The sequence below is a fragment of the Triturus cristatus genome, chromosome 1_1, assembly GCF_964204655.1.
Source record: "Triturus cristatus chromosome 1_1, aTriCri1.1, whole genome shotgun sequence".
Classification (NCBI taxonomy): domain Eukaryota; kingdom Metazoa; phylum Chordata; class Amphibia; order Caudata; family Salamandridae; genus Triturus; species Triturus cristatus.
Window position 1 is genome coordinate 125823032 of NC_140579.1, and position 72089 is coordinate 125895120.

At 50.8% G+C, this 72089-nt stretch overlaps 1 long non-coding RNA gene across 1 annotated transcript; it reads left to right on the forward strand.

Annotated features, from left to right (window-relative positions):
* The first annotated feature begins 13842 nt into the window (after positions 1-13842).
* LOC146869756 (uncharacterized) lies at positions 13843-45421 on the forward strand. Its single transcript, XR_014981498.1, has 3 exons — positions 13843-14020; positions 15342-15427; positions 45360-45421. It is a non-coding gene; the product is annotated as an uncharacterized LOC146869756 (long non-coding RNA).
* The last annotated feature ends 26668 nt before the right edge of the window (positions 45422-72089 follow it).

The following is a 72089-nucleotide window of genomic DNA, read 5'->3' on the forward strand; positions in this document are numbered from 1 at the left end:
CTCTAGTTACACGGACAGAGGTTTGTCTTGACATCCAGAAGTAACACACCGTGTAGGGGTTGCAGCACAGGGCTTTATACCCCAAAAGTCTTTGTTCTTAAAAAGTCACAAATCACTGAACCCAGCCAGAACCAGTTTGGTGTCGTCCTGGAGCACTTTATTTACGAGGCGGCATCCTGCCTTTCAGGGAGAGGGGGTCTGCTATCAGACGCACACGGGGAGGTGGAGCCATCATTCACCTTCCCAGGCACAGCCCTGCTCAGATCAAAGGGTTACCCCTCCCCATACTCCAACTACAGATCTCTCTATTCAATCCAGGTCGGTCTCAGCCTGCCCTGACCTTCCAAAACCAGACAGCCAATACACATAACAGCAGAGCACACAGGAAGGCTCAGGCAAGAAAATACCTACTTCCCAAAAGTGGTAGTTTTAAACACAGAATACAAAAATAACCGTCACTAAAAGATGCACTTTAATATTTGGAGCTCAGGCATATTAAATTCGGCTTTCCTATCATGTTCCTGGAGTCAATTAGGATTATACCAATTCATACAGTCAATGTACAATAGGGAGCATTCGCGCTGTGGCACTAAATGGCAGTGGCACAGTGCCCAGAGCATCTAACACCAGCAAACACAGAGGAGACCCACGCCAATGTTGCCAGGTCTAACAGAACTCTTCGGCATCATCAAAGAGTTTGCCCAACCCAACAGTGAGACAACCGACATCTCCCCCCTCCCAGGACCTCTGCAACAGACTCAGTGCCTTCTTCCATCACAAAATGAAGACCATCTATGACAACTTCGACGACAATAACCTACACACGGAACCTATACCCACCATTCCCCACACCACGCAGCCTACACTTGACAGCTGGACTGCCCTAACCATCGAAAACACCCTGAAGATTATGAAGTCAACCCACTCGAGACCGCCTCCTTCCCCGACGACTGGAAACACCCCGAGACCAACTCTCTCCTGAAAAAACCCTCGGCGGACCCCACCATCCTCACAAACTTCAGACCGATCTCCCTACTCCTGTACCCGGTAAAAGTCATCGAAAAAGCCGCCAACAGCCAACTTGCCTCCTCCTTCTTAGAAGAAAACCGCATCCTCGACTCCTTCCAATCATGTTTCAGGAAAATCCACAGCACAGAAACTGCCCTTCTCGCTGCAACAGATGACATCCGCTCCCTCCTCGACTGAGGAGAGACTGTGGCCCTCATCCTCCTGGACCTCTCCTCAGCCTTCGACACAGTCTCTCACTGCACCCTAGACCGCAGACTTCACAGCACAGGAATTCAGAACAAGGCCCTCGACTGGATACGCTCATTCCTATATGGCCGAACGCAACGGGTCAGACTCCCACCCTTCCTCTCGGATCCCCCACCGACCACCTGGGGAGCCCCCAAGGATCCTTCATCAGCCCCACCCTGTTCAACGTCTACATGGCCCGCTCACACCCATCGTCAGATCCCACGGACTCAACGTGATATCCTACGCAGACGACACCCAACTCATCATCTCCCTAGCCAACAAACCCAACATCTCCAAATACAACTTTCAAGAAGGAATGGAAGCAGTCACCAGATGGATGAAGAACAGCTGCCTACAAGTAAACACAGACAAAACCGAAGTACTCGTCATGAGCCCACACCCCGAAACCTGGAACAACACCTGGTAGCCCCCCCGTCGGGAACCCACCCACCCACTGACCACACACGCAACCTAGAAAGCATCCTGGACTCCGAACTCAAAATGGACTGCCAAATCAACTCTGTCTCTTCCTCCTGCTTCCACACTATCCGTCTCTTATGAAAGACGTTCAACTGGATTCCCCTCGAACACAGGAAAATCGTCACCCACGCCCTCATCAGCAGCAGATTGGACTACGGCAACACACTCTATGCTGGGATCAACAAGAACCTCACCCGCAAACTTAAGAACGTCCAGAATGCCTCGGCCAGAATAGTCCTCATCCTACTGCGTCACTGCCACATCACCCAACACCATCGGACACCACACTGGCTCCCCATCGATAAGAGAATCACCTTCAAGCTCCTCATCCATGCCCACCAAACCCTCCACAACTCCAGACCTGCCTACCTGAACCACCGCCTCTCGTTCCACATACCCCAAAGATCCCTCCGCTCAGCCCAACTCTCCCTTGCCACGGTGCTGCACATCAAGAAGACCAGAACAGTAGGTCGTTCCTTGTCCTTCCTCGCGGCCAAGGCATGGAACACCCTCCCGCTCCACCTCAGACAAATGCCAACACTCTCCAAGTTCATGAAGGACCTCTAGACATGGCTCTTCGATGAATCGCCGTGAACATCCGGGAGCAGCCCCCGCCCACCCCGCAGCGCCTTGAGACCCTTTCTTTTTTTTTTTTTTTTTTTTTTTTTTTATAAAGTTTTATTGTACAATAATTCGATTACACGCACGGGCCTACAACCACCAGGGCCGGCCGCTAAGTACAGAATGAAATATACATTTATCAAAGCTGCGGTCGGGTCCCGGGGCTCGGCCCCGTAGTGACTCCGGATAGTTCTAAAGAAACAGGAGACTTAAATCCAACAAACACAAAAAACTAAAAGAAAAACAAAAGGCGAGGCATAAAGACAAACAGCGCAGATCAGGCATCCTCCGGGGAACCCCAGTTCAGACCATTAAGCAGCACGCAAAAGGAAGGAGTACCGGGAAGCTGGGGACGGGGGGGGGGGGCCAAGGGAAACGAACGTCCATATGTAGTCATTACAAAAGGTGCCCGGAACCGTCAAGGGTCAGGGGGACATGGCGATATCGGTGTCCACCAGGGGGGGCGTACAGATACCCCCGCGATATGCATTCCATTGCCCCCAGATTCTACCCCATGCCCCCGGCTTACCACGGGCAACATACACAGTCTTCTCCCTGAACATACACCAGTCCATATTCTCCTTCCATACTGACACGGTGGGCGGCCGCTGGGCACCCCAAAGCTGCGCTATATCTCTCTTGGCAATCATGTTCCCCAGGGCCGCCCACCGAGTCTGAGCCGCGCCATAATCATTGGGCTCCCACACATTCAAGACACAGCGACGCACCTCCGGCAGCAGCACAACCCCAGTGACCTGTCCCATAACCGTATGTATCCGGCGCCAGTAGTCCGCCACCTCGCGGCACTCCCACAGGATATGAAGAAAGGTGGCGCTGAGCCCACAACCCCGCTTACAGAGCCCATCGTCGGAATATCCCATCGAGACCAAGCGAGGACCCGTCACATACACCCGATGAAGAATCTTAAGCTGTACCAACCGGAGACGGGCTGGAATGGCGACCTCCTTGGGGGACGACAGTGCAGACTGCCAGTCCTCGTCGTCCAATTCCACCCCGTCCCCCGTCCAAGCCTCCCGAAGGCGCACCAAGAGGTCAGCCCGATGATTAATCAGTTTCTTATAGATTAAAGAAATAGTACTGTCAGGGACATGTCCGTCAAGTATGCGGTCCTCGAGGGGCGAGGAAACCGGGATCTTGGTCCCCTCTCCAAAGACCGAGAGCAGGGCGTGTCGAACCTGGGCATAGCGGAAGAACTCCCTGTCCGTAAGCTCATATTCGGCCTGAAGAGCCGCGAAAGTCTTAACCGCGCCCTTATGCCACAGGTCTCCCACTTTGCTGATACCAATCGTATCCCACTGGTCAAACCCCTTCGTGGTCCAGAGGCTCCCCAGGCGCTCGGAGGCAAACAAAGGAGTAGCACATGTCAGTCGCTCACTCCAGCCCGTGGCCGCAGTGGCAGCCCTCCAGGTCCGCACCGCAATCTTAGTAGGACCCGTAAGGGTCCGGCCTGCCGAGCGGGAGTAAAGCGCCCTGTTATAGTCCCCGCCGGGAAGCAGGAACTTGTCCATCTCATACGCAGGATTCAGGCCAGGCGCATACGTGGCGTGGTTAATGGCCGAAAGCTGCGCGGCCCAATAATACCTGCGAATGTCGGGAAGCGCGATGCCCCCGTCGTACCAGGGGAGAGTAAGCTTAGCAAGAGCAATACGCGCCCGCCCGTCCCACACCAGTCTCCTCTGCAGGCTCTCTACCTCCCGAAAGTAGGCCACTGGGATGACGTCGAAGGAGTTCTGGAGTGCATAGAGGAACCTGGGAAGGGACATCATTTTGAACAGCGCGGCCCGACCCAGCGGGGACAGGGGCAGCCTGCACCACCGGGCCGTGTCCTCTCGCAATCGCCGAAGCGGACGCAGGAGATTCTGCTCATAGCGAGCCCCCGGATCCAGCGAAACGTATATCCCCAGGTACTTAAAGCCGCTCAGAGACACCTGGATCGGAAGCCGAGGCGGCAGGAGAGGAGGACCACCGGAGATCGGATAGACGCAGGATTTAGACCAATTGATCGTGAGACCCGAATTATTCCCAAAGGAAGTCAGAACGTCAAAGAGGACGTTGAGCGACTGCCGCGGTGAGGTGAGATATAGGAGAATATCGTCCGCATACAGCGAAACCCGATCTTCAAAGCCCGGGGCCCACCGGATCCCTCTAAGCGAGGGCTCCCAGCGGAGCCAAGCCGCGAGTGGCTCCAGGGCGAGAGCAAAGAGCAAAGGGGACAACGGGCATCCCTGCCTCGTGCCCCTGCCGAGGGCAAAGGGTCGAGAGACCCGCCCATTCACCACCACCTGAGCCATGGGTCCGGTATAAAGAAGCTTCACCCAGCCAATAAATCCTTCCCCAAAGCCAAATTTAGCCAAGACAGCCCAGAGGAATGGCCACTTGATGGTGTCAAAAGCCATCGTGGCATCCAAAGAAACCAGCACGGCCGGTTCGGAGAGGAGCTCCGCCCTGGCAAGGGCGCCATGAAGACGCCGCAAGTTAAGAGCGGTGTTACGATGCGGGATGAATCCGCATTGGTCCGGATGAATAAGATCGCACACGACGCTCAACAGACGATTGGCAAGGACTTTCGCCAGGATCTTAGGCTCCGCATTTAGCAGTGAAATAGGCCGGTAAGAAGTACAGCGGTCTCGCGGCTTGTCCTCCTTGGGGATAACGACTATCGTGGCCAAACGCTGGTCGGCCGGGAGGGAACCCGCCGCCAGAGACTCACGGAACATGCGACTGAGGAAGGGCGCAAGCTTGTCAGGGCGCAATTTATATAGCTCAATGGGCAGACCGTTGGGACCCATAGCCTTGCCCGAGCGAAGGGAGCGGATCGCGGTCGCTATTTCATCCGCCGACAAGGGGGCGTCCAGCCGCTCACGGTCCTCAACGGACAGGCCGGGCAAGGCGATATCCCGCAGCAGAAGGCGAGAGTCGTCCTCATCCCTGTCAGTCGCCGAGGAGTACACCGCCCGGAGGTGGTCGGCAAAACATTCTACAATCTCGTCAGGCTCCGTCACACACACACCATCCGCAGCACGCAACTCCGGGACCACACGGTTCACTCTCTCCTTCCTGTCCAGCCACGCGATCAGCTTTCCCGCCTTGTCCCCGGCATCGTACAGTCGACCCTGCTGCTCCCTATACATAGTTTTGGCCGCGTCAGTGACCAGGGACCTATATTCAAACTGTTTCAGGCTGAGGGCATGGAGCCCGTCCGGAGTGACAGTCGCCTCCAAGGCCGACTCCAGCCCCAAGATGTCAGTCTCCAGCCTCACCACTTCCTCACTCTTGACCCTCTTAGCCACCACTATCTGGGAAAGGGCGTGTCCGCGGATCACGGTTTTAAAGGCTTCCCACAGGGACATTGCAGACGACACCGACCCCTCGTTATCCAGGAAGTATTGGTCCATAGCCTTAACCAGGCTTTCACGAGTCGTAGGGTCTCGCAGGTACCATGGGTTAATGGGAGCGATCCGCCCCGCAGACCGCGGCCCGGTGTCAAAAAGAAGCCACAGCGGAGAATGGTCGGAGATACCCCGCGCCAGATGCCTGACCTCTCGAATCCGACCAGTCTGCGCCGCGGGCATAAGGAAGTAGTCTAACCTAGAGAGACTCCCATGCGCCCCCGAGTGAAAGGTGAACTGACATTGGGTCGGGTGCATTAATCTCCAACTATCCACCAGGCCGAAGGTCTCCAGCATCCCACCCAACCATGCCTGGGCAGCGGGGAGGGTCCTTGGTGGGTGACGATCCAGTTCACCCGAAACCACAGAATTAAAGTCCCCGCCCATGAGCAGGAGGCCGCCCGGAAGGTCAAGCAGCATTCGACCCAAGTCAGTGAAGGTGGAGTTCTGGAGGCCCGGGGGGACGTAAACTGAAACCAGGGCAAGGGGCTGCCCCTCCCACCTCCCAATCAAACACACATAGCGCCCTCTGTCATCCGAGACTATCTTAGTGATCTCCACCGGAAGTGAGGTTCGCAGGAGAATGCCCACCCCCCTGGAACCAGTTGTGAAACCAGAATGGGCCACGAGGCGGTATCCCCCCCTGTTCATTGCATGACAAACATTGCCAACCAGATGCGTCTCCTGGAGAAACACCACATCAGGAGTCAAACGACGCAAATATTGCAGTACTACACCCCGCTTGATACGGTCCCCCAACCCATTGACGTTCCATGACATAAGCCTCAACCCGTCCCCCCCCATTCCCCCCAATAGATCAAGGGTCCCCCAGCCTGCAGCACAGTTCCCAAATGTGAACAAAAATCAGTACCTCGCCCTGTAAACAAAAAACACACAGCAAAACAACCCCTCCACCCCCCCAACCCCACCCCAGGACCAACTCCCCCCACCCTGCACCCCTGCGGGCCAAAAAACCCCCCCAACTTGCAGTGTGCCTGTCGCCCCTCTAACCCCATTCTACGAAAAGACCCCGGAGGAGGTAAGGGACCCATCCCCGCACGCCCCCCTCACTGGTACTGGTAAAACACAATATGCAAATGAAATAAGACCCGACTGTACAATGCAAAACAGCAAAATCAAGGACCAAAAGTCACTCTAAAGGGGACCCGTCACCCGCGGTGCCCGCAGAGGGTCCGGGACGGCCACCTCCGTCCGGCAGAGAGTCCAGCCAGTCACTTGCAGCCACAGGAGAGTCAAAAAAGGCTGTCCGATCCCCATGTTCCACTCGGAGTTTTGCAGGGTAGAGCATCGAATACTTTAGGCCCAGCTCGCGGAGACGACGCTTCACCCCTTGGAATCCCATCCGTTGTTTCTGGACCAGTTGCGTGAAGTCCGGATAAAAATTTATGGTCGAGTTCTCATGACGAACCGGGCCGTGGGTCCGTGAGGCCTGCAGAATAGCGTCGCGGTCCCTGTAGTAGAACAGTTTGGCCACGATAGGCCTCGGGGGGGCCCCCGGTCGTGGCCGACCGCCCGGAACTCGATGGGCCCGCTCCACGGCAAAGAACTTGCTTAGGCCAGCCGGAGACAACTGTTTCATGATAAGTTCCTCGACCACGAGGTCAACCGGGCGGCCGTCGGAGGACTCCGGTACACCTATGACGCGGATGTTGTTGCGTCGGGCCCGTCCCTCGAAGTCTTCAAGCCGCCGGGCCATATGGTCGTTGACCACCCTGATGTCTCCAAGCGCGGCCCGCAGATCCGACACCTCCGCACCAAGGGTAGAGGTCCGTGTGTCGAGAGCCTGGACCCTCTCGTTAGTTTTAGAGAGGTCGGCCCGGATCAGGGTGACATCAATCGCGACAGTGTCAATCTTACGGGCCAGGGCCTCATATTGCGTCGCGATGGTTTCCCTAATGCCATCTATGGCGCCCATAATGTCCTGCAGGGATAGTTCCGTAGAGACGGTCGCGCCTCCCTCCGCCGTATCCGAGGGGAGGCCAGCAGCGCCAGAGGGCCCCCTGCCCTGGGTGTAGCGGTCCATGTTATTGCTCTGGACCGCTCCCCCGCGGAGGGAAGCCTTGGTCTTGCGGCCCTCGGGACCCCCTTTGCCCCCCATGTGAACACGGTCACTCGAGGGGACCTCCAATCAAAGGGTGTAAGGGCGCCAGCAAGAAGACCACAAAATGTCGGTATAGGGGGTCCGAGGCGATAGGCACTCTGGTGGCAGGTGAAAGAAAACCTCATGCAGAGGCCCAGGAAGCACCTCGCCACCCCGAGCGCACCCCCCTGCCGGTCTCCTGAAGTGCAAAACCGAAACCGAAAGTGGTGGACCGGCAGCTGGCACCGCGCTGAAGCCGCTGTTGTTCAATTGCAGCCCGGCCCCTCGGGTCACCTTCACCCCGGTCACCTCCGTCGGGTGGGTCCCAAAAGTTCCGACGACGACAACTCAGGATTCCCAGGTCCGATTTGAGTTTTGAAAAGAGATATATGCTCAGCTGGTCTTTATCTCCCAGATTCCATAAGCCACGTCAGGATATTCTCAGGATAGATTCCGGGGAGCAGAGAGGGTCCGGGGAGCCCTGCGCTCACGCGACCATCTTGGATGCGCGCTAGGCTCCTCCCCCCTTGAGACCCTTTCGGTGGGTATTTATGCTTAACAAACTCTGACTGATTGATTGATAATGTGGCGCAGGGGTTTACAAAGTGATGTATCTGCCTTGATGCGTCACATTGTAAATAGGGTGCGACGGGGCGCATTTTCTTTACGCCGCTGGTGTATCACAAAAAGTGACGCAGCGGCGGTGCAAAAGTCTGCAAGGCCTCAGGCCCTTAGAATGTCCCTAAGGCAAAACCTATTGGCTATGCCAATTTTTGTTATTCATAAGTCATTGGTAACAATCTTGGCAACAAGTGCACAGGCCATCCCATTGACCTTTTTCCTGTGAAGGGAAAAGGCCAAAGGTCACCTTAGTCAAATACATACAGTAAGCGAGGCTTATTGTATTGCAAATGCTTGATGATGTAAGTGGCCTTGCTGAGTAGTGGGGCCAAATGTAAAGGTCAGAAGGGCAACTCGGAGCACCTCATACTTTATGTATCACTGTGTTAGGCAGCTTCTCCCTTTCTACTGCCGCCCACCAACGCCTGCACCAATCGCGTAGAAGATCTGTGTACGTCATCGGTTGATAGGCAGACCGTATTCGATAATATTCTTTTTTTCTTCTCAAGGCATGCGCTTATGCACCAATTGTGTTGAATTTCTGGACGCGTCATCAGGTGCTGGGAAGAGGTGTATCTCTGAAGGCTCGAAAGGAGACAGCGAGGGCCGTGAAATGGAACCAATGGCGTGAGAGGACGCGTTTTACGTCACAAGTTGCCGGGCGGACGTGCTTCTGTACCGCACTGTCTGGAGCTTTTCGTGCAGTGAAGTCAGCCAATGGCGTGTGAGTGCGTCCGAAGCGTCACGAGTCTCTGGGCAGACGAGCGCGCGGGCGGTGCTGTTCCTATAAGGGAGTTTCAAGGCCTTCCGTGCAGCGAGGGTTTTAAATGTACCGCGGCGCCCTCTGCCGGGGGCCTGGAAAGCTGCAGCATGACCCGCAGGGACTGCAGCTCACGCACTTTCACTTCTCGCCCACCCCTCAAAGTCACAGAATTAGGATGACCGACCCCCCCCAGCGGTGGCTGTGGCCGAGCGTCGACAGCCTCAACTCGGGCAATGTTTACAGGCTGTATTCCTTCAGTTCATCCTTGCAATTAATCACTCGAAGTCGCGGTGCAGTCTACGTTTCTTCCTTCCAACACGGTCATATTGTTCCTACAAACAGCATGGGTTCAGACAAGGGGCAGAGACCTCCAATAAACCCCCCCCCACACACACACACAGTATGCAGCACATCGCCCCAGCATACAACCCCATCCCATCTGCCCTATGGGGGCAGAGGCCTCCCTCGGCCGGGCGTGAATCCACCGTGTTTTCCTTCCAACATAATTCATATTGTTCCTACAATCAGAGCATGGGTTCAGACAAAGGGCAGAGATGGGAAGAGGATGTGGTCCGTCAGCGACACAGCCGACTTTGGTGCTGGAAACCAGTTTTCGAGGCTCGGGGTCGCGTCCACACCCTGTACCTCTGGACAAATCATTTCATCTCCCCGTGCCTGAATGTGTCATGTAAATACGGTGCTCATGTAAAGCGCTCCAATACCTTCGGGTCGAGTTCACGCTATATAAAAGATGCAACCCCCCCCAACCAGTGGTCGAAGTGGGCGGGATCGGGAGGGCACGGCGTGCCCCTACTTCTATAAATCAATAGATCCCGTGCCCCTTCTTTTTCCATTTTAATAATGCTTCCCAGGACGGAAGAAATAGCCATGGCCTGCAGAGAAGGCTCGGCGTTCGGGACGGGCGGTGAGCAGGGAAGGAAAAGGACTTCCCTTCTTGCCATAGAAGACCAGGACAGTGTCCACTTCTGCTCTAGCGCTGGCAGCTGCTTCCTCCCTTTCTTCCTCTTACTCCCTCTTTCTGTCTCGCTCCTCCTCACTGAAAACCGGTTCTCATCCTCTCTTTCCTCCTTTCGTTTGTTCCCTTGTGAAATGGATCCAAAAAAGAAAAATACTTTTGCTGCAAATGTCTTTTTCTGACATTATTCTATTCCAAAGTACAGCCTCCGGGACGGACAGAAATAAAAGGTTCAACTAGGAAAAATAAAGCAAGACCGTGTTCACAAAGCGGCCAGATTGATTTTATTCACACCCAAACACATACTGACCATTATACAGTTTGCCAGTGAAGCGCTACTTTTGTTTTATCTTTTCTTTGAACAGCATTGTATTCCCTGAATGAGTAAGTGCGCCATTCCTGGAGATACTGCAATGCCGGATTGATGGGTGGATTGGAAAACAAAATGCGTACCGCGGCTCGGTGTTCATGGATGTGGTGTTTTTAAACCATACTGCTTGCGCTTTGCAAGGATATAAGCAATGGACATTGTAGTGGGTCCCTTCCGGGCCCTCTAGTCATGTCCTTAACTTTTCAGGCACAATCACTCACTGATTTCTGAATAGTGAGTGTAAAAGTGATAAGATAACCATGTTGCTCCTGCTTACATTTCATATGCTTAACTTAATATTGCATTCCCTATACATTTCATATGCTTAACTTAATATTTCATTCCCTGTCAGAGTTTGCTTTTTGAAGATTTGCTACGTTTTTTTTAGGCAGCTTATTTCTCTTGTCTAGTGCGTAATTTGAATTGAGTCGCATCCAGGTATGTATAGCAGGGCACAATTGGGTTGTAGTTGAAGGCCGTGCGAGTTTCTCTCAGTGGGGCAGTATGGTATTTATTGGGGAGAGGATGTGGCACTATGGTCAGAGCTGCCGAATTTGGAACTGGGGAACCGGGTTCAGCCTTCCTGATCAGTCCTCTCTCCTGAGGGAGCACATTCCCATGCTAGGCCTAAGAAGGCCCCGCAAGACCATAGAAGCCCTGGTGTCTTAGCACCAGCAGGTTTGCCCTAGTGGGGGCAAGTGTGGGTTAACCTTGGAGGCCTGTCCACCACAACCCATACTGAAGTTCACCTCTAGTCTTGCGGGTAGGCTTATGAAGCAGCACACCCTAGAGCAACAGTGACTCTGTCACTGAGGTCACAGCACCCTTGAAGTGCCAGCTCTAGGGCGGTGTGACCGGTGTGTTCGCACTGGGTGCTGACTTAGGGTGGCAAGTATAGTATGGTTTTAAAAGTGCTTGCTGCCTCCTTCCTGGCCTCCAGCAATTTTTGGCAACTATAAAAATGTTATGATAACTCCGTTGATTAATGTTCTTCCTAGAGAGAGATCGGAGTTTTGTCTAGTGGAAGTTTTGATTCATGGAAAAGTTGCACAGGGGGTTAATGTGTCTGCTGCAAAGAACATGTACCATGCAGATCACAAAATGCACATAATGTAAATAGGTCAGTGCGTTACTGCTTTTGTCAGACAGATCTTTGGTTGCGTGCAGTTCAAAAGTTAAAATCCTAACATAGAACAGTGAGCTATTGTCATCTAAGAGCTGCATGTAAACTGCAAGGTACAAATTAGAGCGTTATCGATTTTTCCCCCAGTCTTTCATTATCCTAATGTTGCAAAAAGTGTTCATTTGAATAGAAATCAATTCTGATTACTAAAGAGAACCCGAAACCATGGTATTACGTTTTAAATTCTGAGTTTGTGTTTGTCCAGACCAATCACTTTTAAACTATACCGCCCACTAGTATGGTTGTCATGTGACTTTTACATCCTTTTAGTCCTTTGTCTTATGTAACATTACTATACAGTGATTTACACATGTATAATTGATTGCCTCTGTGTAGTGTGTGTGATGTAAAGTGCTCCGAAACCCTACACTGGTATGAGTGGCACTGGAAATCAAATTAAATGCATCTTAGAGAGAGTGTGGTTATGGAGACTTGAGGGGCACTGTTAAAGGGTGGAATTGAGGGAATCCGTGGCGGAGGTGGTCATTGGGGGGCACCAACAAACATTGTTGCACAGGGCGCCACCAGCGCTAAAGCCGGCCCTGCCCCTGAGGCCAGTTCGCCTCACCCAGTAGTACCTCCATTGGCCTTGTTTCAGCAGTAGTAGCTACAACTCACCAGGGATTGGCAAAGCAGGATTTGCACGCACACAAAACTAAGTTTGCAAACTTCAAATTCTCTCTGCTTCATGCACAAGCATTTTTACGATGTGCTGACTGCTTTGGGGCCACTGGAATTATGCAGCAAAAGAAGACAAAATTACGCCAAAGTGATGACTAAATTATGCAGCAAAAAAAAGCTGCAACGTAATGCAGTATATTTTCTGACACTTTATTATTTTGACATTTTTACACACGCTAAAAGTCTCTGGAAAGATTTTGCCTTATTAGTACCAGTGTAACATACAAATGCAGCAGTGAGAAAGGTGATCAGTCAACATTTGCAAAGGGCCGTCCACTTCACAGCAACACGTCACTTTTTTTGTAAATTTTGATCAGTTTGAGCTGCAAACAATTTATTAGTTAAAATTGTCAGATTATACAGCAGATGTTGTATTATGTGGCAAATATGGCAGAGCCATAATTATTTAGAAAACTTTTGCAAACTAGAATATTTTGCCCATTCATGTTTGAACTGCTCTTGTGGAAAATGGGAGAAGTGCTTATGACAGAAGCTCCATGGATCAGAGACAAATGGCTTGTGCTTCCACTTTTAAGCGTATTTGGGACAGTCTTTGATTGGAAACTGTATTGTGTTTTCTGTAAAGGAAGAAGATATGTTGTATATATGTGCTTACTTTGTTATGGCTACTTGGGGTCAGTAGTCCATTCTTTGTGTTTATATCTTCTCAACCTCCCTTACTACCTATGAGTGTTCTAGCTGGTATGTGAATGTTCCAGTCTTGGCAGTTGATGGTCTGGTCAGCTAGCGAAGTGCTTTATCTCTGCTGTGCTATCTTAATAAATCTATCTTGTAACCTGAAGACGTGTCCTGATGCCTATCTAATCTACTTACAAAAGAAACATATCCCACTTTGTGATTGTATTTTAATGTCAGTAACTCATATTAAACCTTAAATAATTATGTGTATCCATTGATTGAATTAAATATCTTAATAAGCTGTAACTGGTCAGTGAAATGCCAAACAAATACTAAAAACTGGGATGTTTTGCACATTCTGGCCACACCTCCAACTCCGCCCACTGATCCAGTTCTCATGTTATTCCCACCCTCTGATTCTCCACCCACAGTTCCCCTACCTTGCCCCCCCCCCCCCTTCGACCACTGCCCCCAACACACACCACAGCACCCCACCCCAGCATACAACCCCATCCATCCCCACGGGGCGGATAGTAATGGAAGCTTAAGGATCCGCGCTGCTGGGTTTATATTTATGATCAAATCAGTGTGAGAATGACAACTTGTTACAAGCTGCGCTGCTAGAGCCGCGTGCTCCCATGATGAGCGCTGGAAGGAGTCCGTGGAAGCCCCGCCCTCTCCAGGCCCTGGAAGACTCTAGAACATTCTGGAATATCTCAGATATAAAGGGCCCCGTCCTTGGGACTACACCCTGCTCAATCCGTGTTCAGGAGGAGAAGAGCGTCCGGTCCAAGGACGCCTAGAGTCTTCCTGATTCCCAGGCCGCGGCCTCTGCTGGAGACTCCCTGAGCGACCGCTGCTTCCCGGCCTCATCCACCCCTCGGACAGAGGCCAGGCCGAAGGACAAGAAGACTTAACGTAAGTGTGGGGGCAGTGGGGCACTATGCAAGAGATGCGCCCACAGAGAAGGTCGGAACACTGCTTTTACACTGCGCACCTGTGGGATGTTAGAGGGTGAGTGACTGCTCTGACACATGACCAAGCATCACTAAGCAGGCCAGTTACTTAATCTTCACTTATGATGTCATGCTACGTTTCTGTTTCCGGTTCACCTAAATAGAGGCACACCAACCCCTGCACCCAGCACATCTAGAGATACAAGTTAACGTCACTGCCTCTAATGAGACGACCATTGACGAATTTTGGTGAAAACTTTAATTATAAACCAAAGTAAAGCATCGTGACTCACAATGCGCGACACTAGTCACCGGCTGTTTCACGTTGGTTCGATATCTTGCGTTTAGTGCCAGGTCACCGAATTGGTGGGTTTACATTGACTCGGCATCTTCCAACACGAGGGAGAGAGCTGAACGTGCAGTGGGGTCTAGTGCACCCGGAGCAGCTCAGCAGAGGAAAGCAGATGCAAGTGCAGCTCACGGGAGGGACCCGAAGTGCTCTTTATTGATTTACATTCAGTTTTATATCACAAGAACCAGACCCGCCGGTGTATCCGAGCGATTTACATCCCATAACTCGAAAAAAGGCACATTGGCACTGATTGATGAGTAGCGCAGAGGCCTGGGGGCGTGGGCCATGGCAGGGGTTCCTAAGATTGTTCATGATTGAGGCATACAATAGAAGCAGGGGGAAGGGAAACCCCCAAAAAGTTTGCGTATTACTGCTGTTGTACGTGGGTTGCGGCCTGCGAGATTTGGAAGGTGATCACTCAATATGATGTACCCCTGCTTTGGTGCATGCTGCTGTCTGAACAACCTGTATGTTTAAAAGGCCAATAAAGATATATTGAAAAAAAGGCACATTGGCACAATGGGTTAGAAGTTGTGAGATGTTAGTGGAAAGGTAAGTGTTGCTGGGGAACGCTCGCTCGCACTATAGCCCTTTTCACACACGACTACTACACACATTCCAAAAATAAAATAAACGCAAGGCATACCGATTAACTGCATGGTAAAGTATGGCTTCAAGGCCTCTTGAGGTCCAGTATACACCGGAATGAGGAAGGGGTCTTTCTCTTACACAGTAACATCAGTGCAGGGATCCAGTCCCGAATGCAGTGCTGCCCGGTATTCGAAGGATTTCCCAAGTGATAGCTTTGCAGCTGAAAGTCTTGTAAATGTGCTTTACATGAAAGTCTTTATCGTTTAATGTTGATTATGTGCCCCCAATGCACATGCACACTTGTTTATGCATTCTACTCAGCTTTTCATTTGTTTTGTAGGATGATACAGTACCTCGGAGCGGCCGCTGTCCTGTTAAGGAGACCAGTGATGCGGGGACTTGAAGGAGGATGCTGCCGTAATGCAGGTACTTGAAGGAGGATACTGCAGTGATGCGGGGACTTGAAGGAGGATGCTGCAGTGATGCGGGGACTTGAACGTGGGCGGGTGATGTGGCTGTGTCATGGTACGTCGAGGATCAGTCGTGCCGAGGCGTATTGGATGCATTGTAGTCGTTTGAGTTTGGTCGGCGCTCCCGCGTAGAGGGCGTTTCCGTAGTCGAGTCTGCTGCTGACAAGGACCTGGGTGACTGTCTTTCTTGTATCTGTCGGGATCCATCTGTAGATCTTGCGGAGCATGCGGAGGGTGTTGAAGCAGGAGGAGGAGATGGCGTTGACTTGCTTGGTCATTGAGAGCGTTGAGTCACGGATGATTCCCAGGTTGCGTGTTTGGTCGGTGGGTGTCGGGGCTGTCCCCAGTGCCGTTGGCCACCAGGAGTCGTCCCAGGCTGAAGGGTTGGAGCAGAGGATGAGGACCTCCGTCTTGTCCGAGTTCAGCTTCAGACGGCTGATTTTCATCCAGTCGGCGACGGCCTTCATTCCTTCGTGGAGGTTGGCTTTGGCGGTGAGGGAGAGGATCAGTTGAGTGTCGTCGGCGTAGGAGATTATGTTGAGGTCGTGCTGTCGGGCGACGTGTGCGAGTGGGGCCATGTAAATGTTGAACAGTGTCGGGCTGAGGGAGGATCCCTAGGGTACGCCGCAGATGATCTCGGAGGCTTTGGAACGGAATGGGGGGAGGCGGATGCTCTGGGTTCTGCAGGAGAGGAAGGAGGTGGTCCATTCCAGAGCCTTGTCTCGGATATCTGCGGCGTGCACGTAGTGTGCGGTGGCAGACGGTGTCGAAGGCGGCGGAGAGATCTAGGAGGATGAGTGCTGTGGTCTCAGCGTTGTCCAGCAGGGTCCTGATGTCGTCGGTGGCGGTGATGAGGGCAGTCTCGGAGCTGTGGTTGCTGCGGAACCCTGACTGGGAAGGGTCCAGGATTCTGTTTTCTTCGAGGTATCGGGTTAGCTGTCTGTTGACGATTTTCTCGATTACCTTGGCCGGGAAGGGGAGCAGAGAGATGGGCCGGAAGTTTTAGAGGTCTCTTGGGTCTGCCTTAGGTTTTTGAGTAGGGCGTTTATCTCAACGTGTTTCCAGCTCTCTGGGAAGTTTGCGGTCTCGAGGGAGAGATTGATGACGTTGCGCAGGTGAGGTGCGATGGAGCTGCTTGAGTTGTTGAAGACGTGGTGCGGGAAAGGGTCTGACGGAGAGCCGGAGTGGATTGTGCTCATGGTCTTGATGGTGTCATCGACGCTCACGCTGGCCCAGGCTAGCAGGGGGTCGTGGTCGATGGTGTGCAGAGGGTCTGTTGTGTTGCTGTCTGTTGGGGCTGTCTGGGTGTTGAAGCTGTCGTGGATGTCTGCTATCTTGCGGTGGAAGAAGGTGGCGAGGGAGTCACACAGGGCTTGTAACGGCGGGATGTCGTTGGTTGGAGCTGGGGTTGGAGAGTTCCTTCACAATGTTGAAGAGCTCCTTGCTATTGTGTGCATTGTTGTTGAGGCGGTCTTTGAAGGAGGTCCTCTTGGCCGCCCTGATGAGGTGGTGGTGGTTGCGGATGGCGTCCTAGTGTGCTGTGTGGCTGTCCAGAGTTTGTTCACTGTGCCATTCCTTCTCTAGTTTCTGGCAGGCTTGCTTGGAGGGAAGGAGTTCTGGGATGAAACAGCTGGCCCTCTTACTGGTGTCTCTGTGGGGGGGTTTCTTCAGCGGGGCGAGGGTGTTGGCGCAGTCCTCGATCCAGCGTCTGAGGCTGTGGGCAGCGTCGTTGGTGTTGAAGGGTTCGGTGGGTGGGCTGAGAGCGAGGTTTGCATGTAGTTGGTCTTCGGTGATTTTGCTCCAGTAGTGGCGGGGGATCTGTTGGGTGCGGTGGTGTGTGGTGGGTGGCTGGAAGGCGAAGTGGATGCAGCGGTGGTCGGTCCAGAGGAGTTCGGTGGTGTGGCTGACGAAGACGTGCGGGCTCGAGGAGAAAACGGGGTCGAGCGTGTGGCCGGCGGAGTGGGTGGACGTTGTGACGAGTTGCTTCAGTCCGAGGTTGGCGAGGTTATCGATCAGGGTTGTGGAGTTGTTGTTGTTATTCTTCTCAAGGTGAAAGTTCAGGTCTCCGAGGAAGATGTAGTCGGTGAAGGTCAGGGCGTGCGTGCTGATGATGTCGGCGATGGAGTCACTGAACTGGGGACGGGGTCCGGGAGATGAGGGTGGAGTTAGGGTCTGTGTGGATCTGGAAGTGCATGTGTTCGGCGGTGCTGAGCGCGTCGTCTGTGCTAGTCGAGACCCTGATGCTGTTCTTGTGGACGGTGGCTATTCCTCCTCCGACTCCGTTGGTGCTTTCTCTGCGGGTGATCTTGTAGCCGTCTGGGATGGCTATGGCCGGGTGCAGAGGAGTCGCTCACAGGAAGGCGACGTCCGGGGATGTTGTGTCGAGCAGGTCCCAGAGCTCGACGGCGTGTTTGCATGCGGAGCGGGTGTTCAGTAGTATGCATCGGAGGTGATTGGGGGTCTTTCTTGGCGGGTTGTTCATCGGCTCTGAGGCTGGTGTAGCTGCAGTTCCGGCAGGTGAAGGGACCGTGTGTGCATTTCTGGGCGGCCTTGAAGCAGGTGTGGGTCCGTCCGGGGTTGAGAGCGTGCAGAGTGCTGGCGTCGTAGTGGCAGCGGGTGCCGGGGCCAGGGGTTCTGGCGCTGGGCACGGTCCAGGCGCGGATGGGCGCAGACAGGCTTGCATTAGGCGCGCTTTAGGCGCACCAGCGGCACGGCCGGCATGTATGGGGAGGTGGGAGGGAGGAGCAGCTGGGAGGCGGGGGCAGCGAATGGGCAGTGGGTAGTCAGAGCGGCGGGGTTGCAGGGGACGCAGCGGCGGGGGCGGTGAGGGACGATGAAGGGAACAGAAGGCAAAAGGGCCCAAAAAACAAGGGAAAACAAGTGTCACAGAAGGCAAAAAGGGCACAAAAATCGAGGTAAAACGAGTGTCACAGAAGGTAAACAGGGCTCAAGAATGCAGGGGCAGCTGAGAAACAGAAGGAAAAAACGGGCAGAGAGGCACAGGGCAGCGAGGGGTACAGAAGGAAAAAACGGGCAGAGACACGGGGGCAGCGAGGGGTACAGAAGGAAAAACCGGGCAGAGAGACACGGGGACAGCGAGGGGAACAGAGGGAAGAAAACTGGCACGGACCACGAACAGGCAGCGGGGGAAGACAGAACAACAGCAGTCAAAGACACAACAATGAAATACAGGCAATACAATAAAACAATAGAGCGGAAGATGAACAAACCTACGGTCTACCACTGGCCACCAAGTATGAGGCGCAAGTGGTAGCCTGCGGGTGGTGGAGGTCCTCGAACTTCCTCAGCAGCAGCGGCAGCTGGGGCAGGAACACACAGGCGGTGCTGTGCGGAGGGGGAGCGACCTACCTGTTGGGGTCAAGGGTTGCTCTCCTCACCGCGCAGCGGCCGGCATATATGGGGAGGTGGGAGGGAGGAGCAGCCGGAAGGCGGGAGGTGGGGGCAGCGAATGGGCAGTCAGGGGGGCGGGGACGCAGGGGATGCGGGGAAGGTGAGGGACGATGAAGGAAACAGAAGGCATAAGGGCACAAAAAACGAGGGAAAACGAGTGGCACAAAAGGCAAAAAGGGCACAAAATCGAGGTATAACGAGTGTCACAGAAAACAAGAGGGCACAGAAATACAGGGAAAAAACGAGTGGCACAGAAGGCAAAAAGGGCCCAGAAATACAGGAAAAACGAGTGTCACAGAAGGCAAGAGGGCACAGAAATACAGGGAAAAAACCAGTGGCACAGAAGGCAAAAAGGGCACAGAAATATAGGGAAAAAACTAGTGGCACAGAAGGCAAAAAGCGCACAGAAATACAGGAAAAACGAGAGTCACAGAAGGCAAACAGGCACAAGAATACAGGGCCAGCTAAGAAACAGAAGGCAAAAATGGGTAGAGAGGCACGTGGGCAGCGAGGGGTACAGAAGGAAAAAACCGGGCAGAGACACGAGGGCAGCGAGGGGTACAGAAGGAAAAACAGGGCTGAGAGACACAGATGGTTCCTCGTCTGTGCATGTCCAGGCCGTGTGCATGTGTAGGCATGTCTGGGCGTGGCCTTGCCTGGCGCTCACTGCTCTAGATCTTGGGAGCCTGTAAGGAGCCGAATGGGTGATGAGGGCCAAGGGGCCCTTGATAGAACCTGCATTACAGGCAGGATTGTTTTAGTGCAGGAAAAGACACCTTCCTGCCCAACAACAATACTTAGTGCCATAATCCACTTTCTATGTGTGCTGCAATATAATGTAGAGGAAATAACAAGGTGATATAGAAATATTTCTCCTCTTTACACCTGCTTCAGGGTGAAGTAGCTTTTTGACGCCTTCACAGGTTTACAAGTGCAACAACAACATTCCTCTAATACACCATCAGATTAGATTCAGATTGGTGGATTCAGCACACCGGGAATCTACCACCAGACTCACTGATTCCAGCGGATGCCGCGCTTGAAGCTGCGGTTGGCTGAAGCCAGCGTCCTTTGGGGCGGAGCTGCTGGCGGATCGGCACTGGGGTTGGAATGGGTCAAGGCCCCCTCTTCTCCTTGGGAACCACACAGGTGAGACCTGGAGGTCCCTGTCGAGCACCAGGAGTGTGGCGGCACCATCTGGAAGTTGCAGATACCAGCGGCCCAGACTGGGCCTCGAGCATTGGCTGAAGGGCGGGGCCGCCAAGAGGGATGTCAGAGAGCAAGAGAGGTCTGGTTCGCGCTCCCTGGGGGCGTCACCGATGTAGAGGCGGATCGGGCAGGAGAGCAAATAACTTTCTGCATACTGCTCTTACCAGTGGAGTCTGGAGGGCACTGTGGAGGAGCTGGATGTATTTCTCGCTTGTATTGATCTGTGAGTGACTTGCCACTTGGAGGTGCAATGTGAGTGAGAATGGGGTCTCTCTCTTGGTCGACCTAGGATTGTAGTGCCACTGGACCCTTGTTACAGGGCTTGCTCGCCCGCTAGCTGCTGGCATTCCTGACAAGGCTGCGGGGGAAGGTGACTATACCCCCCCAGCGTTCCTGACACAGCCTCTGAATTCAGGCATCCTAATTCACATAGAGGTGTCCCGTAGTGCCAGTTCGAGCCCGGAGGAGGCAGGGTTGGGCTCATTCTCTTGATTTTATGCCCAGGACTTTTGTTTCATTGGCCTCCTGGTTATAAGAACATCTACTGGGCAACGTACGCTTTTGTGGCCAAAAAGAGGCGCTAGTCCTTGGGAACTAACTGCCTAAAAAAACAGGGATTTTACATAAGCCTCTGAGTCAGGGCCACCCCTATTCACTTGTGATCCCATAGCAGACATCTAAGGGCGAGTGTTATATATTTTTAATATAACATATCTGGCATGCCCCACCATAGAGCGTTGTATCGGCTGGGTATTTTGAACTTGAGGCTGTGGTGAACTCCCGGGTCCAGTGGTTCGCGGTGCAAAAGACTTTAGTGTCTGTATATTAACCTCTGTTTTAGCACAACAACGGGGAAGAAGACCTCCCAAGGGAGTCATGTGTAACCACCATCCCTACCTCCCAAAACAACCTCTATCGATAACATGCTACAAAGAGTGATAGGGGTTGTGGCCATGGAGATAGAACTCACAGAGAGATGTCTGTCATTGACTTCAGACACTTTTCTGGGTATACCCAATTTGCACATCTTACCAGCTAGCCCTAACAGGCTCATAGAAGAGGATCCAATGGCACACACCCATACCATAGGTGCCCTGGGGGATCATGTCAGTCCTCATATAGAGAGAAGGCCTGGCAGGGGTGTCGCCAAAAATATGTCTGCCCAACGTCATCTGCAGAAATCGAACAAATGTGTTCTCGGATCTAGGGAGGCTGTATTCTCCCCTAGCGCCCCAAATAGCATACCGGAAGTTGAGCAATCTCCATGGTTAAAAGATTGGGCCATTCTGGAGAAGCTCAAACTATTATTTCAGAAGAACTTCAACCTCTTTCGATGCAATTGGATTTATTGAAACAGACTCATGGGGTGGCTGATTTCCCACACTGCAGGGGTAGGTAGATCTGACAGATGAATGTAGGATGCCAGACTGTTCAAATCTCAACCACGAGCCTGAGTGGGAGAGTCATCCCCGCACAGGGGAAGGGTCCAAGTATAAGAGGGCTGAGCTGAGACCTAAGGGCATGGAATTGAGTTTGCCTGTTGATAGCTCTATCAGTAAAGTACACAGGGTGCCCGAACAGGTCCCCAGGGACATTGCAGTGAAGCTACCTATTACAAACTTACCCCTTGCATCATGACCCCATGTTGCGGTATTAACTGGAGTCCCAGAATTGAATAGCAATCAGAAAGAATCACACGAGGAACTCAAAATAAATGTTTGGACTGGCTCGTTAGGCATGGTCGCTTTCCCCTTTCCAGAGCAGGGTACATCATTTTAACTCACAGGGTTTGCTGGATTGGGAAAAGTCACAAAGACAATTCTGGGGACTGTATTGTCATCAATTTTAGGGATCCACAACTGGTAACGGACTTGTTTTCTTGTGATCTATCCATGCAGCAACATAACTCAGTTATGTCTATTCTTCCTTTAGGCTATTTATATAGCCCTCCTTTAGGTAGATTCCATCATTCTAATGTCTGCTCCTCGATCCGTATTTCTAATCCCGCCCCCATCCAATTTATACATATGAGCCACGCAGCTATGCTGTACCTGTATACAAAAAGTTGAGTCCTTGGATGGGGTTTATTGACTCCCTGACACTTTGGAGGATACGGTGGAACCTATTACTCTCACGACCCTACAAGAAGATCTCCATCAAAATTGATTGTTGGGAGAGCTTGATGCTCCAGGTCGGGTGTGTCATCAAAGTGGGTTTGAACTGATAGTAGCTTTGTCTGCAGCACAGCTGGGTTGCATCATGGGTGGAGAAGGGCCTTACGGATGTCCTAACCTAATTCCTGTGTTACCCTGTCTTGAGAACGAGGGTCTTCTGTGAGTAGCTTTGTCTGCACCACAGTTGGGTTGCATCCTGGGTGGAGAAGGGCAAGATGAAGTCCTTGCCTAACGCCTGTGTTACCTTGTTTTGAGAACGAGGGTTTTCTCGGCCTCGAAGCTAGAGAGAGAGAGAAAAGGTGTGGAGGGTAACCGTACGGGCTGGTGCAAACCAGGGGTCTGGAGACTCTAACAGCGCCCCTAGCCCCAATAATAAGGGTTTCCTGCCCTGCACAAGTAAGAGAAAGTCAAGAGTCAATGGGGCTCTAATCATTGTCAAAACCCTGACAAATACCATTAAAATTGCATCCTGGAACATGGCAGGCCTTAGGAACAAGTTAGATCGCAGTGACTACGGGGGCATTAATAGACAACTATGACTTAGTGCTATTTCATCAAACCTGGTCTATGCGACCTTCTCCAAACTTACTGTAACTAGAGGGTGAGGTAGACCTTCAGGGGGGTTCATTCAATCAATCAATGTACTTATAAAGCGCACTACCTACCAGTGAGGGTCTCAAGGCGCTGAGGGGAAAGGTGTGCCGATACTGGTCGAAGAGCCAGGTCTTGAGGAGTCTTCTGAAGGTGAGTAGGTCTTGGGTCTGCCGTAGGTGGGTAACGAGGGTGTTCCAGGTCTTGGCCGCGAGGAAGGATAAGGATCTGCCGCCGGAGGTAGTTCGTTGGATGCGGGGGACCGCGGCGAGGGCGAGGCTGGCTGAGCAGAGCTAGCGGGTTGGGGTGTAGAGGCTGAGTCGGCCGTTGAGGTAGGCTGGTCCGGTGTTATGGAGGACTTTGTGTGCGTGGGTGAGTAGCTTGAAGGTGATCCTCTTTTCGATGGGAACCCAGTGTAGGTCTCTCAGGTGAGGGGTGATGTGGCTGTGGTGAGGGACGTTGAGGATCAGTCAGGCGGAGGCGTTTTGGATGCGTTGCAGTCGTCGTAGGTGCTTGGCCGGGATGCCTGCGTAGAGTGCGTTGCCGTAGTCCAGTCTGCTGCTGACGAGGGCCCGGGTCACCGTTCTTCTTGTTTCGGTGGGGATCCACTTGTACATCCTGCGACGCATGCGGAGGGTGTTGTAGCAGGAGGAGGAGATGGCGTTGACCTGTTTCGATATGGAGAGGGAGGAGTCGAGGATGAATCCCAGGTTGTGTGCGTGGTCGGTGGGTGTCGGTGCTGTTCCCAGCGTGGTCGGCCACCAGGAGTCGTCCCAGGCTGAGGGGGTGGTTCCGAGGATGAGGCCTTTCATCTTGTCCGAGTTCAGCTTCAGTCGACTGTTCCTCATCCATTCAGCGACAGCCTTCATTCCCTCATGGAGGTTGATTTTGGCGGTGTGCGGGTCTTTGGTGAGGGAGATGATCAGGTGGGTGTCATCGGCGTAGGAGATGATGTTGAGGTCATGCTGGCGGACGACGTGTGCGAGGGGGGCCATGTAGACGTTGAACAGCGTCGGGCTGAGGGATGATCCCTGGGGTACGCCGCAGATGATGTCGGTGGCTTCGAAGCGGAAGGGGGGAAGGCGGACGCTCTGGGTTCTGCCAGAGAGGAAGGATGTGGTCCCGTCCAGGTCCTTCTCTTGGATTCTGGCTTCTTAGAGGCGTGTCTTTAGTGTGCGGTGGCAGATCGTGTCGAAGGCGGCTGACGGGTCCAGGAGGATGAGGGCTGATGTTTCGCCGTTGTCAAGTTGGATCCTGATGTCGTCTGTGGCGGTGATGAGGGCTGTCTCGGTGCTGTGGTATCTTCGGTATCCGGACTGGGATGGGTCTAGGATGATGTTGTCCTCGAGGTAGCGGGTGGGTCAGTTGCGTGTTGACGACTCTCTTGATGACCTTCGCCGGGAACGGGAGCAGGAAGATGGGCCGGAAGTTCTTGAGGTCCTTGGGGTCCGCCTTGGGTTTCTTGAGAAGGGCGTTGATTTTGGCGTGCTTCCAGCTTTCCGGGAATGTGGCTGTCTCAAGGAAGATGTTGATTACTTTCCGTAGTTGGAATGCGATGGCTGCGTCTTCTTTGTTGAATATGTGGTGTGGGCAGGGGTCTGACGGTGAACCTGAGTAGATGGAGTTCATGAACTTGCGTGTCTTGTAGTCGTTGATGTTGGTCCAGGAGATGTTGAGGCTGTCGTGGATGTCAGCGATCTTGCGATGGAAGAAGGTGGCCAGCGAGTTGCACAGTTCTTGTGGGGGCGGGATGTTGGTGTTGGTGCTGGGGTTGGAGAGTTCCTTCACGATGCTGAAGAGTTCTTTGCTGTCATGAGCGTTGATGTTCAGGTGGGTTTTGAAAGACGATCTCTTGGCTGATCTGATGAGGTGGTGATGTCTGCGGGTGGCGTCCTTGTGGGCTGCGTGGCTGTCCGGTGTTCGTTCGTGGAGCCATTTCTTCTCCAGTTTCCGGCATGTACTTTTGGAGGTCTAGAGCTCTTCGGTGAACCAGGTGGCTTTCTTGCTGGTGCGTCTGTTGGAGGGTTTCTTGAGCGGGGCGAGGGTGTTGGTGCATTCGTCTATCCATTGTCTGAAGTTGGGGGCGGTGGTGTCTGGGTCGGTGGGTGGTTTCTGGGCGGTTTCTGGGCGAGGGTAGTGGCTAGCTGGTCTTCGGTGACTTTACTCCAGCAGCAGCGGGGCAGCTGTTGGGTGCGGTGGTGCGCGGTGGGCTTCTTGTAGGTGAAATGGACGCAGCGGTGGTCGGTCCAGTGGAGTTCGGTGATGTGGTCGAAGGAGACGTGGGTGCTTGTGGAGAAGATGGGATCAAGCGTGTGGCCGGCGGTGTGGGTGGGTGTGGTGACTAGTTGTTTGAGGCCGCAGTTGGCGAGGTAGTCGATCAGAGTGGCGGTGATGGCGTCGTTGTTGTTCTCGAGGTGGAAGTTCAGGTCCCCGAGGAGGATGTAGTCCGTGGAAGCAAGTGTGGGTGCTGGTGAGGTCGGCGATGGAGTCGCTGAACTGTGGGCGGGGTCCAGGGGTCTGTAGATGAGGGTTCCTCTGAGGGTGGTGTTGGGGTCGGTGTGGGTCCGGAAGTTCAGGTGTTCGGCGGTGCTGAGGGTGTCGTCTGAGTGTGTGTAGACCTTGAGGGAGGACTTGTGGACGATGGGTATTCCTCCTCCGATTCCGTTGGTGCGGTCTCTGCGGGAGATCTTGTTGCCGTCCGGGATGGCTATGGCGATGTCGTGTCCCGAGGAGTCGTTCCACCAGGTCTCGGTCAGGAAGGCGACGTCTGGGGCGGAAGTGTCGAGCAGGTCCCAGAGCTCGACGGCGTGTTTGTGTGCGGAGTGGGTGTTCAGGAGTATGCAGCAGAGATGGTTGGTTTCGTTCTTTGGTGGATTGGTGGTTCTGTCGCAAGTGGAGCTGCAGTTGCGGCAGGTGAAAGGTCCATGAGTGCGTTTTGGGGCGGCCTGGAAGCAGGTGGGGTGTCATCCGGCGTTGAGTGCGTGGAGAGTGCTGGCGTTGCATCGGAGTCTGGCGTCGTGGCGTACGCAGGGTCCAGGGGGTCTGGCACTGGGCGCCGTCCAGGCGCGGACTGGCGCAGACGGGCTTGCCTCTGGCGCGCCCGCTGCGCGCACCCGCCATTTAAGGCAGGGAGGGAGGAGCAGCTGGGAGGCGGGAGTGGGGCGGGGCCGCAGGGGAGCAGCGGCGGGAAAATGGGTAGAGGGTACAGAAGAGAAAGGGGGGGAAGAGGGGAGAGGACAAGGACGCGAGGGCAAAAGGCAAAAAAACAGGTACAGACAAGTACAGAACTTACCAAAATGCATGGATAATCACAATAACAGTGGCAACAATGTGAACAAATACAGGGTCAAGCAGGCAGTCAGCACGATCAGGGGCACAGCAGGATTGAACTAGCGATCTGCGGCAGCGGGGGGGTAAAGGCGCTGGCAGACTGGTGTCGCTGTGCGGCAGAATGGGAGCGACCTGGCCTGCAAGCAGGGTCAGGGGTTGCTCTCACTGCCGCGCAGCGGCCGCCATTTAAGGCTGGGAGGGAGGGAGGAGCAGCTGGGAGGCGGGAGCGGGGCGGGGCCGGAGGGGAGCAGCGGCAGGAAAATGGGTAGAGGGTACAGAAGAGAAAGGGGGGGAGAGGACAAGGACACGAGGGCAAAAGGCAAAAAAACTGGTACAGACAAGTACAGAACTTACCAAAATGCACAGATAATCACAATAACAGTGGCAACAATGGGAACAAATACAGGGTCAAGGGTTGACAATAAGGATTGTCACCTACCTAGGATGCTCGGCCAGGGACATTGAGACTGGGTCCCCTGAAAGATCTCTAGCTTTGGTTAATGTATACTCAAGAACCGTCAGTAGGGGACTTGAATCAGTGGAGCAAGTATCAATCCTGCTATCCTCCCTCCCTAGGCACGACTTTAAGCTTATAGGAGGTGAATTTAACTGCCAATTTGAGCCATTGGGCATTACTTTGAGTGATACTTTGGGAGAAGAAAATAGGCAGTGGGCAATACCAGCCACTACCATCCCTCTCCTAAAAAAGGGGCCTCCTTTAGCGCTACAGATTTATGCTCTTACACTGAACCAGTCATTCCAGGATTGTAATGGGCGTACACAGTCAGACAAACACGGCCACCCTACGTTTAACTGGGTCGGGTCTGAGTCCGTAATTGATTATATACTTGTGTATACAAAAATGTGGGCCTTGGTTTCAGACTTGGTCATTATTACACACCATGATAGCGATCATAATGTCTTGGCATTAGACCTGCTATTCCAAGTAGGGAATACACATGGAAAAAAAGGGGATCCATCTGACCCTAGACTTCGCCTGTCGACGTCGCAGAGATATATCCACTGGGATAAAATGAGGGGTTCCCCGAATACTATTTGTACCATTTATAAATTCATGGGGACCACTATGGAAGACATGAGTGTCTGCATGGAGATACTGAATCTAGAAACCAGGCATCAGAAAATGACTGAGACTCATTCACTCCGCGTAGCCACATTTAGGGACCTCTTTTATCATGAAGTAAGATCTAGAGAGAACAAACAGATCATTCCAACTTGGTACAATGGGCACTGCTAAACCTAGCTTGGTACTAGCAATAAGATCTAAGGTTAAACCCAGATTTCTAGTGCTAGAGCCAAGTACAAGGATGCTATTAAACAGGCCAAAATAGAATGGGATATGGGCAAATGGGAGTTTCTCTTACAGGCACTAAAATCTAAAGATCCCAGCACATTTTGAAATAGAGTCACCTTTAGTGACCGGGAAGGGAGAAACAATCTGGAGCTGAACATCGTCGCCAAAGTTTGGAATGGCCACTTTCACTCTCTCTATGATGCCCAGGATCGCCAAAGGAAGAGGTGAACAAAAACGCAGATCTGAAAACATCAGACTGGGACTGGAATGGTACAACGGATAAAGAGACCTTTCCTATTGTCTCCCTTGAGGAAGTATGCAAAGCCATTTCTAAGATAGCCCCCAGCAAGGCACCTGGTATTGACAAAATCCCTGGGGACTTATATCTGTCAGTACCTGAAGTTTGGGGCCCCTAATTTCTAGTTATCTTTAATCAATCTTTCAGAGGTTTATAAAGCACAGCTACTCACCCGAAAGGGTTTCAAGGCTGAAGGGGGGGGGGGCGAGGGGGGGCTGCTCCCAGAAGTTCATGGGGCTCTGTCAAAGAGCCAGGTCTTGAGGTCCTTCAAGAGTGATGGTGTCAGGATCTGGGCTCAAAGCGCCTGCCACAACTACGATTCCCAGAATGCAATGTGCATGAGTGGGAGGAGCCACGGGCTTAAAACGCCCTGAACGCGCGCACGACGTTGTGCGTAATTATCGAATCCGAAGACTCGAGGAGCGGGGACCTTGTTACGGTGTTTCCCGCAATTTTGTTCGGGGAAGCCGACGAGATCGGCATTAGGAGTCACAGGCGGCAGAGACCGCACATCCAAGAGAAAGGCCGCACCGGCGAGATTGCCTGCAGCACGAGGACGGACCGGAGACCTTTGTTTTTCACTTCACTTGGACACCGAAGAAGTGTGTCCTCCGGAGTACGAGTTCCGCGCGCAGGCTGCGTGTAGAAGACGGGCGAATACCGGAGTTTCCACAAACTGCAAGTATGGGTGGTGGCCATTGTTAAGTCCTCGAAGAAGGGGACTCAGTACTTTATATCTAAGCTCCCGTCTAGCGACAGCACCTCAATTACCTTTCCTGAAAGGTCTGGATATTCCTTCTCTCGTGTGGGGTGTCGGGATTGAGCGGTGACGAAACCGCCATATTACCGTCCTGATTTACGACCGGTTCACTATTTCTAGTACAAGCTGGGAGTAATGGATGTGTATAGTACATAACCTTGGCTGCCAGGACAAGTAAGGCAGCCCTTCCAGACTTTGTCCTACAGGAACAGTAGAACATTTCATTTAGGTTAAGTTAGAGGGTATTCCATAGGATAGTGTGCAGTATAGAAAGGAGTGTCCAGTTGCAACGTCCTGATACCAATTCACCTAAGTTCCAGAGAAAGAAACGTCGGGTGTTCTGTTATTGCATTGTGTTTATATGTATCTTTCTTCATACATTCCCTAAGACACAGGGGTTACTATTTGTTTTGGGGTCAGCAGGCTCCCAAATGGGTGTTGGCGCATACGAGTCTGTGTGTGCATGTTTAAAATGAACTAAAGAAATCATTACTAGAATTGTTGAATTGGTAGCGAGAATTATCGAGAGTAGTAAACTGTATTGGCAGTGTACTTGTGTTTTGTGTTGCCTGTTAATTCTTTCTTTACAGGTTCTAATCCCCGCTGTTCCCATCCTTCCCTTCCCTCGCTTGATTGCTCCAGTCTTCCGTGCCTTTAGTGCAGGAAGTTGGTGACGTCGAGAGGTGGACCCCATATAGCGTCGCCCGAATCCTGAGGAGTATCGGAACAGGGACTGATTCTAACAGAATTACGCACCCATGTATTGAGACTCCTCCCGGTTCGGGGGGTGGGTAAAGACGCAGTATGGAAGAGGTCTTAGTTGCATTAGCCGCAGTACAGCGAGAGTTGGCGGCCTCTAGGGCCGAAACAGCGGACCTACGTGATAAAGTGGATAGACTGTCACGGAACCCTTTTGATGTGGGATCAAGTGTGCATCCCGTTCAGGTTAATGTATCTCCTCCCATTCCTTTAGCGAATCCTGAGCGGTACTTAGGTGACCCACAGAAAATACAGGTATTTTTAACTCAGATACTGATGCATTTTTCCTGTAGGCCTTCCTCATTCCCTACTAACCATTCTAGGGTGGCGTTTGCTATCTCCTACTTGGCTGGAGATGCAGCCAATTGGGCGGTGCCTTTAGTACGCCATAATGATCCGGTATTATCGGATTGGGACGAGTTTCGAGCCGCTTTGGAGGGGGTGTTTGACAGGAGAACAACCACTTTTAGCGCTGACAAGGAGCTATTGGAGTTAAAACAAGGGAGAACGGAATTAGTAACTTACTTAACCACATTCAATCGGTTGGTAGCGGAAGCGGCGTGGCCAGAAGAGAAGAGAATGTCTCTTTTCTATCAGGGATTATGTAACGAGTTAAAAGACGTAATCGCTCGAATCGATCCTCAGCCCAGGACATGCGAGGCTCTCATTAGTCTGGCATTGCGGTTGGATGGTCGTATTACCGACAGAGGTGGGGATCGGTTTAGGGTAGAGAGAAGTAGGAAGGAGGCCACGGTAAGTGAGACAGCTGCGGAGCCCATGGAAGTGGGAGCGGTCCGTGCTCAATTGTCAAGAACTGAAAGAGAGAGCAGACGAACACAAGGCTTGTGTATGTACTGCGGAAAGAAGGGGCACTATGTCCGTGAGTGTCCAGCTAGGCCCAAAAGACCAGGGGGAAACTACAGGAACAAAAAGGCTATCGCCACGGTGGCGGGAGTAGAAGTTCCCGTAAAGGAGAGTGAAACAGCAGAGATAGTAGTGGTTCCCAGGTGGACGATTCCCTCCCTGGACACTCAACCACAGGGTGAGACAGAAAGACATTTGGAATTGAGCATGTGGTTAGAAACCAGAGTGCAAACCTTTCAGATCACCGCTATGTTGGATTCAGGGGCCACGGGTAATTTTATCCATCAAGGATTAGTGGACAAATTAGCTATAGGAAAGACAAAGCGCGATATCCCCGAGGAAGTATTAGCGGTTGATGGCAAGCCTCTCACCTCCGGACTGCTCATAGAACAAACCGAGACTGTCAAGTTAACCTGTAGAGCGGGCAACATGAGTCACATAGACTGGTTGGCCTTAAATATCATTGATGCGCCTCAGTATGAGGTTATTCTGGGGATGCCGTGGTTCAGCCTTCACAATCCCACCATTGATTGGAGACGTAGAACCGTTCAGTTCTTCTCGGAGGATTGTCAAGAGCATATGATGCTAGGTGGGTGTTCGGGGGCCACCGTGTTGGCTAACACATGGGTCGCAGCCACGGCCGCAGAAAAGGAGGTGGTCTTACCCAAAGAGTATCGGATCTTTTCTGATGTATTTAGCAAAGAACAGGCCGAGTCTCTTCCACCACACCGTCCGTATGACTGCCAAATAGATCTAGTAGAAGGTGCTACGATTCCAACGTGTAGAGTATATGCGCTCTCCGAACCCGAAACGAAACATCTCAGAGAATATTTAGACCATTTTGTGGAGATAGGGTTCATTCGCCCTTCCCGGTCACCGGCGGCATCGCCTTTGTTTTTTGTTAAAAAGGCTAATGGAGATTTGAGGGCGTGCTGCGACTATCGCATGCTAAACAAGAATACAGTACGGAACCGGTATCCTCTACCACTCATACCGGTTCTTTTGGATCAAGTTAGGGAAGCAACAATTTATACGAGGTTGGATCTCCGAGGGGCGTATCATTTGGTGCGCATACGTAACGGGGATGAGTGGAAGACGGCGTTTAAAACTCGCTATGGTCTGTTTGAGTATCTGGTAATGCCGTTCGGGTTGTGTAACGCCCCGGCGGCATTCCAGTACTTTTTGAACGATGTCCTTAAAGATTTCGTGGACAGAACAGTGGTCGTATATATAGACGACATATTGATTTATTCAGAGAAGGTCGACAGTCATCAGGAACATGTGTCACAGGTGTTACAGGAGCTGAGAAAGCACAGCCTTTTTTGCAAACTAAGCAAGTGCGAGTTTGGGGTGAAAGAAGTGGAATTTTTGGGAGTGATACTCCGTCCGGATGGTATGAGTATGTCGGAACGAAAGGTGCAGGCTGTACAGGATTGGCCGGTTCCCCAAAACGTGAGGGAGGTACAGTGCTTCCTGGGGTTTTCGAACTACTATCGGAGATTTATACAAGGGTTTTCACAAAGGGCCATTCCGATTACCCGGTTGCTTAGGAAGGGAGTAGTATTCGCCTGGACCAACGAAGCCAATCAGGCCTTTGAATATCTCAAAGAGGCCTTTACATCTGCACCGGTCTTGAGACACCCACAATTAGATGTCCCATTCATCGTAGAGGCGGATGCATCTAACGAAGCGATAGGGGCAATCCTTTCACAAAGGGACAAAGACACAGGGCAGCTTCACCCGGTGGCCTACCTTTCACAAAAGATGTTGCCTGCTGAGAGGAATTATAATATTGCTGAAAAAGAACTCCTCTCGATCAAAAAGGCTTTCCAGGAATGGCGCCCGTATCTCTTGGGTGCTAGGTTTCCGGTAACTGTTTATTCCGACCATCGGAATCTACAATATCTACGAACGGCTCGACGTCTGTCACCTAGACAAATGAGGTGGATGCTTTTCTTTGAAGAGTATAATTTCGTCATCACCTTCCGTCCTGGGGCCGACAACAGAAAGGCAGACGCATTGTCCCGAGTAATGGCGGTGGAAGGAACAGAGACGGATGTAAAAGAGTCTATTATACCACCGCACAAGGTCATTTGTACCATACGAGCGGAAGAGTATCTGGAAGGCATAAGAACAAACAGGAGTCAGGAGGCTTGGAGCCGTTGGGCGGACAAAGGCCCAGAACGCAAGATCCAGGAGGGACTGCCGTTCATGAACAAGAAATTGTTCCTGCCCACACAGGCACTTCAAAAAAGGGCTTTTGAATGGTGCCACGACTCTCCTTTGGCAGGGCATCCGGGCATTCTAAAGACCACGCTGTTGGTACAAAGATATTTTTGGTGGAAATCATTAGTCCAGGACATAAAGAATTGGGTGTCGAGGTGTGAAGATTGCGCAAGGGGGAAGACGGACACCTCCGCAAGTAGAGGCAAACTGGTTCCCTTACCTACCCCCGGTGCACCCTGGCAGAACATCAGCCTGGATTTTATCACAGGCCTCCCGGTGGATCAAGGGTATACGGCCATACTAGTGGTGATCGACAGTCTCACCAAGATGGGCCACTTTATCCCTTGCAAGACACTGCCTACCGCTGGGCAGACAGCACAACTGTTGTTAAAAAACATAGTGAAGCTCCATGGCATACCGCAGGTTATCGTGTCTGACAGAGGCCCTCAATTTGTGGCACGTTTCTGGAAAGGGTGGTGTAAGGCTCTGCAAATTGACTCAGCGTTGTCCTCCAGTTTCCACCCTCAATCGGATGGACAAACCGAAAGGTTAAACCAAACTTTAAAACAGTACTTACGATGTTATGCAGAAAACGCTCATGAATCGTGGGTGGACATGCTATGGATGGCAGAGTTGGCATATAATAACGCCCCACACAGCTCCATTGGAATGTCGCCCTTCAGGGCCAATTTCGGTTATGATGCGAGGATTTTGCCGTTTGTCATGCCCGGCCGGGTCCTCAACCATCCTTCGATCCAAGACCACATGAGAGTGTTGCGTCAAGGACACTTAAGAGTACAGGAGCATTTGGTGAAGGCCAAGATCCGATATAAAAACTGGGCGGATAAGCATAGACGGGAGGGCCCACAGTACAAAAAAGGGGACCGGGTGTGGTTGTCCACCAGGAATTTCCGGTTTAAGCTACGGAGTGTTTTTCACCCACGATACATCGGCCCTTATAGTGTGATGAAACAGGTGAATCCGGTAGCTTATAAGCTAAGGCTTCCAGGCTCCTTACGTATACACCCAGTGTTCCACTGTAGTCTGCTAAAACCAGCAAAGGGAGGAGTGCGAAAGCCTCCACCTGCACTAACCACGGATGTCGGTCAGGAATATGAGGTACGACGTGTGGTAGATTCAAAGTATCGAGGGAGTAACCTGTGGTTCCTAATCTCCTGGAAGGGGTACTCGGCTGAGGAGGATTCGTGGGTGCCCAGTGCCAACGTGCACGCGCCAGCTAAACTCAAGTCTTTCTACAAGAAATACCCCGATAAACCGGGTTCTAGGAGGCGCCTGGAGGGGGACCTACTGTCAGGATCTGGGCTCAAAGCGCCTGCCACAACTACGATTCCCAGAATGCAATGTGCATGAGTGGGAGGAGCCACGGGCTTAAAACGCCCTGAACGCGCGCACGACGTTGTGCGTAATTATCGAATCCGAAGACTCGAGGAGCGGGGACCTTGTTACGGTGTTTCCCGCAATTTTGTTCGGGGAAGCCGACGAGATCGGCATTAGGAGTCACAGGCGGCAGAGACCGCACATCCAAGAGAAAGGCCGCACCGGCGAGATTGCCTGCAGCACGAGGACGGACCGGAGACCTTTGTTTTTCACTTCACTTGGACACCGAAGAAGTGTGTCCTCCGGAGTACGAGTTCCGCGCGCAGGCTGCGTGTAGAAGACGGGCGAATACCGGAGTTTCCACAAACTGCAAGTATGGGTGGTGGCCATTGTTAAGTCCTCGAAGAAGGGGACTCAGTACTTTATATCTAAGCTCCCGTCTAGCGACAGCACCTCAATTACCTTTCCTGAAAGGTCTGGATATTCCTTCTCTCGTGTGGGGTGTCGGGATTGAGCGGTGACGAAACCGCCATATTACCGTCCTGATTTACGACCGGTTCACTATTTCTAGTACAAGCTGGGAGTAATGGATGTGTATAGTACATAACCTTGGCTGCCAGGACAAGTAAGGCAGCCCTTCCAGACTTTGTCCTACAGGAACAGTAGAACATTTCATTTAGGTTAAGTTAGAGGGTATTCCATAGGATAGTGTGCAGTATAGAAAGGAGTGTCCAGTTGCAACGTCCTGATACCAATTCACCTAAGTTCCAGAGAAAGAAACGTCGGGTGTTCTGTTATTGCATTGTGTTTATATGTATCTTTCTTCATACATTCCCTAAGACACAGGGGTTACTATTTGTTTTGGGGTCAGCAGGCTCCCAAATGGGTGTTGGCGCATACGAGTCTGTGTGTGCATGTTTAAAATGAACTAAAGAAATCATTACTAGAATTGTTGAATTGGTAGCGAGAATTATCGAGAGTAGTAAACTGTATTGGCAGTGTACTTGTGTTTTGTGTTGCCTGTTAATTCTTTCTTTACAGGTTCTAATCCCCGCTGTTCCCATCCTTCCCTTCCCTCGCTTGATTGCTCCAGTCTTCCGTGCCTTTAGTGCAGGAAGTTGGTGACGTCGAGAGGTGGACCCCATATAGCGTCGCCCGAATCCTGAGGAGTATCGGAACAGGGACTGATTCTAACAGATGGCATCTGTCGTGGAGAGGGAGGGATTTCCATGCCTTGGCAGCAGGGAGCAACCTCCTGCTCTGGTCTTCTTGATGCAAGGTACCGTCACAAGGGAGCGGTGGGCCGAGCGGAGGGATCGTTGGGGTGCATGGAACATGAGGCGGTGGTTCATGTAGGCATCTTTAATGCCGTACTGGGTGGTATGCCCATCCCGAGACATGGGCCAGTGCTGAAATAATCCCTGTGTACAAGAACAGGTCACCGCTCTTACCAGGAAATTACAGGCCCATTAGCCTTCTAGATGTGATGCAGAAGGTCTTTGCAAGGGTTATCTTAGATTGGCTTCAAGAGTGGATAGAAGCCTATGATGCCCTCAATCTTAGAAGCAGGTTTTAGAAACCGAACTTCCACCATTGATCAGGTATTCCACCTCCTACTCCTCTACTGGAAAACGGCGGTGCTTGAAGGTGGTAGTTTATATCTGATCTTTGTAGATCTAAAATCTGCCTTTGACCTAGTTCCCAGGTTTAAACTTTCGTCTGTTATGTCTAATATGGGGGTCCCCACTTACCTCTGTAATATTCTTAGGAGTTTGCATGAGAAGAACTTTGCACTGGTTCGATGTGGGAAACTAGGAGAGCTCTCTGAACTATTTCCAGTCACTAGGGGCGTCCGACGGGGCTGTGTATTGGCTCCTACCCTCTTTTGTCTGTACATTAATGGGCTGGTTGATACCATGACCGGGGTCAGTGACAACAACGCTCCTAAGAGCTGCTCGACCAAAATCCCAGCACTGATATTCGCTGATGATATCCTCCTTCTTTCCAAATCTCCCATGGGGATCCAATGGATACTTGATGGCTTCAATACCTTTTGTGTTGGGCGGGGCCTTGAGGTTAATGCTGCTAAGACAGCATTTATGGTTTTTAATTCTGCCCACTCAACCAGGACCAATCTTGTGCTGGATGGAATTCCATTGGAGAGGTTCGCCATCTTTGAGTACCTGGGAATCACTCTCAATGAACACATGGATTGGGCCTGTAGCATAGGGAAACAGAGGTTGGAATTATCTTAGCACAGATTACAGGTGGACTGGCCAAGGTTTACAGGTCATCTTCAAAGCTTCTCGGCACCCTTTTGGAAATATAGAAAACCCCAATCCCTAGGAGCCATTACCTATGGGGCAGAGCTATGGGGACATAAAATTGTTAAAGATATCGCATCTGTAGAAAAAACATTTTTAGGGACCTAGTGAATCTTCCCCTTAGTACTCCCCTGACTCCGCTTCGATTAGATCTAGGGCTGACTCCCATCTGGGAGGTCATTGCCCTAAGCCCTCTCCTCTATTGGAGGAGAATCTGGTCGACCCCTGAGTTGACACCAAATAGGAAAGCATTAGAAGAACTGGAGACACCAGGGGCTAAAAGTCTACCCTGGTTATCCCATCTCAGGGTCACTCTCACTAGCATAGGATTGACTTCTCTATGGGAAGTCTCTTCTGTGATCTCTAGGAAGAAACTGGTGAATTGCTATAGGGCCTCAATACTTTCCTCTCCCATGAGATCAACTGCAGGCACCTTAACTAGGAATTGTATACAGATTAAAGATGTCTATAGGTACGAGAATTTTCTGGGCGGATTCAGCCAGCTCTAGCCGGGAAGCTATATTTGCAGTTTGATTTTAATTTAAAACCGCATTTATTGAGCGCATAACTACCTGAAGGCACCCCAGCTCTTGCAGCAAGACAGAGAGGAGCTAAATGGTTTAAAGAGGGGCATTATGGAACAGCTAAGTTTTGAGGAGTTTCTGAAAAGGGAGGTGACATGACTCTGACCGAAGATGTACAGGGAGAGTATTCAAGAGTCTGGCTGCATTGTACGTGAAGGACTTTCCTCCACATCTCACCCTTTTAACTTTGGGGGTTACAGCCAAATTTAAAGTAGCAGAGCATAGACATCTCATGGGGTGGTAGAGGGTGATGAGAGAGTCATTCATTGAGGGGCCCTTCCCCCATACGGTTTTGTGTGCAATGCACAGAGATTTGAACTTTAATCTATCTGAGTTTGGAAGCCAATGTAAGGTCTTCAAGGCCAGCCTAGCCGACTGAGTTCTGGGCGTACCAAGTAGCAGTCGAGCAGCACAGTTCTGAACGCCTTGGAGTTTCCTTATCGTTGAGTTAGGAGCTCCCAAATAGAGGGCGTTCCCGTAGTCCAATCGAGAGAGGACCAGGGCCCGGACCATGATTCTCCTTGCTCTTTTAGGATGGAGAGGAAGGATTTTCCGCAGGAGTCTGAGAATGCCATTGCAGGCCCCTGCCAGCATCACTGCTTGGTGATCGAATTTAAAGGATTTCTCCAGAAGGCACCTAGGCGTTTGATTTTAGTATTAGGGGTGGGGGCAGGTCCAAGGCAGGGTGGCCAAGCTAATTTAGGCTCCATACTCAGAGAGTTGCCCAGGAGAATTAGGTCTGTTTTTCATCCATTTAGTTTAAGACAGGAGTGGTCCATCCATGATGCCACTTTCACTAAGCAAGCTCCCAGGTCGGATGGGGTGCTCTGGTGGGGGTTGAGAACAACCACCAACTGTGTATCGTCGGCATATGTGACAATTTTGATCCCGTATGGCAAGATAATATCGGCGAGCGGTTTAATGTATACATGAAATAGTGTGGGGTTCAGGGAAGAACCCTGAGGCACTCCGCAGCTGAGCGGTAAGCTCTTAGAAACAGTCTCCTGCAAATACCTGGAATTATCTACCAGCTAAATAGGACCTGAGCCAGGTGATGGCACCACCAGAGACTCCAACCATACTAAGTCTATTTAAAAGAATTTCAAAGTTGACCGTGTCAAATGCAGGGCTTGCGTCGAGGAGGATGATGGCTACTGCTCCTCCCTGATCAAGAATTTGCTTGGATTCTTCAACCACGGCCAGCGGAACAGTTTCTGTGAGTAGTGTAGGAGTTTGAGTTGCCAGGAAGTCAGAGAGGATCGTGTTGATCATCGTCGCCAAAGTTTGGAATGGCCACTTTCACTCTCTCTATGATGCCCAGGATCGCCAGAGGAAGAGGTGAACAAAAACGCAGATCTGAAAACATCAGACTGGGACTGGAATGGTACAACGGATAAAGAGACCTTTCCTATTGTCTCCCTTGAGGAAGTATGCAAAGCCATTTCTAAGATAGCCCCCAGCAAGGCACCTGGTATTGACAAAATCCCTGGGGACTTATATCTGTCAGTACCTGAAGTTTGGGGCCCCTAATTTCTAGTTATCTTTAATCAATCTTTCAGAGGTTTATAAAGCACAGCTACTCACCCGAAAGGGTTTCAAGGCTGAAGGGGGGGGGGGGGGGGGAGGGGGGCTGCTCCCAGAAGTTCATGGGGCTCTGTCAAAGAGCCAGGTCTTGAGGTCCTTCAAGAGTGATGGCATCTGTCGTGGAGAGGGAGGGATTTCCATGCCTTGGCAGCAGGGAGCGACCTCCTGCTCTGGTCTTCTTGATGCAAGGTACCGTCACAAGGGAGCGGTGGGCCGAGCGGAGGGATCGTTGGGGTGCATGGAACATGAGGCGGTGGTTCATGTAGGCATCTTTAATGCTGTACTGGGTGGTATGCCCATCCCGAGACATGGGCCAGTGCTGAAATAATCCCTGTGTACAAGAACAGGTCACTGCTCTTACCAGGAAATTACAGGCCCATTAGCCTTCTAGATGTGATGCAGAAGGTCTTTGCAAGGGTTATCTTAGATTGGCTTCAAGAGTGGATAGAAGCCTATGATGCCCTCAATCTTAGAAGCAGGTTTTAGAAACCGAACTTCCACCATTGATCAGGTATTCCACCTCCTACTCCTCTACTGGAAAACGGCGGTGCTTGAAGGTGGTAGTTTATATCTGATCTTTGTAGATCTAAAATCTGCCTTTGACCTAGTTCCCAGGTTTAAACTTTCGTCTGTTATGTCTAATATGGGGGTCCCCACTTACCTCTGTAATATTCTTAGGAGTTTGCATGAGAAGAACTTTGCACTGGTTCGATGTGGGAAACTAGGAGAGCTCTCTGAACTATTTCCAGTCACTAGGGGCGTCCGACGGGGCTGTGTATTGGCTCCTACCCTCTTTTGTCTGTACATTAATGGGCTGGTTGATACCATGACCGGGGTCAGTGACAACAACGCTCCTAAGAGCTGCTCGACCAAAATCCCAGCACTGATATTCGCTGATGATATCCTCCTTCTTTCCAAATCTCCCATGGGGATCCAATGGATACTTGATGGCTTCAATACCTTTTGTGTTGGGCGGGGCCTTGAGGTTAATGCTGCTAAGACAGCATTTATGGTTTTTAATTCTGCCCACTCAACCAGGACCAATCTTGTGCCGGATGGATCCTAGGGAGCAAGGAGATAGGGCGGTAGTTACCCAGAACAGCGGGGTTTAGGCTAGGTTTTTAAAGCAAAGCCTTCACCATGGCATGCTTCTAGGGAGCTGGAACTAAGCCAGAAGAAATGGATATGTTTATCACTTCTAATATAACTGGAAGCACTACTTCTTTGACTTTGCATAGGAAGTGTAGGGATGCTGGGTCGAGAGGGGAGCCTGATTTTATTTGGGAAAGAATTCCTGATAGCATATCAAAATTCATAGCGGGAAATTCCTCCAGTGTCTGCTTAGTAGAGAGAGGGGATTTCTCCGTTGCTAGTGGGTCAATAGGGCATATGAGACCAGGAAAAGTATTATAGATGTCTTGAATTTTTCCGTGGAAAAATTCAGCAAGTTCATTGCAGCGGGCAGACAAGACAATTTGTTCTGTGTCTGAAAGTGGAAGCTGTAGAAGGTTCTTTGAGATGCGGAACATTTCCCAGGGGGTGTTGGCTGCTGAGTACATTTTTCCTTCATAATAAAAGTGTTTGTGCTTTCTTTATTTCCAGCTGGTAGAGTTTTATAGATTCTCTATATTTTAGTTTACTTGGTTCATTGTAGTCTATCCTCCATTTCCTCTCCAGTCTCTTGCAGATTTGTTTTAGTGAACAGAGTTCAGGTGAGTACCATGATGACCTTCTCTCTCACTTTTTTGTAGCTAGAAGTAACAGGGATGACTGTGTCGAGTGAAGACTCTATTCAGTGAGTAAAGTTTTGATTTTTTTCAAAAACATGTTTTTATTTAGCAACATTGTATCATATCACAATTTAGACATTTATCATATACATTTTATGTGAAAAGCCCTTCATACATTTTTGTTCGTGTTTCCCTAGTTAACCCACTGTCAACCAGTGAGTAAAGTTTTCCTAGGCTAAGACAGGGCCGAGGTCTTATTTAGGCTTAGAGGTTTCAAGAGCAGTGATCCAGGGTTCAACAGAAAGCTTGGACCAAGGACGGTCTCTCCTTATAATGGGATCAGTGATAGTGGGTGGAGATAGTGGCTTCCGTGAGATGGGAATTAAAAAGTGATCCGACCAGGGCACGGGAAGAGGATCTCCCACTGACAGCTCAGCATTGTTGGAAAAAACAGGGTCTAAGGTATGGCCTTTCTTGTGTGTGGGGCCTTTCACGTTTTGTGAGAGCTGAATAGCAGATAGATCTAGGGAAAGATTAGAGGCGTTTGCACTGTGGATCATCAAAGTGTAGATTAAAATCCCTCAAAAGAGTGATATTAGGGGAAGAGCTGACTAGGGTTGCTGATATTTTAGGGAGGGAAATAAGTAATTGTCCACTGACACCTGGCATGGTTTGCTCCCTGTGCACACCTTTACCTAGTGCCTGGGCAAGGGAAACTGACCGGAAATGTCCCACCTGTGGAGTAGAAGAAGAAACTGAGGCACACGCTTTTTTCTTATGTCCAGTTTATAAAAGGGAAAGACCAATGTGGACAGTGCACGTTTGTAGGAACATAGGGATTTCTAAACATCTTCAGGCGCTTAGAATTTGGAAATATGGTTCACATCATGCGATAGTATTCACAGTATCCAGATTTCTTTTCTCTATATGATGTGTTAGGAAAAGGATCCTAGGATAAGGGACAGAGATCTCATATGAACTCTGGAAGTAGGAATGGAAAGCTAAGCCTTATGCAGCTATGGCTTTCGATTTTGATATTGGGTCTTGGGTGATAAGAAAGTAATACATTACGTTTTATGACTGGTTTTTCATTACCAAATTTTTTTAAATTCTAAAAGGATCTTAACATCCAAAACACCTCCGCCCGACTGATCATCAACGTCCCCCGCCGCAGCCACATGACCCCCCACCTGAGATACCTACACTGGCTCCCCGTCGACAAGAGGATCACCTTCAAGCTCCTCACCCACGCACACAAAGCACTCCACAACGCTGGACCAGCCTACCTGAACAGCAGACTCGGCTTCCACACCCCCACCCACCAGCTCCGCCAGCCTCGCCCTCGCTGCCGTCCCCAGCATCCGACGAACGACCTCCGGCGGCAGATCCTTCTCCTACCTTGCCGCCAAGACCTGGAACACCCTCCCTAGCCACATACGGCAGACCCAAGACCAACTCGCCTTCAGAAGACTCCTCAAGACCTGGCTCTTCGAACAGTAGCAGCCCCCCCCCCCCCCCCCCCTCAGCGCCTTGAAACCCTCACGGGTAAGTAGCGCGCTTTACAAGTACTCTGATTGATTGAACTTGCAGATAATTGGTTTATGCCTTCTTAATGTTTTAATGAACTCATAGGGTTTTTAAAAACTGTAATAAGGTCCAGTTGTAGAAATGAACATACTAATGTAGTCCATAATAGGGCAGGAACTGCTGGGAGAAATTAACAAGCAAAATGATATTCAGGTTTTACATTTTACTAGTGATACTTTATCAATTATCACAGTGCACAGTTTTATCTTATCTATCTCATTGAGTATATCTGAGCTCCCCACACTGGGCAACAACTCAGATAATTTGATTGAGAAAGTGGACCTCTAATGAGCTCCCTTTTAAGGACTTTCTTTGAGGTTTTGTTCCATGGTCTTTTGTCTGAGTATTGTGGTAGCATTCTGACAATTGATGTAGAATGATTGTTTGACATATTTATACTGCAATGAGTTGAGATTTGTATTATTTTAATGCTCTTAGGTATATTCATAATCTTGTATTATGCACTTTTATGGTAAAGTAAACTGAAATAAAGTTAATTGATGAGGATGATTATTCAGATCAATTCAAATACAAAAATACCTGGATGTCATGTACCATAGATAGAGCAAAGTTATAAAAACATTATAATTCTAACTCGTAATAATAAAAACAATATGTGTTACAATGGCAATCACATTTCATACCCCTATTTATGAAAGGAAACTATCTCGATAAATATATATATATATATAAAAATCATAGACATCGAATATAAGTGGAGGCCATTTTGGTCCTAGCGCTTGTATAAACCTAAAAGGGCTGTACAATAATCCTAATAAGAGAACTATCCATATTGCTCATTCTAATGCCTTACTTCTGATATCCCAATCCCAGTGGAGATCCTTGGATACCGCGTACACTACTGTTTGCGACAAATCTGTAGGCGTAAAACTATCTCAAGTTGGCAGCAGCCTGATTTTTTGCAAAGGAGGATAATTCATGTTTTCCTGGGTTGGATACAGCCCAGGCAAAAAAAGAAACAGTGCACTAGTGTTCTCTTGGATTTCTGGCACCGGGGCAATCAGTATTTAGTTTCTTTTACGGTATCCAATTTTCTGTAAAAACACTAAGGTGCCGATTAGGATCCTGGAAAAAATTTCCCCGTACGACTCGTATCCGGTCTTTTTACCGTACGAATCGTACAAGTGCCGTACAAACTGCCAAGTACGATTCGCATGGGAAAAACTCCATACGAATCGCATTGGGAATAATTCCCCACACGTCCTCGGGTCGGAAAATGTGTCCGACACGTCCCCGGACGATTTACCGTACAAACGTGAAAAGTGAAGTCCGACCGTGCAAGTACGATCTATCCCGTGCGTCCGATGTCACAACCGTATGGAAAAAACACCGTCCGCACCGAACTCCCATAGCAACCATGGAGACATGTGCCCACATACGCGCCGAACACCCCCCCAGCCCCCGTATGTACGCGCCGAACCCCCGTGTATGTACACCCGTGTACGTACGAGTCGAACCCCCCCCCGTGTATGTACACGGGTGTACATACACGGGGGTTCGACTCGTACGTACACTGGTGTACATACACGGGGGGTTAGACTCGTACGTACACTGGTGTACATACATGGGGGGGTTCGGCGCGTACTCACGGGGGCTGGGGGGGGTGCGGCGCGTACCGGGCCCCCTAATCTGGTCGTTTCACGGCGTACTTCGCTTTTCCGGCACTTTTTGGGTGCCGTAAAAATATTGCCGTCCGGACTGCTGTCGCTTCGATTCGTACTTCCTGGGTCGTGAAACGCTGCCTGAAAGCGTCCCGACGTCACGTCGGAGCATTCCCGGATCACATTCGTATGTATATTTTCGTCGGTCGATGTTTTGTACGACTCGTACGGAAATGGTGTTTCCGTGCGAATCGTACTTCCATGTTTGTAATGTTTTTGTCCCGGGTACGAGTCGGCCGGAGAAAACGCTCCGACCGACGGTTCGTACCCGGTTTTTCCAGGATCCTAATCGGCACCATAATCAGTAAAGTGCCATAGTGAAATGTAAGAAAAAGTTTCCTTGCAGTCGATGAGATAATAAAATCCAGAAAAGGTTCAAACATTCTAAAAAGGTTTAAAATGAATTTCAGTCATCCACTGAAATTCACTGTCACAAACATAAGCCCAGTATGCACCTTTCAGTGTGGCTTTGGCTAGGTGAGGCATGGAGTATGTAGAAGACCAATATTCATCTAGATCAATTTGTATTAACAATGTATTTTATGTAGAGCAGCCCTTTTATCTTAAACCACCTCCTCCATGGTAGTCCTCCAATTCTATGGAGTACTCCAGTACAGTAATGTTCTTAATTGAGCTATATGTTTTATTGAGTTGAGACCCATATCTCTTCTTAGCGGTATTAGAGGAGTTTTAATGGGGAGATTGGTTATAGCTCTTACAAAGTTATTCTCTATAGTTCCCAGTTTAATAAGGCTAGAGATGCCCCATAATTCGGCTCCATAGAGCGCACTACACTCTGCTTTCGCTCTATACACCTTGAGTGCAGGTGAGGTGAACCTGGTTCGGGAGGCCCTATACTGTCTTATTATGGACGCAGAGAGATAAGTTAAATTTAAGGTGCTCGTTTCTATGTGTGGGGTCCAGTACATAGATTTAGTCAGCCTTATCCCCAAATAATCAAACTCCGTTATCCTCTCAAGTGGACAACCTTTCAACAGCATTGAACCCCTAAAGGATTTATGGGGGCTTAGGATCATAAATTTGGAATGATTTATTACGAGGCCTCTATCAGTGCAGAAGTTTTCAAACCTACTCACCAAGGGTTGAAGCCCCATAGGGGTCTTTGAGATCAAGAGAGTGTCATCAGCAAAAAGTAGAAGAGAGGTTTTACGGCGACAAAGACAAGTGGCATCATTTAGACCGTCTTCCACAAAGAGTATCACATCATTGAGATACAAAGAAAAGAGGTGGGGGCAAGGACACAACCTTGTTGAACACCGTTCTTCATGTCAATCGGTCCAGTCAACTCTCCCCCTGACTCCATCTTACTTGAGTATAGGTATCCTGATGCAAACAAGCCAATATATCCAAGATATTGTTTGGAACCCTTTTTTTCCTCAAACTGTCCCATAGGTATGCCCTGGGTACTTGGTCAAATGGCGATTTTAGATCGACAAATACAAGATAAAGGTGCTCGTTCTGTAGGTTTACAAGTCTTTCATAGGTAGATGCAGGAGAACGCCCATGCTACACCTATGCGACGCGTTCCCAACAGATGGTAATGCAAGGTAGCGGTATGTGGTGGCCTGCACCACTTTAAATTTAGTAAACCACGTAAAACGGCTTTGCGTGAGTTATTAAATGAAAAAAGGATTTTATGCCGGGGCAGCGCTATAAAAGTGATGCAATCTCAGCATAAAATCTTAGTAAATGGGCCCGTCTATTTATGTCCAAATTTGTTAACATAAAATCACATTCGTACAAATGTATAGACCAATGCTACATCGTGCTCTCTTGCGCCACATTGCTGTGTAAGAAAGAGAGAGGCAACAATCAGCATGACTAGCTACATTTTGATCTATTATCATATTTCCCTCAGCTTTGGGCCCTGTATAAAGTCACAAAACATGGCACTTACCCTTGCAGCATAGTGCAAGGGCGACTGCTTTACTTCCATTACAATTGTATATATTTTATATTGGTCGGCTCCCACTTATGATGGCAAATTTGTATGTTGCGGACCAATATGAATGTTATTGGAAATAGTAAAATCCTGTAATTTAATGCTCAAACACAGTGAATACTTTTCTTAATTATTATGACTATATATTTGATTGTGTAGGTGGACACCAGCCTTTTGATGTGGTTGAAGTAGCCAGCTTTATTGATCCTGCAGCAGAAGGTATGTAGGTCTAAATCTTGTCTCACAGCTTTATAGCAAACCATTGGCCGTATTCAGCACTGGGGATTGTTGCGGGTGATAGAAAGGGCAAAGGGACAGGGTTGCCCACTGCTACTGTTTGCATTTGGAAAAGAGGTCTTGCCGCTCCACTCCGTAATGTCTTACCAAAACTGGGGGATACACGTGTGTAGAACTGCACATGTAATGTAAATGTGTGCCGGTTCACAATAAGTTAGTTGAAGACCCTGCATGTGTCTGTTCATCGCCTTTACGCTGCTTTCGAATTGTATATTGACAAAGTTTAAATGGCGCTGGTCCCACGTGCAGCCTTGATGTGATTGCTGCGTTGTGGCGTGCAGATGTAGTGACCTGGTTGTATTAGCTCCTCTGAGTGGCCTAGTTGAGGACGATGGTCCTCTTGGGTATCTTCTGAGGGACTCCTGAGGCACCGCCGCGCTGCATTTCATAGTACAACTGGTTGCAGGGTACTGGGAAGGGGGAGTCTGACACTTCTTGCAGCATACACCATACGTCCAGTTCTTTAGTATATGGTGCCTTAGAAACCTTCAACAATTACAAGAGTTGCTGACCTTGAGTTTCAGATACGTCAGTATTTGTGACGTATCTGTAGGTGCAAAAGTGGCGTATCGCTGGGGTGTGTCTGAAAACAGACACAACTCCAGCAGTGTGTCCTTTCACATGGGGCAAGCCCAATGAGAAAAGGGCCTGCATCAGTCTTATGCCTGGTGTGAGGCAGGCGTAAGAGTAAGGTCCTGGAAGTGGCACACTGAAAATGTATGGATTTCAATGCGCCACTTATACGAGGCTTTTCGTGGGGTAACGCCCACCCTGCATACATTATACCTTGCGCAGGTAATTAGAAGCATTTACCCTCGCGAAAGCTCGTTTGTTTACTGATTGTACCCATAGTTTTTAACATAACCATTGCTGCTATTGCTTTTAAATATATTGGTGCTTCTTAATACGTGCTACTGATTTTAAAAAACATCGCTGCTATTTTTAGTAACTCTGCTGCTATTTTAGAAGATTACGGGGAGAGCTGTGTTCAATGCTCTAAGGTAGTGGGGGATCCATTTTCACCAGCACACGCTTTAGGAGCTGGGTCAGCGCTCTAGAAGCTGGAATCGGACGCGCGACTGATGCAATAAATGCGCCAGATGATGTGACCGCGTAGCGGTAATTAAATGCTTTTACCCTCGCGAAAGCTCGTTTGTTTACTGATTGTTACCCTTAGTTTTTAACATAACTATTGCTGCTATTGCTTTTAAATATATTGGTGCTTCTTAATACGTGCTACTGATTCTAAAAAAACATCGCTGCTATTTTTAGTAACTCTGCTGCTATTTTAGAAGGTTACGAGGAGAGTTGTGGTCAATGCTCTAAGGTAGTGGGGGATCCATTTTCACCAGCACAAGCTTTAGGAGCTGGGTCAGCGCTCTAGAAGCTGGAATCTGACGCTCGACTGACGCAATAAAAGCGCCATATGACGCGACCGCGCAGCGGACGCATTCAGCGGGCGCTCCAGTGGTGCGCCAAAGGCAAGCCTGTCTGCGCCCATCCGTGCCCAAACGGGGCCAGGGGCCAGAACTCCTGCCTCTTTCTCCCCAGATTGTTATCACTATACTAGCTCGCAGCTCAAACAGTTAAATAGAATCCCAGGGCCATTCGATCTCGATTGAGAAGCTCCAGGATAGCGGTCTTCACTGTCGGATTGAACTTTCCACACTTGTTGTCCCCCCTTCCTCACCCCTCGGGAAATTATACAAATTATTTCTACTTAATTGTAGATCTTTACCCAAACACATGGCGGAAATTTCTATGTTCCTAAAAGACTCAGACCCGGAAGTCTTATTCCTCACTGAAACCTGGCTCAATCCCAGCTCAGAGCCAGATATAGTCCAAGCACTTCCACCGGGATATTCAATTCAGAGGGCGGACAGAGCGACAGGCAAGGGCGGCGGTATCTCTATTATCTATAAAGAATATCTGACCTGCGGCCTGTCAGGCAGCCCATTATCTGACCGCGAGAACTCCCATTGCTCAATAGAATTTACCCCCACCCTCTCCCTCTCAGGTATTCTCATCTATCGCCCTCGAGGGACTATTGGACAATTTTGCAAATCCATGCTGGAAACAGTCCTCAATCTTGCCAGTGTAGCTGCTAATTTTATTCTCCTAGGAGATTTTAATTTGCACTTTAATGACCCCTCAGCGATCGCCACAACTGAACTATCAACTGCTTCAGAAGGTCCTGCAAGCAACCTATGTCAAAGAGCATTTTTCAAATTTGGTAGACCTAAAGGGGAAAGAGCCCATCCCCCTTCCTTGGTTGGACCATTTTTTAATTCCCTTTTCCTGGCCGCCATTAAGCACTGTACCACACACTCAGTTAATGCGAACCCGAATCTGACCCTGACCCAAACTCCCCCTGGAAAGGTGGTCCCAAGAACTCAAAAATACTAGACCAATCCTTGATCCCAATTCAATTGCAGCCAACGAAAGCTTTCGCAACTGGATTGAGGGATCACTCAATCTGGTTCTCCCTAAAATATCAAGTTCAGAAGAAAACTGGATCAAACAAATCCCCATGATTCTCTCCTAAGTTACGTTACGTATTTTAAAACAGCAATGTAAAAAACTGGAAGGGGCCTGGAGAAAAGATTTCTTACCTGAAAAGAAATTGAAATATAGGGCAGCTATTGGACGGTATAAGACAGAAATAGAAACAGCCAAAGCCAGCTATTATGAGGAAAAGATCGCGGCAGCCGCTAATTCTGACAGAGAAACCTTTCTCATTGCCAAAAGTTACTCAAAAGTCCCTGGCCCTCCTGTTGTGTCGAACCCCTCAGGTTCTCGTTCTAATGAACATGTGGAATACTTTGCTACCAAAGTACAAAACATCCTCAAGAATCTCCCCCAAAAAGGCTCCGATATTTCACTTGAGGATATAAATGCGAGTGGGCACTCAACTAAACACCAATTGGAGACCTTTACCCCAATGACGCAGGAATCCTTTCTAGCCATCCTGTCATCAGTAAAAAGTGGGTCGCCATTAGACGGTGCACCACCTAGTATCGTGAAACTGATCGTACCCACAATTGCCCCCATTGCCACGTGCTTGATCAATGCCTCTCTGTCCATGGGCTCGGTACCTCCTGATTGGAATAAGGCAATGGTAAAGGCGCTGCTAAAAAAAAAACAATCTGGACCAATCTGACTTGGGCAATTATCACTCCATTTCGCTCCTTCCGGGAATCAGCAAGATGGCGGAGAAATACATTAACCGTACGCTCTCTGCATTTCTAGGTTCCAATGATTTGCTCCACCCCTCCCAAACGGGCTTTCGGCCTTGTCAAGATTCTGGACTTAGGAGGGTCTTCAGCTATAATCTTCCTCAAATTAAGCACGGCCTTCGATACGGTGAACCATCGGATTTTGGTTCACTCTCTCAGGAGTGCAGGAGTGAAGGGCACAGCTCTACTATGGCTACAATCTTTCTTCGAAGATAGATTCTTCCAGGATTTTGAAGGCGACACCACCTCAAACCCTATTCCTTTACAGTGCGGAGTTCCTCAGGGTTCATCCTTGAGTCCGACTCTTTTTAATGTCCATATGGTTCCGTTGGTGGATATTGTATCCCCCTTCAGAATTCATATACTAACCTACGCCGATGATACAGAGCTGCTTGTAGCATTGAATCACCCTGACCACTCTTGCAACAATCTCCACGCCTGCCTCTAGGAAGTTGCTAAGTGGATGAGTTTGTCTCACCTAAAACTCAATGGGGAAAAAACCGAGCTTATGGTTCTCGGTACCCCTCTAAGCTTTAAAGCAAGTACTGTGTGGCCGGTGAGCATATGCCCGGTGCAAGTCTCAAAAACAGAGATAAAAAGCCTGGGAATCTGGCTGGACCAAGAACTTACCGTTAAAGTACAGGCCTGGAAGACGGCTGCTACATGTTATGGCTTGCTCAGAAGGATTCGTAAAGTTCTCCCCCCTCTTACCATTTGTAAGAAAGTGACTCTGTATATACTGTTCCCAAATAGGTACAGTGTGCACAGAGTCCACAGTCCCCAGAGGGTTGGCAGAGGCTAAAGTTAGATATAACCTTACTCTCTAAAGTGGTAGCTTGGTCGAGCAGTAAGGCAGTATCGGAGGACAGTGTAAAGCATTTGTTGTACACACTCAGTCAGCAAATGGTCTCACACACTCAAGAACTGAACTCTAGGCCAATGGTTTGTATATAAAAATATATAGTTGTTTTATTTTAGAATCAACAATAGGTATCAAAATATACTTTATCAGGATGAGATGCTTTAGATAAACGCTTTCAGTAGGCAATAGACTTTTGAACACAGTAGTTACAGTTGTTGCAATAGGCAACACAATTCAAACACAATTATACATTGAGCTCAATGGGAATTTCTTAGTAAATGCAATTAATTACTTTTTGGATTACTTTTCTTACCACAGGACTGGATCCTAGATTCAGTCCATGAGACAGTTCCTGGAAACAGGTGAGTAAAAACGTTTTGGTTACAGGTATGATTTTTAAGGAATATTATTGTATTTTAAAAGTTGACACTTAAAAACGTTTTCACATAGATTCACCAATGTTATCCTATGGGAGGAAATCCACTTAGCAGGTAAGTAGGGTTATCGTTTCTTTTTCTTACACAGTGTTGGATCCTGGATCCAGCACTGGTGCATCTCATGTAAACAGTTGTAAGAAATCGTTTTGGTTATACAGGCGATTTTTAAGGAATATTTGTAAGTTTCAGAAATCGACACTTAAAAGATTTTCTGGTAAAAACCAGGCAATGTTATCCTATGGAGGAAAATCAAGTTAGCGGTAAGTACAGTTGTAATTACTTTTCAGGGTCAGTGCTGGGCACCAAGATCCAGCACTGGGATCTCTCCTGATAACAGGTGAGTAATTTCGTTTTCGTTATTCGGCTGATTTTAGGTGAATACTTTAAAGTTTCAAAACTCGACACAGAAGAATTTCCAAGTTAAACCAGTCAATGTTACCCTATAGAAGAAAAATGAGTTATCGGCTTTTGGGTAAGTACTTGACTGGCAGAGTTAAGGTTCTGGGCATAGACTCAGAGGTCTCCCAGGGTCAGATAGGTACAGTTGTTACACCCTCAACGGCACTGGGGCAGCTGGGTGCAGTGGGAGGTAGGCCCAATCTTATCCTATAGCAGGCCTTTGGTTGGTGGCCGCTGGCTAGCAGGCCACGCGGCCGTGGGAGCTGGGCTCCTGGTCACTTGCTCAGGGCAAATGGGGAAGTAGATTAGGACAGAGGTTGCACTTCCAGGGGCACTCGGGCGGCTGGGTGCAGGGTGCTTTTGAGCCGTCGGGTGCTCAATGGATTTCTATGGAGAAGCTCAAGAAAGAACAAAGGCTGCAGTCTCGGGGACGAAGATTCTTCAGGTGCGAACACCACTCTGGGTGCAGGGGTGTCTTTTCGCATTGGGAAATCTTACCCTCAGCTGGTCGTGGTTGGAGGGGTCCCTGGTTCTGAGGCTGCAGGCGTCAGGAGGGTCAAGGTGGGTCCTTGGGTGCTGGATTCTGGGTCACAGTCGCCGGGGGGACGTCCTCGTGGTCTTTGTCCACTCCAGCACAGGCCAGGCTTGGTGGGTGCAGAGTGTGCAGGAGTCTCGGTTCCTGGCTGGCACCAGGGGCTTGTTACTTGCTTTGAGCAGAACCACTGCTCGTGGGAGTCCCAGTCTTTGTAGAGTCACAAGGCAGTCATGTCCTCCGGGGTTTTTGAGGTTGCTGACCACTGGAGACGCCGGGTTTTAGCAGGAGCAGGTTCTAGGGTCGACAGGCCTGTAGGGCTGGGGCCAAATCAGTTGGTGTCTTCCTCTTGTTAGCAGCTGCACGGCAGGTCTCTTGTTTCTTGATCTTCTTGCTTGTTTTGGATTCGGGAACTGAGGAAGAAGGTTCAGGGTGCCCCTAAATACTAAATTTAGGGGTGTTACAGGTTGGTAAAGGGCAGGTTCCAATGGGTCCCTTCCCTGGGGTGGGTACACCCCCAATCCTGCCACACTCCTGTGGGAGGGGGGCAGTAGCCTAGTCCTGATTGGGCAGGGCTCCCCATCTTCAAGATGGCGAGAGCTCAGAGATGTGCTTCACCTCGCCTCCCCCACCTGAGGGGTGGGGTTGGCAGAGGCTGGCACACCCCCTTTCCTCCCTTGGGGTTTCCTGCCAGTCTTCCCGCCAGAGTGGGGGTCAGAACCGGTGGGGGCCAGTTGCTGAGTACAGCAAGTGGCCTGGAGAAGCTCACAAAGGCGGCATGCCTTTGAAGCTTCCCCTGCCCATCCTGGGGGAGGAGACCTAGCACCTCGCCCAGGATGTGCATTGTTGCAGGCCCAGGAGAGCAGATGGCTCTCTACCCATGGGTCCAGCATCATGTCTGCTATGTGGCAGCCTAGGCAGCCCCTCAGACAGGTCCTGGATTGTAGGTTAGGTTCAGAGGGCAACTCTAAGTTGCCCTCTGTCATGCATCTTACATTAAATCCCACACTGACATCAGTGTGGGTTTATTGTGCTGAGAAGTTTGATACCAAACTTCTCAGTCTTCCGTGTTGCCATCATGGTGCTGTGGAGTTCGTGTTGACGACCTCCCAGCACCATATACTCTTAATGGCAGCACTGCACTTACAGTGCCCGGGAATGGACCTGGGTGCTGTAAGGGCACAGGGCTCATGCACCTGTGCCCACACCACTGGCATAGGACACCCAGCTAGCGGGGTGACTGAGGTATGCCAGGGCAGTGTGTGTTGTGGGCAGGGCACACAGGGATGTGTGCCATGTCGACTCTCTGTTTTGTTCTGCACCAAGACACCCAGCCTGCAAAGGCAGTGTGTGTGTGTGTCAGGGTACAGGGCCTCTAAGGGTGGCACAATAAGTGCTGCAGCCCTTAGGGGACTTCTCTGGTCACAGTGCCCTGGGTACCTCTGGTACCATTTACCAGGGGCTGACATGTGGCCAGAAATGCCAATTGGGTTTGTTTTTGGGGAAAGAACACAGGCCCTGGGGTCCTGATTGGCAGGGCCCCAGAGCACATCAAGTCAAAGAGCATCAGTAGTCTGGCAACAAAAAATAAAAAGGGGGGGGTTTACTGCAATAGAAACCCACTTCCTTACACCATTTCCAGCAAAAAAACTGTTGATCCAGGCATTAATCCTGTCAAGGATAGACTATGGCAATGCCCTCTTCCTAGGGGCACCAAAAACAGTGGTCGCTGAACTGTAGGTCGTACAAAATTGTGCAGCAAGATTGCTGACAGGGATCCCCAACAGCTGCTCAGCAAGGCCCGCGTTATGCTCCCTCCACTGGCTTCTGGTGCATAAGAGAATCAACTTTAAGGCCCTCTGAGTTGCCCATAAGTCCCTGAAAGGGAGTGGCCCTCCCATCAATAAAACCATGATCCTCCCCTACAGGGCGAATAGAAAACTTCGCTCTGATGAGCTTCACCTAGCGGTTGTCCCCAGGATTAAGAAGGCCAGAAGTGGCAGTCAGCTTTTTTCGTACAACGCCGCCAGACTTTGGAACACTCTTTCGCTGGACCTTCGTAGGGAGCCCAACCGTTCGAGGCATGTGGGCTGCTGAATTCATATCTGTGCATAGATCGCCTGGAAGAGTCTTCGAAGTATCCTGGGATAGGTGACTCCTCCCCTGGACTACAGTGCGCATGGGCATCCTCTCCATCCTCAGATTGTTTTTTTCCGCCATTGGGTTCGGATGTGTTATCTTGACTCAAGTTAGGAAAACCTGTTTTCAAGGCCAAAAGGCCTTTAGCTCGCGTCGGTACTGTTATCGATCGGTATCGATAGTATCTCTGTTAGTTTACTAACTTCTAGAACAAACTTTCGCATCTTACCCGACTGTCGATTCGACATCAGCGATGGAATCGAGAACACCATTCAAGAGGTGTCCGGTATGCAATGCGAAATACCCCCACGTCGACGTCCATCCGGTGTGCAACAAATGCCTCTCACCGGATCACGACGAATCTACATGCATGGCCTGTGCCAGATTTCGATCCAAGAAGACTCTACGGAATCGACGAGCGGCGAGACTCGAGGCGCAGCAAGCGGCACCGGCCCCGGCCGATATCTTCAACGCCGAGACCGAAGATGTCGAAGAAGTGGAGAACCTACCCTCCAGTCCCGTTTCCGAACATGACTCCGGATCGGGGGATGTCGATGAAACACTCTTTCGCAGAGATGAAGACGACACCGAGGTAAGAGACAACGATGAGGCCTTAGGGGCCGAAGAGAGTAGCTCCGGTGACGAGCAAGGCCTACCCGTTCAGACTGAAGAAAGGCCAGTGCAACAGTCTATGGCTCCGGTCGAGGGATCGCCTTCGGGCCTTACCCAAGACTTATCCCGCAGTTCTTCGGCCCCGCCCTCGGGCCCGGCCTCGGACATTCAGCGGCAGCCATTAATGCCAAAAATGGCTGGTTTCCCTTCTCTAAAACCGAAAGCAGTATTGGTTCACTTGAAACCGAAACCGAAAGTGGCGCTGGTCGGATCGAGGCCCTCCACACCTTCGACGCCAGCAAAACACATCGGCACCGAGCGCACCAAACGAGACTTCGGTGCCGAACTCGAAGCGGCCGACGTCGGAGTCGACATAAGGAAGAAGGCCGTCGGTACCACCAAACCTGCTCGGCTCCCGGCACCGACGCAATCGACTCCGACCCCAAAGGTCAAACAGCCTGCTGCGTCTCACGCCGCTTCCACGGCGACATCTAAGCCACAATCATCGAAAAAGTCGACGGCCACTCCCGCACCTCGACTCAATGACCCACCGGCGTCGAAAAAATCCACGACCGCCTCCACTGAACCGGTCGGTGCGAAAGACTCCAGGGCGCTCCAGACTCGACCCATTGCTGCGCAAAGCACCAAAAAGAAAATAGTCCTCCAGGACACATCGGGCTCCGAGCCAATTAAAGCTCCAGCAGCCTCTTCGACACCGGCCAACATTACTTTTGGCCTGCCACCATCCACGGCCCCGAAAATGTTCCAAATCAGGACACGGGTGACCCATACCACAATCACGCCTGCCGAACACTCTAGGGAGATGTCTCCATCGCATATAATCGACGCCGACACCGGCAGGATGATTATCCACAAACGGAAAATAACTTCGGAGCCGGCTTTGGACTCCTTCAAGATTCCACTAAAAAGAAAGCTGCCTGTGGCTTCAGAACCAGTTCTTTACGAACCTTTCCACTCACCCTACCAGGATCCACAATCCTTCTCTCCCACACACTCCGACACGGATGCGTTGGGGGACTACATGGGTGACCAGGTCCCCTACCCCGGAGACATGGACCCTGACGCCCAGCAAAACCCTGATCAAACTTGGGATGACCCTGTGGACCCAGGTGCACCTTTGGATGCACAAGACCCGCAACTCTATGGAGCAAAAACATCTCCCACAGAGGACACGGCTGCATTCAACGCTCTGATTGAACGTGCTGCGGCCAATCATGGGGTGCAACTTCACTCGGACACCGTCGAGGACGACTTTCTTATGGACACTTTTGCTTCCTCAGAAAGAAATATAAAAACTCTACCCATGTTGAAGGGTGTCCTCAAACCAGCAAAGGACATCTTCAAGGAACCCACCAGGGCAAAAGTGATAAACCCCAGGATAGACAAAAAATACAGATCAGCGCCTGGGGACCCTACTTACATCAGAGGCCAATTACCTCTGGATTCCATTGTCGTTGCGAATGCTCGCAAGAGGGCAAACTCACAAACAACAGGTGACGCTCCTCCCCCAGACAAGGAGTCCAAGGTGTTAGAGACCTCTGGCAAACGGATTGCCGCCCAGGCAGCCAACATATGGCGTATTGCCAATACTCAAGCACTCCTCGCTCGCTACGATAGAGCGCACTATGACACACTAGAGCAACTAATCCAACATCTCCCTGACCAATTCAGAGAAGGTGCAGAGATCCTCATCAGGGAGGGACAGCTCCTCACAAACGCATCCATCAAGTGCGCGTTGGATGCCGCAGACACAGCCGCCAGGGCCATAAACACTAGCGTCATGCTGCGACGACATGCCTGGTTACGAATCTCCGGATTCAAACCTGAAGTGCAAAACAACATACTCAACCAGCCTGTCAACCCCGACTAGAGAAAATAAAGAAGGACACGGACACTGCAAAGTCCATGGGGGCTCTCCAAACTCAGTCCTTTCGGAGCGGCTCCTTTCGTCGCCCTGGAAATAGAGGAGCAGGTAGAGGACAGGGGTCACAGCAAACATACAACAAGAGCAATACACAAACCACCTACGATAAAAACACCCGGGGTGGATATCGTGGCTCCAGTACAAAGGGCAGAGGACGCGGCTACGGCAACACCAGGTCCTCCCCCAAGAACAAGCAGTGACGCCCTCTCCCTTCCTCCCGACCACATAACACCTGTCGGGGGAAGGCTACAAAGGTTCCTGTCCACGTGGAACTCCATCACCACGGACAGGTGGGTCAAAGATATTATCAAATACGGTTACTGTCTAGAACTAACCTCCACTCCACCCACAATACCTCCAACAAACCGTCCTATGTCCTCAGAGCACTTAACGCTCTTACAGCAAGAGGTGCAAAGTATGCTTCTAAAAGGCGCAATAGAGGTCGTACCCGTCCACGAGCAAGGTACGGGGGTGTACTCCCTGTACTTTTTAATACCGGAGAAGGACGGGTCACTCAGACCTATATTAGACCTGAGACCCCTAAACAGATACATTCTTTCCGAGCATTTTCACATGCTCACTCTCCAGCAAGTCCTCCCGCTACTCAAGCAGGGAGACTTTCTAGCCACACTGGACCTCAAGGATGCGTATTTCCACATACCCATTCACACATCACACAAAAAATACCTCAGGTTCACTGTTCAAGGACAGCATTACCAATTCAGAGTCCTTCCCTTCGGCGTGACAACGGCACCAAGGGTGTTTACAAAGTGCCTAGCTACTGTGGCGGCACATCTACGGAGGCAGCACATACACGTCTACCCTTACCTGGACGACTGGCTCGTTCAAGCGAAGTCAGCCCAGCAATGTGCCAGCCACATGTCCCGCACCATTCACCTCCTTCACAGTCTAGGGTTCTCACTGAATTACCCAAAATCCCATCTCCAGCCCGCACACGTACAACAGTACCTTGGTGCAACTATAGACACTCTGGCAGCCACAGCTCAGCCAAATTTAGTGAGAATCAGCAGCATGCAAATGCTAATTTCCAAGTTCAAACCACAACACTCCCTGCCCGCGCGAGTGTTCATGCAGTTGATAGGCATGATGGCCTCCTGCATCTTCATAGTCCCACACGCGAGACTACATATGCGCCCGCTTCAGGAGTGCTTAGCACGTCAGTGGAATCAGGCTCAAGGACAGTTGAAAGACCTAGTGTTGGTGAGCGGTCGGGCATACAACTCTCTGCATTGGTGGAATCCACAAAACCTTTGCAAGGGCCGACCGTTCCAAGAGCCTGTCCCACAGATAATACTGACGGCGGACGCGTCTCTCCAGGGATGGGGAGCTCATGTACTCCATTACACAGTGCAGGGACTATGGACACACCAACAAAAGAAGATGCACATCAACCTCCTAGAACTGATGGCAATCTTCCTCGCTATGGAAGCATTCAAAGTACACTTGTGCAACAAAGTCGTGTTGATCCGGACGGACAACATGACCGCCATGTACTACATACAGAAGCAGGGAGGAACACACTCTCCACAGTTGTCTCATCTGGCTCAGAGCATGTGGAAGTGGGCCATTCAGAGGAACATGTTCCTCATGGCAGAACACCTCCCCGGCAAAGACAACCAGATGGCGGATCTGCTCAGCAGACACAGCCACCAGATGCACGAGTGGGAGTTACACCCATCAGTACTCCAACCGTACTTCCAGCAGTGGGGTCATCCAGAGATAGACCTATTCGCGACAAGCGAAAACGCAAAATGCCAAAGCTTTGCCGCCAGGTTCCCACATCCACAGTCGCAGGGCAATGCGATATGGATGAACTGGTCCGGCATATTTGCGTACGCTTTTCCCCCAGCACCACTGATACCGCTGGTGGCACGCAAACTGCGTCAACACTCACTGACGCTCGTCCTGGTTGCTCCAACGTGGGCGCGCCAACCGTGGTACACCACCTTTCTCGAACTTTCCGTGGTGCCGCATCAAAGGCTACGGATCAAACCCGAGCATTTGACGCAGAACCATGGAGAGATTCAGCACCCAGATCCGCAACAGCTGAACCTGGCAATCTGGCTCCTGAAGTCCTAGAGTTTGGCTACCTCAACCTGCCACCTGACTGTATGGACATCATTAAGGAGGCCAGGCGACCCACTACCAGAGCTTGCTATGCAGCCAAATGGAAGAGGTTCGTCATTTATTGCAATAATAATGACATTAACCCGCTAGACGCATCCATCCAAAACATTATTTGTTACCTATTACACCTATACCGATGCAATCTGGCGTACACCTCTATACGTGTCCATTTGACCGCAATATCAGCCTATCTGCAGACCAGGCAGCACCTCTCTCTATTCAGAGTGCCTGCCATCAAAGCATTCTTGGAAGGACTCAAACGAGTCATTCCTCCAAGCCACCCACCGGCTCCGATGTGGAACCTCAATTTGGTCCTCACACGCCTGATGGGTCCACCCTTTGAACCTCTACACTCATGCGAGATTCAATTCCTTACCTGGAAAGTAGCTTTCCTAGTAGCAATCACTTCTTTGAGGAGAGTTAGTGAACTCCAGGCACTAACCGTTCAAGAGCCATTTATACAGGTCCACGCCAACAGGGTCGTACTACGTACCAACCCAAATTCATGCCAAAGGTGGTATCGCAGTTCCACATGAATCAAACCATTGAACTGCCCGTTTTCTTCCAAAACCCACAAACTGTCGCAGAAAGGGCACTCCACACACTAGATGTCAAAAGAGCCCTCATGTATTATATCGACAGGACCAAACCCTTTAGGAAAACACAACAACTTTTCGTTGCCTTTGCCCCACACCACAAAGGTAACGCTATCTCCAAAGCAGGAATAGCCAGATGGATCGTTAAATGTATCCAAATTTGCTATCAAAAGGCTAAACGTACTTTAACGATTCCCCCACGAGCCCACTCAACACGTAAGTTAGGGGCCTCAATGGCTTTCCTAGGAAACATTCCTTTGCATGACATATGTAGAGCAGCCACCTGGTCCACTACACATACATTTACCAAACACTATTGTGTAGATGTGCAATCAAAACAGCAGGCAGCTGTAGGACAGGCTGTTCTCAAAACTCTTTTTCAGACCGCTGCAGCTGGCACTGGTAGCCGCCGCTAATAAGAGGGCACTGCTATATATTCTATGCACAGATATGAATTCAGCAGCCCACATGCCTCGAACTGAATATGCTACTTACCAGTATGCATCTGTTCTTGGCATGTAGGGCTGCTGACATTCATATCGCCCTCCCTCCTCCCCGGCGCCTGTAGCAGCTGCAGCTCTCAGAATTACTGTAGGCATGGTCATCACTTTCTGTATCTACTCCATCACTGCCACAATGGCGAAAAACAATCTGAGGATGGAGAGGATGCCCATGCGCACTGTAGTCCAGGGGAGGAGTCACCTATCCCAGGATACTTCGAAGACTCTTCCAGGCGATCTATGCACAGATATGAATGTCAGCAGCCCTACATGCCAAGAACAGATGCATACTGGTAAGTAGCATATTCAATCTCACCTTCCGAAAACAGCTAAAAACCTGGCTTTTCCTCTAAGGTGTCTTTGCTTCTAGTTACGGTATCAGTGCTGGGATGCTTCCGGGTAGCCATGCACTATATAAAAGCCTTCTCAATCTACTTGTACCGCTGACCTCTGGGAAACTGCTCTACCCTCGCGCAGCTCCACTGTCAGTGCCCTGTCCCTAGCGTTGCCTCAGGCCGGTGTTCGAAGCCCCCAGTGCCTCACCTTGCCTGTGGTCCTTCCGCTCCCTCTGCCTGCCTTCTGTCTCTTTTTCTTTATTGTTTCCTCATTTTGCATTTTTGTTTTGCTCTTTCCCCGCCGCTGTCCTCTTGGTACGGAAACTGCTCTCCCCTCACTCAGCTCCGCTGTAACTGCCCTGTCCCTAGCGCTGCTTCTGGCCGGTGTTCGAGGCCCCTGTGCCTCACCTCGCCCGTAGTCCTTTCGCTGCCTCTGACTGCTTCTGTCTCTACCTTTTTTCCTTGAGCCTTTTTTGCCTTTTCTTCTTGCCACTTTCCTTTCTGCCTGCCTCTTTCCTCCTTGCCTTGTCTTCTTGCCACTTTCCATTTTACAGTTTTTTCCTTTTTTTCCTCTTTTCGGCTTTTTTTTGTTCTTTTGCTGCTGTCCCTGCGGCCCATCCCCCTTGTACGTGCTCCCGTCTCCCAGCTGTCCCGCCTTCCCCCGACCCCTACTTAATGGACGCGCTGCGCAGCTGGCGCGCCAAAAGTGCTCCACAGGCAAGTCCGCATGCTCCCATGGACCCTTCACCTGACGCCACTGTCGCCACTCCTTTGCCTTCACCGAGACCCAGGACCCACCTCAACCCTCCCGCTACAACTCCACCGCTCCCCAAACCCTGCAATGCATCCTCCTCAACATCTGCTTCCTCCACAGACACGCTGCAGAAATCTCGGACCTCCTCAACAGCACCACCCCTACGTTGCCTTCTTCACAGAAACCTGGACGTACACTGCCTTGGGACCTGACATAGCAATCGCTATCCCTGAAGTCTACAAGATCACCGGAAGGACCGCTCCAATGGCCCCGGAGGAGGCATCGCCTTGGCCCACAAGTCCAACTTCAGACTGAGCACCCACACCGACGGGCCCACGGACCTGATGGAACACCTTCACTTCAAGATACTGACCAACCCGACCACCACCCTCCGAGGCACCCTCATCTACAGATCCCCGGACCCTGCGCACCTATCTCCGGCTCCATCACTGACATCATCACCCCGCAAGCCATCACCTGCACCAACTACACCTTGCTAGGAGACCTCAACTTCCACCTAGACAAACTCCAAGACCCCAACTCCACCTCCCTCCTGGACAACCTCCTCAACATCGGACTCTTAACAGATTGTACCAGAACCCATGCACTCAGCAGGACACACCCTCAACCCCATCTTCACAGCAGGAAACTCCATCAACTTCAACCACACTTCCGAGCTCCCATGGATGGACCATTATTGCGTCCACTTCACCTTCAAAACTAACATCACCTGCAAACGTCCACACCAAATCCAGCACAGGAATTGGAGCAAGATTTCCGACGACTAGCTCACCGCCTCCCTCAGCAGCTCTGCTCCCACCATCACAGACGATGACCCAACCACTGCCACCCGAATCCTGAACAACTGGATCCTTGACTGCGCCAACAGCATCGCCCCCTCAAGAAAATCACCAACCCACATGCCAACACAGCCAGCTGGTTCTCCACCGAACTCCGAGAATCTAGACGAACCTGCAGACGCCCCAAAAAGATATGGAAGAACTCCAAAACCAGAGCTGCCAAGGTTTCAGATTGCCATGTGTGACATTTTCATAATTTCAATATTCTTAAGAGTGACATTTGAACGAGAATGAGTGACACTTTCCATGAGCAAAATGAAGCAATGGAGACGAGGGAAACATAAATATCACAAATTACAACTATTTGCGCAGTGAGACACTATACTAGTTCCTTAGTGAACACCTGCTTCCCTGTGTTGCAGGAGGTGAAATGCCTGGCAGGCATTACTGCACTGTGTGCGGTAGACATCAGTGAAGTTTGAATGGGCGCTTCTGAAGGCTGTGAAAGGCCTTTTGGAAGCGCTATTGTGCACACTCCAACTGAGGGAGACAAGGAGGCGGAAAGACCTGGATTGAGTGACACTGGGACACAGACACAGTAACAGACGCGTATTTACAGACACTGGAATTTATAGCGATAGACGCAGGAGCATAAAGACATGGGTAGACTTCCACTACAACTTAATGCAGATACAGGGTAGAAAGGCACAGGGCACTCATACTAAAACTTAGGGAGAAATTAATGGGGCATAAAGGAATGGCTGAATTGCCACTGACAATCAATTACAAATACAATGGAAACTGAAACTTTGAGAAACTTAGAGAGACCGAAAACTGGATAAAACCCTTACAAAATGAATGTGACCTTATGGGGGTTGTGAAAAGTGACGACATGATGCTGTTATCAACTGCATGTCTATTTATTGCACAGGCCCAGTAACACGAGCCATTTTTTAATCATCAAGCAGCACTCCTGAGGCTAATGTTTACCCAAAGTCACCAGTTAATGATGCTACCAAAAGTCACAAAAAAAGACATTGTTTACTAGAGACACAACCAAAAATTTCGCAAAGTTAGAGAATCACAAATCTTAAAGCAATCAGATTTATTGCTTACCTGACTGGGAAGCAGAGTTCAAACTGTCTGTAGCTACCGAAAATGGTTTAGGGCAGGCAGTGGAGCATTTAATCGGCAGCCCCTGCTCTCTTACACCACCTCTGCCCTGTCTCGACCTCTCCTCGGGGTCCGTCTTTGTCCATTACTGTGAGGCCTGGTCTGTACTACCTGTCACGGTGCACCTAGTCCCTCCATGCGTCTCCTGGGACTGTTTCTCTGCCACGTTGGGGTTTCTAGTTTTAGACTCTTTGCCATAGCTAATCCCTGGCAACAGCTGGGTTCAGCACCGCACCCCTACCATCGAGCGAGGCGGGCGATGGCTGCCGTGATGGACTTCTACTCCGGAATACACATGAAGTAGGCTTCTGGTTCCAGACGTTGTGACTGCGGGACCGGGTAGCGGCCTAGGTGCACCTCAGACAGCTGTCCAGGCTAACGACGCAATGGGCTTGAGTGAGGAGCTGCTTGTGGGACAGCTTTATTTCCGGTTTCTACCAAGATAGGAACCCATAATGTAACAGCATGGCGCCAGCAGGAGGGGCTGCTGGCGCTATTTGAAACTTTAAACTGTCCACTGCTCGCACTCCGCAGGTCAGGTGACCCACAAATAGGTGGGTCTGTGACACGTTACTATCCCTCGTCTGGGCAGAAGCCATTGTGCAAAATCAGACTGACTCTCATGACGTCAGTGCTGAATGCCGTAGTGTAACATTGTAGACAAACCTAGCTCAGCTGAGTCAGACCCCCAGCTCCAAACAGCAGATCGTGCGCTACCACTAGCTTGCTAATTTGGTAACACAGTGGTGCTAGATGCGAATTAAAGCACTGCGCTTGAGAGTTGAGGAGCCGCTTTAAATGCGTGACTTCACATTTCAGTGCGGTGATGCGGAACACCACACTGAAATGCGTCAGTCTAACGCCTGAGGAGTGATACTTGGCAGTGCTGCCAAAACCACTGCAGACCTTTACAGCCTCAAAGCAGCCACCGCCGCCCACCACAAGCTCATCAGATACGCAAGGAGGAAAGCACTCCAGGACAGAATCTCCACCCACGCACACAACAGCAAGGAACTCTTCGGCATCATCAAAGAGTTTGCCCAACCCAAAAGTGAGACAACCGACATCTCTTCCCTCCCGGGACCTCTGCAACAGACTCAATGCCTTCTTCCATCACAAAATCAAGACCATCTATGACAACTTTGACGACAATAACCTACACACGGAACCTACACCCACCATTCCCCACACCACGCAGCCTACACTTGACAGCTAGACCGCCCTTACCATCGAAGACACCCTGAAGATTATGAAGTCAACCCACTCTGGGGCCTTCTTGGACCCCTGCCCCACCACATCTACCACAGAGCCACCGGCATCATCGCACCCGAGCTCCGACGAATCATCAACCGCTCCTTCGAGACCGCCTACTTCCCCGGCGACTGGAAACACCCCGAGATCAACGCTCTCCTGAAAAAACCCTCGGCGGACCCCACCGTCCTCACAAACTTCAGATCGATCTCCTTACTCCTGTACCCGGCGAAAGTCATCGAAAAAGCCGTCAAGAGCCAACTTGCCTCCTTCTTTAAAGAAAACAGCTTCCTCGACTCCTCCCAATCATGTTTCAGGAAAAACCACAGCACCGAAACCGCCCTTCTCGCTGCGACAGACATCCGCTCCCTCCTCGACTGAGGAGAGACTGTGGCCCTCATCCTCCTGGACCTCTCCTCAGCCTTCGACACAGTCTCTCACTGCACCCTATCCCGCAGACTTCACAACGCAGGAATCCGGAACAAGGCCCTCGACTGGATAAGCTCATTCATATACAGCCGAACACAACGGGTCAGACTCCCACCCTTCCTCTCAGATCCCACACCAACCACCTGCGGAGTCCCCCAAGGATTCTTCATCAGCCCTACCCTGTTCAACGTCAACATGGCCCTGCTCGCACCCATCGTCAGAACCCACGGACTCAACATGATATCCTACGCAGACGACACCCAACTCATCATCTCCTCATCCAACAAACTCAACATCTCCAAACACAACTTTCAAGAAGGAATGGAAGCAGTCACCAGATGGATGAAGATCAGCTGTCTACAAGTAAACACGGACAAAACTGAAGTACTCATCATGAGCCCACACCCCGATGCCTGGAACGACACCTGGTAGCCCCCCCCCCCCATCGGGAACCCACCCACTGACCACACACGCAACCTAGGAATCATCCTGGACTCCGAACTCAAAATGGAACACCAAATCAATGCTGTCTCTTCCTCCTGCTTCCACACCATCCGTCTCCTAATAAAGACTTTCAACTGGATTCTCCTCGAACACAGGAAAATCGTCACCCACGCACTCATCAGCAGCAGCCTGGACTACGGCAACGCACTCTATGCTGAGATCAACAAGAACCTCACCCGCAAACTTAAGAACGTCCACAACGCCTCCGCCAGACTAGTCCTCAACCTACAGTGTCACTGCCACATCACCCAACACCAGCGGACACTACACTGGCTCCCCGTCGATAAGACAATCACCTTAAAGCTCCTCATCCATGCCCACCAAACCCTCCACAACTCTGGACCTGCCTACCTTTACCACCGCTTCTCGTTCCACGCACCCCAAAGATTCCTCCGCTCAGCCCAACTCTCCCTTGCTACGGTGCCGCACATCAAGAAGACCAGAACATTCCTTGTCCTTCCTTGCGGCCAAGGCATGGAACACTCTCCCGTTCCACCTCAGAGAAACGCCAACACTCTCCAAGTTCATGAAGGACCTCAAGACATGGCTCTTCGATGAATCGCCGTGAACATCCGGGAGCTGCCCCCACCCACCCCGCAGCTCTTTGAGACCCTTTTGAGTGGGTAGTTACGCTTAACAAACTCTGATTGATTGATAATGTGGCGCAGGGGTTTACAAAGTGACGTATCTGCCTAGATGCGTCATTTTGTAAATATGGCACAACTGGACGCTTTTTTTTTACGCCGCTGGTGCATCAAAAAAAGTGACGCAACAGTGGTGCAAAAGTCTGCAAGGCCTCATGGATAAGGCCCTTAGAATTAACAAAAGGCAAAACCTATTGGCTATGCCAATTCTTGTTATTCATAAGTCGTTGGTAACAAACTTGGCAACAAGTGCACAGGCCATCTCATTGACTTTTTTCATGTGAAGGGAAAAGGCCAAGGGTCACCTTAGTCAAATACATACAGTAAGCTAGGCTTATTGTATTGCAAATGTTTGATCATCGGGTGCTGGGGAGAGGTGTAGCTCTGAAGGCTCGAAAGGAGACAGTGAGGGCCGTGAAAGCGAACCAATGGCGTGAGAGGACACAGTTTTACGTCACAAGTTACCAGGCTGGTGTGCGGTTGTACCGCGCCTGTTCTGGAGCTTTTCATGCACTGAAGTCAGCCAATGGCGTTCGCACAATAAATCACCAACCACCACTTACTTGTTAGCAAAAAAGGCCACTTTATTAAGACAGGTGCCAAATCATAATTTTTGCAATGCAATAACTTTCCACAGTTTGTCCTCAAATCACCCCAAACCTAACCCCCAATGTAAAAACCCTACCCCTAAACAGAATCCCGACCCCTGTGTGCATTTTCCCCTACTACTCATTTCCTGATCACGTGACTGCTCCCCCCCCTCCCCCGTTGGAGGATAGGCTAACCCGCTCAAGGCTGCCCACCCCCCCAGCAAAAACCCCGCCTACCCAGGACACTATACAGCCGGGAAAACAAAACACAAGAAAAACCTGTCTTATCGTGGCAAAAGGAAAAAGAACGTCGGTGTAATGCCAACACCAGGAAAAATTGTTGAAGAAAACAATGCTAATAAACCAGAGGGTGGGTGGGTGGGACAAAAGAGTAACCAGCCCCTCCTCCCCGCTCCCGAGGGCCCAGTGATTTTCCCGCCCCTGCCTCCCCCTACTTATAACCTTCGGCGCGCCTCGCGCCCCTAATCAACCCTCTACCCTGGCACCTGGGTGGCCGCTCCATTGTGCGAAGCCACCCAGGGGGAGACCTGGCTCGCGCCCTGCACCCCCTGGGTCCCCCCTCGCACAATAAATCACCAACCACCACTTACTTGTTAGCAAAAAAGGCCACTTTATTAAGACAGGTGCCAAATCATAATTTTTGCAATGCAATAACTTTCCACAGTTTGTCCTCAAATCACCCCAAACCTAACCCCCAATGTAAAAACCCTACCCCTAAACAGAATCCCGACCCCTGTGTGCATTTTCCCCTACTACTCATTTCCTGATCACGTGACTGCTCCCCCCCCTCCCCCGTTGGAGGATAGGCTAACCCGCTCAAGGCTGCCCACCCCCCCAGCAAAAACCCCGCCATCCAGGAAAACCCACAGAGTTTTCCTGCCCCACCCCGCAACTTAGTGGCCGTGCACAAACCCTTTTCAAGCGCACCATATTTGTTCCTTCCAAATTTTTGCAATCAAATCCCGCAACTCCAGCAGGTAATATGCTTGCCCCCATTGTAGATAAATGTACCCCATCCTCCCGAAACATATACCCTTCCGTGCATTTAATGTTGGGGTGAGCTAGGACCTGCACCCCATGACCCTCACAAAAATGTCTCATAGTGCGATTAACCTTTCGTCTCGCTTTTTCCATTGCTGCATGATGCCGTGCTCCTCTCCAGTGCAACCTTGTAATGAACTCCGTCCATATCAACTGAGTGCTCTCCCAGGTAGCCCGGAGGACTTCCAAATCATGTTTCATCAACTTTATTAATGACAGCCCTGACAAATCAACGAGGTCATTTTCACCCAAATGAAGAATGAGCAAATGTGGCGGTCCCCTTCCAGAGCACATCGTGGCCAGCATCGGAAACAAACCCCCCCAACGCATTCCCCCTTTTCCTTTCCATACCACCTCGTGGTTGGCACTGCACAGTCCAAGGGAACGCCCACACATCTGCTGTTCGGCATAGATTGCAGCCCATTTAACGAAGGAGTGTCCTACTATCCATGCCGATTTTTTCAAACTTACGGGCCCCGGAGCCAGACCTAGACAGAAAAACAATGATTAACCAAAGAAAAAACGAGAAGCTATGCAGAGACTTTCCGCACATATTTCTCACAACATTTGGACTTCCACCTCCCAATACGGCGTATGTCTGCCCAGGACCACCCCAACCTGGCCGCCTCTGTAGCCGCCCCGATCCGGAAAGAGTGTATCCCAAAACATAAAGGGTTTTCCCCCAAAAGAAGAAGCACCTTTCTCATGACCGCTAGCAACTGAGCCACCAAAATAGGCTGCCCTGAGGCGTGGCAAAACACAAGCCCCATGGCCAAACCACTAGAAGTCTTGAAACTTTCCCATTCCCCTACCGGGCAGCACAAACCATCCTCACTTCGGTTTAAGAAAACCCATTTACCCCTGCCCAGCTGATCCGTTTTTGACATTCTCAACCACAGGCTCAACCTGTGCCCCTCAATAAATACCTCATCACTGCGGATACCCGGCCTATTACGCAGCCCAAGCAGTTCAGAGGCTCTGAAAGCCCCAAAAAACAACCATAAGAAACATAATCTAAACAGCCTGCACTCAGACTCATCGTAACATACCAAAGGTAACTGCCGCAGCATTCCTTGCAGCAAATCATAAGTTATCGCCCTGCGTAACTGTTTTGTCCCCGCCTGCACCCTGCTTAAGCCTTTGAGGACCCTTTTCACCAAAACCCCCTGAACCAAATCCCTCCCCCACCACAATTGCCCGTAAAAAGAAACCCCCGCCAACTTGCCAGAAATAGTAGTATGCGAGAGGCCTTTGTCAATCAAGTGTAACACAAAACCTAGCACCAACTGCGCATCGGTCCAACTCCCCCTATTCTCAGCACACAGTTTACCATAGCTCAAGAACTCTCTCCACGCCTGCTGATAACTCCGTCGTGTAGAAGCCGCTATGGAGTTTTCCACAAAAGCGGCAAGTCTCAATCCCCCCACTCCCAGACACACTGCGGGATTGGCGTCTTGGTGTGTTCCGCCCCAGGAGCCAGCCTGCGAAATCTCGCCCACTGTAAACGAGACAGAGAGTCTGCTATACTGTTATGCACACCCGGGATATGACGCGCCTTAAACACAACATTGAGCTGTAAACATTTGAGCATAAAAGCGCGCAGCAAGCGTAAAACTCTCAAATCCCTGGCTTTCTGCTGGTTAATCAACTGAACCACCGTTAAATTGTCAACGTGGAAAAGCACTGAACGATTCTGAAACTCATCGCCCCAGACATATAGAGCAACCAAAAGTGGAAAAAACTCAAGAAAAGCAATACTGCGCCCTTGCGACATCCAATGCCGTGGCCAACTCTCCGCGCACCAGCGGCCCTCCCAAAATACACCAAATCCATGCGCACCAGAGGCATCCGAGTAGATCTGCACTTGCCAAATCATGTCTACGTCCGCAAAAAACAAAGACACCCCATTAAACTCTGCTAGAAATGTCAACCAAATAGCCAGATCAGCCCTCGTAGCCGCTGAAATACGCACTCTGTGGTGAGGAAGAAAAGCCCCAGACATAGCCATGCCCAACCTCCTGCAAAATGTCCTCCCAGCCCGGACCACCCTGCATGCAAAGTTTAGATAACCCAACAGCTTCTGCACCTTCCTGAGCTCCAACTTGCGCTCGTCAATCACAGATGACAAAAATGCAGTGATTTCTTGAACTTTCTCCGCTGGTAACCTTGCTACCATTGCAATGGTGTCTATTTCAATACCCAGAAAAACCATCGTCGTGTTGGGACCCTCTGTCTTATCCGGGGCCAATGGCACACCCAGCTCCTGCGCCAGCGTCTGAAAAGCCCGCAGAGCTCCCTGGCACTGACCGGTACCCTGAACTCCAATGAAAAGAAAATCATCTAAATAATGACAAATGAGGGCATGTCCAGTAACCTGAGTGAATCGCCACTGCAGAAATGAGCTGAAAAGCTCAAAGAGGGCACAAGAGATAGAGCAGCCCATAGGAAGCATTCGATCTACATAAAAGGCTCCCTGCATCTGCATCCCCAAAAGTTCAAAATCAGAAGGATGAATGGGTAACAGCCTAAAAGCAGATTGGATATCACTCTTGGCCAATTGCGCCTCCCTCCCTGCCGATCTAACCAAACGCAAGGCATCATCCACCGAAGCGTATGACACACAGGCATCGTCGGGCGAGATGAAATCATTAATGGAGGAGCCCTCAGGCCATGACAGGTGGTGTATCATACGGAATTCCCCTGCTTTCTTTTTAGGGACCACCCCCAGTGGAGATACAATCAAATTGGGCATTGGACAGTTGGAAAAAGGACCAACAACTCTTCCGGCTTCTACTTCACCCTGCAACTTCAGCTGAACCACCTGTGGCAACTCCTTAGCTGACTTCAAATTATCAGACCACCTACCCAGTCTAGGCCCCTGGTAACCTATCTTGAAGCCTTCCTTGAAACCCCAAAAAAGCCTACTGGCGGCCTCAACATCAGGATACTCCTGCAACCATTGCCCCAGAACCTCCACCTTAACCGGAGTAGGACCCCTTTCCTGCAAACTGGACAGCATTGCCCCTTCCCCTCTGTCCCCTCCCCATGTCACTGAACCTCTGGCCGGCGAAGCATTGCGTGAGGGGATGCCTTCCACCACACTGGGAACACTCATGTTTATATCGGCAAAACTGCCTATTGCAGAAACCCCTGTTGAAATTCCAACAGGCTCCAAAAATAGGGGTCTGACCTCTGCCTCCAAACCCCGCCCCAGGCTGGGCGGGACGAGCGGGAAAGGGCCGATAGGCTATAGGTAAACCACTAGCCGTGTGCGTAGTAGCAGGCGGCTGAGAAGACGCCATCCATTGAAGCCACAGTTCGGAATCCACATCACCCCAAGGTCTGTCCTGAGACACACTTAGACGGGCTCTAAACTCTTCGTCATAAGACAGCCACGCAAAACCCCCAAAGTAACTCTGAGCCTTCCGAATAATATCCATGTATTTGAAAATCGCCACCGCCCTATCTGGGTATTTTTCACAATATACACTGGCATATATCAGGAAAGCAGACGACCAGTTCTCAATATTCTTAGGCACCCTGGGACGCCTCGCCAGCTCCCACTCCTCCTCCTTGGAGCCCTCCTTTGCCTGAATGTCACGGTGCAACAGTTTAAAAACATCCACAAACTCATGTCTCCAAATCCTGTTTTTTGTCTTATCAGATAGATGTGAGCCCAACGGCATGGCAATCCCCATATACGGCAATTTCTTGTGGATATTTTTATCTTCCTCCACTACCTCCGGGACCCCTTTACCTTGCTCCAGAAGAGGCTGAGACCCAGGGACGGGGGCAACCCCCCCCTTCCCCACACCCAAGGAGGAACCTTGCTGCTCAGACACTGTCTTGTCCCCCAAAGTATCTCCCCCAGTACCAATAGACCTGGTCGCTTTTGGTGGTTGACCCCCTTGGTGCCAAACCGACCACCACCCCGTAGTACCTGAAGGCAAAGGAGCTGGTCCCCCTACTTATAACCTTCGGCGCGTTGACGGGCCATGCTGCTTGCGTGCGACTGGTATCTTCCAGAGCCTGGTCCGTTGCATTGTCCGCACTAGACGTCTGCAAAAAACTAAGCACATTTGGTTGCCCCACAAAACCCCTCTTCCCCCTCACAGGCTTCGCCTGGTGTGCCCCACAAGCCCCATCCCCGTCCCTCAATTCCCCTTCCTCCAATTCATCACTGTCCAAATTCAATTGACCCAAGACACCAAAATCACCAACAGGTGCCCCATTGTCCCCCGTCCCCTCCAGAAAACCCCACCGCCTCCTGTGACGCCATGACCTGCGCAAAACTACGGGAAGCGCGATGCAACAAAAGAGTAACCAGCCCCTCCTCCCCGCTCCCGAGGGCCCAGTGATTTTCCCGCCCCTGCCTCCCCCTACTTATAACCTTCGGCGCGTTGACGGGCCATGCTGCTTGCGTGCGACTGGTATCTTCCAGAGCCTGGTCCGTTGCATTGTCCGCACTAGACGTCTGCAAAAAACTAAGCACATTTGGTTGCCCAACAAAACCCCTCTTCCCTCCTCACAGGAACCGTGGGCTAAAACCGGCATATCTTCCTGGAAGCCGCTCAAACCAATACGTTCCTTTCCAATCGACGTTACCCCCTGCCCCTCCAAACTGCCACCCCTCCCAACGCCCGAGGCCTCGGCCCCGTGCACCCAGATCCACTGACCATCTCGTGGCGCCTGTAACCCTCTAACGGGAAACCCCTCTAAGTTGGAAAACTGTGCTGCGCGCCCTAACATGGAGCTCGGGCCCTGAAAAGCTGCCTGGCCAGTAGAGTCACCAGTGCTAACAAGGGGGGAAGCGCCAATCAGCTCAGGAGAACTGGCAGACGATGACACAAAAACCGGCCCCTCCGGCGCACTCTGCCGCCCCAACGCGCCGTCACTCACTTGAACTGGACCCGTCACCCCTGTGCCCATGGCCCCAGACACCCCCCTGGGTGTCACAACCACTGTACTCCTCCTTAAGGGGCAGTCGGTAGGCACCTCCGGGGGAAAAACACCAGACAGTGTCGTCGCAGGGCTCAACAGAAACGTCTGCCCGTTCAATTGCACCAGCTGTGAGCTGTTATGCCAAGATAAATCAACTGACCCTATAACTGGGGTGGTGGCTTGCCTCTGAACCGGCCCAGGGACCTGCAAAACCTCCATACTCTTCCCCCGCCCCTCACTCCTGGCACGCCCGGCCGGACAACCGGCCCTGCAACCGGCTCTCCTCCCACGCAGCCCGGCCTTCGAGAGGGACCGCCCCCTCCTTCCTCCCACTGCTGTCCGCCTGGGGCCCACAACCAGCCGTGCAGGAGCACATACCTGCGCCTCTTCGGCCGCCTCCTCCGACGGGCCTGCCTGCGCCTCATGGTCCACAAACTGGGCCGGTTCCGGCGCCCCCACCGGACACATCGCGACCTCCTCCACCGCGTCGGGCCCCGGGGATAGACAGGCCGCCACCGCTCGAGCGACGCCCCTCCTGAACTTACGGGGTGCGAGGTCCAAGCCCACCCATGCCTGGCCAGCAACGCCGGGCTTCAACAGGTCACTCCTGCCGGCTTCGTGCAGCACTCGTAACGCCTCCCGCACCGCCTCCTGTGACGCCATGACCTGCGCAAAACTACGGGAAGCGCGATGCAACAAAAGA